General features: G+C 48.3%; 4 protein-coding genes across 5 annotated transcripts in view; 2 read left to right on the top strand and 2 right to left on the bottom strand.

Annotated features, from left to right (window-relative positions):
* Positions 1-240: 240 nt before the first annotated feature.
* On the bottom strand, positions 241-17,249 carry Spata33 (spermatogenesis associated 33). Its single transcript, XM_059263860.1, has 3 exons — positions 17,100-17,249; positions 16,846-17,013; positions 241-468 (listed from the first exon to the last, which is right to left on the bottom strand). Exons 1-3 carry the CDS (start codon positions 17,134-17,136, stop codon positions 257-259), a joined length of 417 nt encoding a protein of 138 aa, XP_059119843.1. The 5' UTR covers positions 17,137-17,249; the 3' UTR covers positions 241-256.
* A 33-nt stretch (positions 17,250-17,282) lies between these two features.
* Positions 17,283-24,273, top strand: Chmp1a (charged multivesicular body protein 1A). Its single transcript, XM_059263858.1, has 7 exons — positions 17,283-17,413; positions 20,055-20,074; positions 21,177-21,254; positions 22,121-22,267; positions 22,637-22,765; positions 23,406-23,593; positions 24,061-24,273. Exons 1-7 carry the CDS (start codon positions 17,407-17,409, stop codon positions 24,080-24,082), a joined length of 591 nt encoding a protein of 196 aa, XP_059119841.1. The 5' UTR covers positions 17,283-17,406; the 3' UTR covers positions 24,083-24,273.
* A 6,053-nt stretch (positions 24,274-30,326) lies between these two features.
* On the bottom strand, positions 30,327-45,610 carry Dpep1 (dipeptidase 1). Its single transcript, XM_059262495.1, has 11 exons — positions 45,365-45,610; positions 38,034-38,191; positions 32,704-32,836; positions 32,322-32,454; positions 32,060-32,210; positions 31,824-31,893; positions 31,362-31,538; positions 31,194-31,278; positions 31,043-31,118; positions 30,740-30,875; positions 30,327-30,662 (listed from the first exon to the last, which is right to left on the bottom strand). Exons 2-11 carry the CDS (start codon positions 38,135-38,137, stop codon positions 30,495-30,497), a joined length of 1,233 nt encoding a protein of 410 aa, XP_059118478.1. The 5' UTR covers positions 38,138-38,191; positions 45,365-45,610; the 3' UTR covers positions 30,327-30,494.
* Positions 45,611-58,261: 12,651 nt separating this feature from the next.
* LOC131910607 (sulfotransferase 2B1-like) overlaps positions 58,262-69,641 on the top strand; it is a 15,849-nt gene continuing 4,469 nt past the window's right edge. Inside the window, exons 1-4 of one of the 2 annotated variants that reach the window (XM_059262498.1) lie at positions 58,262-58,381; positions 67,089-67,303; positions 68,128-68,254; positions 68,400-68,494. In XM_059262498.1, coding sequence (XP_059118481.1) covers positions 67,100-67,303; positions 68,128-68,254; positions 68,400-68,494 — 426 coding nt within the window. In that variant the 5' untranslated portion in view covers positions 58,262-58,381; positions 67,089-67,099. Of the gene's footprint in view, positions 58,382-58,468; positions 59,128-67,088; positions 67,304-68,127; positions 68,255-68,399; positions 68,495-69,641 lie in introns of those variants that run through there. The other variant, XM_059262496.1, reaches the window with a different exon arrangement.

Here is a 69,641-nt window from a genome sequence, read left to right on the forward strand (position 1 = left end):
CCCACCACTGCAGACCTGGCTATTCCCAACACACACGCTAGTCAGACCTTCAGGACCTCCAGATTTCCTCTCTGAGCCAGCCACCCTCTCCCCATCAAGCCGCCGCTGACTTTGGGAAAACTAAAATAGTCACTGAGACAGAACTTCAAAGACTGGAGAAGGGCATTCAGCACCAGCACAGGGAAGGGTGGCCCTTCTGTCAGCCTAGCTGACTCTCAGATCACAGTAAACAGTCACAGCTACCGGGAGCTCTCGTTTATTCTGTGTGGTGTTCGTTATAGGCTGCTATTGTGCTGGGGCTCCTGTGTCGGTAGTAGGGGCCCCAATCAGCGTGTTCCTGAATGGTTCTCTGATCTTCACTGTCAGGGATACCATAGCTGATTAGTGTCTCATTTGAGGCTCGAGTGATGATGATCTTCGGAATGACATTTCTCTTCTTGCTCGACTTTAGTTTTGTATCAGGTTTGTCTAGAGGGAAGAAAACATCCATCCATTTAGTGGGTGTGTGGAAACTTCTTCCACGCTGAAGACAAGGCCTGTCTTAGATCCCAGCAAAGAAAAGAGATTCATGGCCAGCAGGAAAAACAAAACAAAACAAACTGTGCCTGATGTTTCGATTCCAGCACTCAAACATATTCGCAGCTCACAGGGGCAGCTATGAGTACTAGGTATACTCATGCAAGGAAGAAACAGAGGAGACTACATTTCATGAGCTGCAGGACAGCTTCAGTCTGACAAGCACAGGGCACTACATTCCTCTGAGTCCTCAATACAGACAAGCTAGGATCCCACCAACTCTGAGGTCCCTCTGTTCTTGAACTGCCAATTTTCGATTGTTTGTTTTGTTTGTTTGTTTGTTTTAGAGACATGGTTTCTCTGTGTAGCCCTAGCTGTCCCAGAACTAGCTCTGTAGACCAGGCTGTCCTCGAACTCACAGAGATCTGCCTGCCTCTGCCTCCTGAGTGCTGGGATTAAAGACGTGTGCTACCACCACCTGGCAATAGTTAGTTCTCAGACTGGCTTTTTCCCCAGATCTGGGGGCATGCCATTTACTAAGTTCCAAGTGCTTCCACCACACACCTCCAGGAGCAAATGAGCAGAGAGGATTTTAAATGCCCACCTGAGTCACAGTGTGAGCTGCTGCCTGATGTCCACCACTGCAGACCTGGCTATTCCCAACACACACGCTAGTCAGACCTTCAGGACCTCCAGATTTCCTCTCTGAGCCAGCCACCCTCTCCCCATCAAGCTGCCTGATCAGCTAGAAGAAAGTGATCTACCTCTGAAGTTAGAGGGCTCAGGTCTCCAAAGAATTCCAACTTGTAAAACCTTTCTGTTCAGAACTATGGGTCAGAATGTTCTAGAAAGAGGCATTCCTGATACTGTCAACATTTTCATATACTTGCTGAGGTTACAGGAAGTATATAAACCCCCAAAAGCCATAGGATACATATGTTATCCTATGGTAAATACACAAACGGGCCAGGAGGTAGAGGTGCGGCCTTTAATCCCAGCAATCCCAGGAGGCAGAGGCAGGATCTCTATGAGTTTGGGGTCAGCCTGGGCTACAGAGCAAGTTCCAGGATAGTCAGGGCTGTTACACAGAGAAACCCTGTCTCAAAAAACCAAATAAATAAATAAATGAACAAACAAATAAATAAATGTTGAGCAAGGCATGGTGGTGCACACCTTTATTCCAAGAACTGGAGGAGGCAGAGGCAGGCAGATCTCTGTCAGTTTAAGGCCATCTTGGTTCTACAGAGAGAGTTCTAGGCCATCCAGGGATACATAATGAGATCAAAATATTCACGGGTACAATGCATGCATAGCACACATGAGGCCCTGGGTTCAACCCTCAACTCCCACCACACAAAATCATATACACAAAAATAGCTGGGTGTGGTAGCATAGGCCTTTAATCCAAGCACCTGGGAGGCAGAGGCAAGAGGATCTCTGTGAGTTCAGGGACACCCTGGTCTACATAGAGTTCCATGCCAGCCCAGGAAGCATAGTAATACCCTGTATCAATCAATCAATATCATTGAACACGGAGAAGTCAAGCTTGTGCCTACCTGGAGCCTTCACCCCATTAACCCGTCTGTGGTACTGGATGGTACTCCGCACACCACTGAAGGAGAAAGGCAAACACCAATCCAGCTACAAACTCTTCCATCAACAATGGTGACCTGCATGCAAGATGAGCTGGTGCAACAGTGGCACAGAGCTTGAGGGAGCAACCAACCACTATCTGATTGGATTTAAGGCCCATCCATGAGATGGAACTCATCACGGACACTGCTCAGGTGGCCAAGAACATGAGACTAGATTGGCCAGGGATCTAGGGGCTAGATTGTAGGGCCAAATATTGCTGTTCTCCCAAAGGAACATGGGGGGGGGGGAATGATCCTAACAACATTCTGTCATGCTCAATGATCATCGTCTTGCTCAGTCATCATTAGAGAAGCTTCCTCCTATAGTAGATGGGAATAAATATGGAGACCTACAGCTGCACAATGTGCAGAGAATGAGAGACATTGGAACACTCAGTCCTAAATTAAATGTCTCCATCAATTCACTCTCCTCAGGACTCAGGGAACTCTGTGGAAGAGGAGGTAAAAAGAGTGTAAGGGCCAGAGAAGAAAAAGAAGACCAAGGAAACAAGGCCTTCTAAACACAGCAAGACCAATGAACAGGTGAATTCACAGAGAATGTGGCAGCATGCACAGGGCCTACACAGGTCTGAGCCTGACAGGGGTCCCAGCACTGAAAGGGGAAGTGGGCAAAAGCCACATTCTTAACCCAGAAGCTATCTCCAGCTGATAACTGCTTATAAATGAGAAACTAGTTTTCTCCAATGGAGCCTCACTGGATATGACAAAATACTCATAAGGCTAGGTTCCATGCCCAAGAGAGGATGGCCAACACAAAATGAATCCAGTGGCATTTCTGGAGGTTCTTTGTCTAATCATGCTTTGTCAGGGCATTTTTAAATAAACAAAAAACAAAACAGCAACAACAAAAACCTTACAATTTCTTTGTGTGTATATTACAGTTTTTATGAGATTTCTGTGTGTGTATATATGTGTGTCTCTCTGTTTATTTATGTTTCTTGAACTTTTTCTTTGGCTCTTTTTCTTATGTTTATTTTGCCCTATTACAGTTTGTTGTTTTTATGTTATCTATTTTTTTGATGCCTGTTTGTATCCTAATCAGAAGAGAAATAAGGGTATGGATTTGAGTGGGTAGAGAAGTGGGGAGGATCTGGGAGGAGTTAGGGGAGGGGAAACCATAATCATAATATATTGTATTAGAAAAACATTTTCAATTAAAAAATACAGGAAATAAATAAAACAAAAATAAAATACTGCACATGCTTGATTCATGTGCTTCCAGATATATCACATTCCTATACCATCCATGGAACAGAGGCTGTTCTTTTACCTGCCTTCTAGGCTGTACACACACAGCCCTGGGCCCTATGTCTATCTGAGGTTCCCATCCTTTGTGTGATCAACTCCATTTGTTGTAAATAGTTTATTTCTAATTTTCTCTCTCTCTCTCTCTCTCTCTCTCTCTCTCTCTCTCTCTCTCTCTCTCTCTCTCTCTCGTGTGTGTGTGTGTGTGTGTGTGTGTGTGTGTGTGTGTGTGTGTTACTTCTTTCTCATTTGCTGTGACCAATGCCTGACAACAACTTAAGGGAGGGGTATATTTTGCCTCATGGTTTAAGAAGGGATACAGTCCACCATGTCTGGCAGGTATGGCCACAGGAGCATGAGGCTGCATTCAGTGCTTCCACCTACATGCATAGTGAGTCTTATTTAGTTAACCCTATCTAGAAACCTTCTCACAGACATGTCCAGAGGTTTGTCTCCTAGGTGACTCTAGAGCAGTGGTTCACAACTTTCCTAATGCTGTGACCCTTTAATACAGTTTCTCTTGTGTGACGCCAAAACATGAAATTATTTCTTTGCTATTTCATAACTTTAATTCTGATACTGTTATGAACCTTAATGTAAATATCTGGTGTAAATGGAGTTTCTCTGTCCTGCCCTGTCCCACAGCCACTTCCAAATAATCACTCAGAGGCTTATATTAATAATAAATGCTTGGCTGGTAGCTCAGGCTTACTACTAACTAGCTCTTACCATTAAATTAACCCACAATTCTTATCTTTGTTTAGCCACATGACTTGGTACCTTTTCTCAGTATAACATTCTCATCTTGCTTCCTCTACATCTGGCTGGCGACTCCTGACTCTGCCCTTTCTCTTCCCAGAATTCTTACTCTAGTTGCCCTGTCTATACTTCCTGCCTGACCACTGGCCAATCAGCATTTAATTAAACCAATTTAAGCAACAAATCTTTACAGTGTACAAGAGGATTGTTCCACAGCATTCCCCCTTTTTGTCTAATTAAAAAGGAAGGTTTTAACTTTAACATAGTAAAATTATATACAACAAAAACAGTTATTAAGTAAGAATTACAGTAACATAATCTATTCCATTTTTATTTGGCAAAATTAGAGAAAATAATTCTCTCTCTTATCTTGGTGAGTCCAAAGTTTTGTATCTAATTTACTTTCTATTATAACTAAGGAAACTATAATTATAACTATTTAGTCTTCAACTTCATCAAAGACCCCAGAAGGGTGAAATCTTACCTAATGACAGGGACCTCAAGCTGGCTGGACAGTCACCCAAAGTTCCTCTGCATTGTTGAAGCATCAAACTCTAGCCTACAGGCCTAGCATGTTCTGACAGACCTTTTTTTGAAGCAGGAAAATTTGAAGGACTGTCCTACCCTGTCTTGTAAAGGTTCAGCAGTCACTTTTCTTTATGTTCTGTTTGTCCAGATTAGACAGTGTACTAACTGTCAGCAGCTGAGGCAAGGGCAGTTTCTTTGTCCACATGGCTAGTTTTTGTCATTAAAAAACCCAAAACTCCATATGGAGTTTCTTCGATGCCCATCATCTTCTCTGGAGTAGATCTTCTAGGTGCAGACATGTCTCACTGTCATAAAAAGCCTGTTATTAAGACATTTTAAATGCCATATTCTGTAGATCTTTGAAGTGTTTGAAGAGTACCTATCTGAAATATATCTCTGTATACCTAGAAAACCTAACTAACAAGACTCTAAGTTGGCTATTATAGATGACTATTAATTTGTATTTCTTAATTATATATTACATTTTAAAATAAGCTGCATAAACTTAATACCCTAAATAAGAGTAGAAATATACATACAGTACAACAAAATTTACTTTAAATTTGTATCAATAAACCAAAATTCATAACAATGTAAAATATTTTGAGATTAACAGGTGTTTTTCGATTAAAGTAGATTCAATAATCTATCATTTTTCCCATCATTTCTATATCATATCCTCCTTTCTTTTTTAGAAAGAGATTGACTATGACCAATAACAATTTGTAACAAACCTCCCTTTAATGATAATAAACATCCATAACCCATTTTTTGGGAATGTAAGCGTAGTTCTCTAGACCACTTCTTGCTGATAGGCAGCACTGGTAATCTTTGGGGGACCCTGAGAAAATTTAGGATTATGCTCAATCCTGACTGGAGTATTCTGTGAGGCTGGATCATCTCAGCCAGCAGCCTTGAAGCTGTTCTGGATGAAGGATTCTGAAGAGATTGTAACAGAGGTTCTCTGAGACACTGAATCATCTGGGCCATCCATTTCCATTGGAGATTTTTCAGGGGGTCTTCCTTGATCAAACCTGATGTTTCTTAACCCAGAATGAATCCAGAGCCTCTCATTTCTTGTGCAAATAAAAGCAGAACCTCTTTTCCAAAGTAACATATCTTTTGACTTAAATTTTGAAGTCAAGATTTTTTGTTTGGTTTTTCGAGACAGGGTTTCTCTGTGTAGCTTTGTGCCTTTCCTGGATCTCACTCTGTAGACCAGGCTGGCCTCAAACTCACAAAGATCCGCCTGGCTCTGCCTCCCAAGTGCTGGGATTAAAGGCATGCGCCACCACCACCCGGCTGATATTTTTAAAATATATAGCAGCTTTCATAACATATATTTAGCAGCTTTCATAATCAAATGTCTCTCAGCAGTTATCATTTATTCATTAGCTGGCAAAATAATTAAAGACAACACAATAACATACAGTATCCAGACTTCCTGTATATTTTCCATTTTTATGTGGTTTATTATTTTTATTACTCTATTTCTTTTTAAGGACTTTCTCTACCCTTTTTCTTTTCAATTTCAAGCCTACTCATATTTTTAAACACACTGTGTACCATTTAGAGGAATTTTTCATTGGAATATATCCTTATTGTGCATCTGTAACATTTTCTGTCTGCATGTACAAAAAACAAAACAAACCAAAACAAAACAAAACTGTTGTGTAACTTAGATCATGGCATGCTGGTGCTGATTCCTCCCACTTGGTTCCCTGAGAGTCTAGTCTTGTGGTAGAAGCATGTTTACCATCAGCTCTGGGAGGTTTCCAGGTCCATACCACCACTGAGTAGTGTGCCACCAGCTGCTTATAAACACCTTTTAAGTGTTTGGCAGTAGGGCCTCTCAAAAGAGCCACCCATTTTTGCAGCTAACACTGAGCCAGGAAGCTGTCTCTTAAAGGAGCCATGCCTCTGTTCACCACCAGCAAACAGAGCCCACTCGAGAAAAGGCAAGAAGCTGTGTTTTACTCATTTTTGTATGTTTAGAACCTTTTTGTTAAGCTTTCTCAGGTTTTATGTGGAAATCTTGCCCCACGCTGGGCACCATATGTAAACAGTTTTTTTTCTCTGTCCTACCTCATTCCACAGCCGCTTCCAAATAATCACTCAGAGACTTATATTAATTATAAATGCTCAGCCAATAGCTCAGGCTTATTACTAGCTACCTCTTACACTTAAATTAACCCACATTTCTATTTATACTTTGCCACATGGTACCTTTTCTCAGTACAATATTCTCATCTTGCTTCCTCTGTATCTGACTGGTAACTCCTGATTCCACTCTTCCTCTTCCCAACATTCTTAGTTTGGTTGCTCCACCTATATTTCCTGCCTGGCTACTGGCCAATTAGCATTTTATTAAACCAATTAGAGTGACGAATTTTTACAGTGTACAAGCAGGTTATTCCACAGCAATCTGGTATGCATGATATCTTATACGTGACACCCCCCCCCAAAGGGGTTGTGACACACAGGTTGAGAATCGCTAGTCTAGATTCTGTCAAGTTGACAGTATTAACCATCACAACTTTACTGGACAGATTATTAGAAGTAGAACCTCTGGATCAAATTGTATGTTTTCAAATTGTGGCAAGTGTTATCAAATTAACTGGAAGAAGGGACATGGTAGCACACACATGCCTGAAATCTCAGCATTTTTAATTCCAAAGCCAGCCTAAGTTACCTAAGAGACCCTTCCTCAAGCAAAAAGCATCATATTGGAGCTGGGATGTAGCTCCATGGTAGACTGTATTGCTTACCATGATTAAGGTCCTAGGTTCAATCTCTAGCACCAAAAAACATATCAATTTATGTTCCATTCAGAAGACTATAAATAGAGCTGTGTGAGGTAGCTAAGAAAGTGTAGACAGGAACGGCAGAAGTTCAAGGTCATCTTTGGTTGTATTATCTGAAGGTTTCTTGGTTTTTGTTTTATTTTATTTATGAGACAGGGTTTTCTCTGTGTAGCCTTGGCTGTCCTAGAACTTGCCCTGTATACAGGCTGACCTCAAACTCAGAGATCCACCTGCCTCTGCCTCCTGAGTGCTGTGATTAAAAGTGCACCACCACTGCCCAGCTTTTTATAGGAAGTTTGAGGCTAGCCTAGGATACATTAGGCTCTGATACTGTTTCAGAAAGACTACAAGCTAAAAACAAATAGTTCTCTGTTGTTAACTTATAAATCATTTTACCCATCTTAATTTAATGCTTTTAGTTTGTTTTGTGACATTTTTCTTTCTTGAGATGGTCTCACTCTGTAGCCAGGGCTGGCCTAGAACCCACAATTTTCCTGCCTTAGCCTCTCCAGTGATAGGATTATGGCTATGAGTTACCATTCTCGGCTCTTTCATTTTTCAACAGTTTTTTAGTTTTATGCACAGGACTGCTTTGCTTGTATGCATGTCCATGTATCACGTGTGTGCCTGGTGCCTGTGGAGGTGAGAAGAGGGCATCGGAGCCACAGGGACTGGAGTTACAGACCACTGTGAGCCACCGTGTCGGTTCCACCATGTAGGAGATTCAAACTGAGATCATCTATCTGGAAGAGCAGCCAGTGTGCTCTTAACCACTGAACCGTCTCTCCAGCCCCTAGTTTCTTTTTAAGTTTTTTTTAACCGTGTGTGTGTGTGTGTGTGTGTGTGTGTGTGTGTGTGTGTGTGTGTGTACAGGTGTGGACAGCAGAGGACAGTTTGTGACAGCTGGTTCTTTCCTTCTACCATGTGGATGCCTTGGGTATCATTCAGGTCCCCAGGCTTGGCAGTCAGTGCCTTAACCTGCTGAGTTATCTTGCCAGCTCATTTAGAACAGTGGTTCTCAACCGTCCTAATCCTGCGACCCTTTAATACAGTTCCTCATGCTGTGGGGACCCCTCCCCCAACCATACAATTACTTTTGCTGCTACTTCCTAACTGTAATTTTGCTACTGTTATGAATCATAATGTAAATATCTGATATGCAGGAGAGCTGATATTCAACCTCTATGAAAGAGTCATTTGACCCCTCAAAGGGATCAAAACCCACAGAATGAGAAGTGCTGATTTAGAAACACGTGCTGGATGTGATGGAACACACATCTTTAATCTCAGCACTCAGGATACAGAGGCAAGCAAATCCCCCATATTTCATTATGTGCTAAAGCTACATAATGAGACCCTGTCAGAGAGAGAGGGGAAGAAGGGGTCAGGGCATCATGCATCATTTTTAGGGTTCTTATTTTTCTCTGTGTGGTGGTTGTGTTTCATTTATTTTCTTTTTTGTTTTGTTTTTGCCATGTTAGGTTTGGAACCCAGGGCCGACATGTGCTAGGCGAGTATCCTACCATTGAGCTACATCCTAACCACTAGGATTATTTATCTATCTAACCATGTAGCCCAGGCTGTCTAGAACTCAAGATTCTCTTGTCTCTGCCCCCGAATGCTGGGAATATAGACATAGCACCTGAATTAAGATTCTTGCTATACAGTGCCTGCACCACTTATTTAATTTTTTTGAGACAGATTCTTACTATGCACCACCATGCTTGTATGTCCTTTCTCTCCTCTCTCTCCTCTCTCCTCTCTCTCTCTCTCTCTCTCTGTCTCTCTGTCTCTCTCTCTCTGTCTCTCTCTCTCTCCTCCTCTCTCTCTGGTGCTGGGCAATGCCTTATTAATGTTAGGCAAGCATTTTATTTTGAACCACAGTGCCATCCTGAACTATTTTGTTACTGCATAACAAAAGTTGGTGACTTTTATCCATGCCCATACTTTGTCTTTGTGCCCCAGGAATTCAGGCACAGCTTGGCTAAGATTCTGCTCAGGGCCTGAGTCTACATTCTCATGTACAGATTGGATTAGGGTCAGAGTTTCTTTGTGGCTCAAATACTGAAGTCCCATTTCCCCCGATTGCTGCAAGCTGCAAAAATATATGAAGTGGGATTTCAGCTGATTATGACAAGCTAATACCTGGAAGAAGCCAAGGGCCTTCCAGAGGTCAAGCTGAGGCTCAAGGTGATATTGGCTTTCGATTATTAGCTATTTCCTACTATAAATTTCTCGTGTGCTGTTGTAGCTTTTCCATCATTTATTGGGTACCATTTCCCCTCTACTAAAGGACTATTTAGATAACCTTCTGTGCAGTAATGAAGCCAGGATCCATAATTTCAGGCCTTTCTGTCATTATCATCATTGGCGGCATCCTGCCATGACCATATCCAGATGGATAAAAGTATCTTACCTGAGATACCTCACAGATTCTCTAAGAACAGACTTAAGCATACAGACTGTTTGAGAAGGCCTGGCAGATGTGCTAATTAAGCTTAACTCTCTCCCTTTCCAAAGTCTTATCTCTAGTTTTAGATCCACCCTTAACAATTAACTCAGAACTAAAGGGTTCCAACTTACAGGTACATCTAGCTGTGACGGAAGTTGCCTAGCGACTGAGCACACTCCCCCCCTCCCCTGTGCCCTGCCAGAAACTGTGGGAGCAGAGAGAGCTTAAAGAGATAAGGGCCAAGGGGATAAAAGGCAGTTTTATTTTCAGAGAGGGACAAGACAGAGAAGAGAAAAGAGAATGGAAGAACTAGATGGGGAAGAACTGGAGAGGAACAAACTGAGATGGGGAAGAACTAGATTGAAGGGCTAGAAGAGAGTATTAGAGGAACGAGATGGAAGATGAGGAAGGGCCAGATGGGGAGGAACAAGATGAGAAAGAAGGAGATGAGAAAGAAGGAGATGGGAGAGGAGCTGATATGGGAAAGAACTAGATGGATGAGAACCTAGATGAGGCCGAGCTAAGATGAAGGAATTAAGATAGAACTTAGAGGGGACAGCAGATTAATGTAGAGAGAAATCAGGCAAGAAAGGAGCTAGGCATGAGAGCAGAATAGAAGCTGTGTAGAGAGAATTGACTCAGAAGAATAAAGTGAATGGACTAAAGAGTTTCGTGTGTGTAGATTCATTTCTTATTGTCAAAGATTAAATTATCAGCTGATTGTAGATTCTTCCTGGACCTTGGGAGAGGACTCTCGAAGGGCTGGACCCCCATAGTCCTCTTTACCCGATAGCTATGATCAGGGGTTGCTGGAGCTTCCAGAGGCCCACAACCTCTGCCTGTGATGGTGGGGGCTGTTTTGAAATAGGCTTCTGGTATGTATCTTTATCTGGCTTCAAACTCGTGAGGATCTTCCTGCTTTAGCATCTAGAATGCTGGAATCACAGGTGTGCACTATCAACACCCAGCTTGCCTGTGACTTTTTAGAAACATGCTAAATTGTATTTTTATTTTATGTGCACATGTGTGTATGGGGGAGCACCCATGCCATGCTGCAGGTGTAGAGGTCAGAGGACAACTTCTAGTTGTTGTTTCTCTTCCTTCACCTTGTGGGGCCCAGGGATTGAATTCAGGTGGTCAGGATTAGCACCAAGCACTCTACCTACCTTCGCTACCTCTGTGACTTCTAAAGGCTTCTGGGGTTAGGCTGTGGATGCCCAGATAATCTCCATTCTGATTAAGTTAAGGTCAACTAAAAACTTAGCCACAGCAACGGCACTTCTTCCTTTGGGCAAGCTCCACCCTACTCAAGGAGAGATCACACAGGGTTGTTCAATGGAGGACAGGGATTTGAAGGTTGAACCACACTGTCAGACCGACTTCAAGAAAGGTGGGTACTTCTAGCCTGTCAAGGTGGTGCACACCTTAGATCCCAACACTTGGGAGGCAGAGGCAGGTGGATCTCTGAGTTTGAAGCCAGCCTGGTCTATTTAGAAGCCCTGTCTTGAAAAATATACAAACAAACAAACAAACAAAAAAGGAAAAGAAGACAGATAGGTACTTCTACAGTGCCCAGAGTACCTGATCGTACCTGATCCGATATTTGAGATGTTACTCCGGCCTCTCATATATATTGCTTTTTTTTCCAAGATAGGGTTTCTCTGTGTAGTCCTGGCTGTCCTGGAATTCACTCACTCTGTAGATCAGGCTGGCCTCAAACTCAGAGATCTACCTGTCCCTGCCTCCCCAGGGCTGGGATTGAAGGTATACACCACCACTGCCTTTTAACCTTTTTTTTTTTTTTTTTTTTTTTTTTGAGGCAGTCTCATTATGTGGCCTGGATTGATGTCAAACTGAAGTCTGTCTGTGTCAACCTCTTGACTGTTGGGATTACAGGCAGGAGCCACTAAACCTGGCTGCAAATGATTTCTCACTGTTTGTTGAGTTTTACAGTGTTTACAATATTTAGTGTTTGGAGAGATTTTTTGTGGCATATGTGTGTGTTTGTGTGTGTGCGTTTTGTTTTGTTTTGAGACAGGGTCTCTATAGCCACAGCTGACCTGGAATTCAAAGAGATTGCTCCTGCGTCTGCTTTCTCATTGCTGAGGTTACAGGTGTTGCACTGCCATGCTTATCGTGAGTGGATGTTTTCAGAATGTGACATGTTCTTCACTACCACTTATGATGCTTTCCTTTCATTCAAGGCTTAGAGGAATACAATTCAATTAGTTGAACTTATGCTCTTCCTGCTTCTAACGCCCAAGTGCTGGGGTTACAAGCGTGCAGTACCAGGAATATTGTGCAGTACTGGTGAAGACCCCAGGACAAGCAAGCTACCAACTCAGCCACACACCCAGCTTCTACTTTTTTTTAGGTTGTTTTTCTACACAAATTCTCATTATGTAGCTGGCCTGGAACTCACTATTTACACCAATCTGGCCTCAAACTCACAATGATCCACCTGCCTCTTGCCTTCTGAGTGCTGGGATTAAAGGTGCACTACTAAGCCCTACACAACCACCACTTAAACTTTTTTAACATTTTATGTGTATTGTTATTTTGCCTGGGTGCAGTGCCTGCAGAAGCCAGAAAAGGGCCGTGGATCCCCTGGAACTGGAGTTACAGACAGTTGTGGGCTGCCATGTAGATGCTAGGAATTGAGCTCTGGTTCTCTGGAAGAGCAGCTAGTGCTCTTAAGCGCTGAGCCATCTCTCAGCTTCTCCCAAGCCCCACATTTTATATTCACACTTACTCTTGTGAAAGTCATCTGTATGTAGCAAGAGGTCACACTCACATCACCTTTGAAGTGTCAGTTCTCCTGTGTAAGTTACATAACACTGCTCTTTTCTGCTGGTGTTTCGTGTCAGTGTTCTTGGATACTTACCCCCTCACACACACTCCATTATTCTCCCTATTTTCTACAATTGGTATTCTTTTCTTATACTGGACTGTAATAATTAAAATTGTAACTTTTATATTTTTAATTTTTTATTTTTTAAAATACTCATAATTTAGACAGTTGCAAAAACAGCAAGAAGTGGTCCCATGTTCCCTTTGCCCAGATTCTCCAGTGGTAGCATCTTAAATTAGTACAGTATCAACACCAGAAATTGACATCGGTCCAGGGAGTGTACAGACATATGTCCATCTATGCACATGTAGCAGCTCCTTCTGAATAGGACATAGGACTCTCCCACCACAGAGAGCCCTTCCTGGTGCCCCTTCGGGTCACACCTGTTCTTGTTCTTTTACCCCTATCACCTGGTAACCAAGTCTGTTCTCCATCTCTATAATTTTGTCACTTGGAGAGTATTCCTAAAAGAGTCATACAGAATGTGAAACTTTGGGGGTTGCCACTTTTTACTCATCATAGTTTGGGTTTGTTTTTTAATGGTGCTGGAGATGGGACCCAGGCCTTCAGCATGCTAGGCAACTGCTCTGCCACTAAGCTATACTCCAGTCCAGAATCAATTATTATTATTATTAATATCCAAACTGACTCTTAAGATGATCCAGCTCAGATCTACAAATTGCCTTTGGTTCATGAGCTACTTATAACAATCCCCTCCTTTTTAAATTTTAAAGTGCATCTGTATATCAGATTATGGATTTGCGCATGAATGCAGTACCCACAGAGGCCAGAAAAGAGCTCTGATCTCTTGGAACTGAAATTAAAGGCAGTTGTGAGCCACTCAACATGGGTGCTTAGAACTGAACTCAGATCTTCTAGAAGAGCAGTACAAGCTCTTAACCACTGAGCCATCTCTCCAGCTCCTTTTACGTCTTTATTTGTTGAAGACATTGTGTCATTTGAGGGCATAGAACTTCCAACATTCTATAATAGGCTGGTTGTAAATTTGTGTTGTGCTAATCTCCTTGTGTGTATTTGTGGAATTTTCAATGTAAAAATACCTTAAACATACAGATACAATATGTATAGCACAACACACCCCATCTACCAGCTGCCACGATGCCTTTCTGTTTTTTCTTTTCACAGGGTCTTAGTATGTAGAACAAGCTCCTTGGAATGCATGACCCTCCTGCCTTGGCTTTCTGAGTCCTGGGATTATAGGAGTGCTCTATAACTGAGAGCCAAGCTTCTTCTTGACTCCACTCTTTGCCCCTTGTCTGACTATTACGGCTGTATAACAACTAACTCCAAACGCAGCAGCTCAAAAAACTGCTTTCTCACTGTTGCGGGTCAGGAACTCAGGGCAGGCTTACCTAGACAGTTCCCACTTGGGGCCTCAGAAGTTGGTGCAGTGGGCTGTGTCCTTGGAGGACTTATCTGGCCTGTAAGTGCTGCTGGCAGCAACAGGCTGTGAAGCCTCAAAGGCCAGACCCTAGAACCACCTCAAAAGTCTGGACACCAGGATGCCTAACTATGGTCCATCTCAGAGCCTCACAGATGGGCATCATGGGTCAGTTTTGCTTTGTTTTGTGTTTTGCCTTCATGTACATATGCGTACCATGAACATGGCTAATGCTCACAGAAGTCAGAAGAAGGCATTGGTTCCCTTGGAATTAGAGTTACAAATGGGTGTTAGGAACTGAACCCGAGTCCTTTGCAAGAGCAGCAAGTGTTCTTAACTGCTGAGCTAACTCTCCAGCCCCAATTTTATTTTGAGACAAAGTATCACACAGCCCAGGCTGGACTTGGAACACTCCATGTTCTGACAGATCCCCTTGAACAGATCCTGCCTCAAGTGTTAAGATTATATGCATATGCTACCTTACCTGCTTTTATGTAGTGCTAGTGAAGGAAGCCAGGCCTTCGTGCTTTGTGCATGGTAGACACTCTACCAACTGAGCTAGATCCTTAGTCTTCCCCCTTTTTGAAAACACAGAGTTTCACTATATGTCCAAGTTGGGCTTCACAGTCCTCCTGCCTCAGTCTCCTGAGTTGCTGGCACTACAACCCCATGCCCAACCTGTTCACAGTTTTACAGTCATTTCCAAATGGACATTACAGCTCATGCCAGTAATTCCCTTACTTGGGGAGCTGAAGCAAAAAGGCTGTGATGAGTTCAAGGCATTTCATAGAAAGGGAGTCAGAATGTATATGGACATCTGACATCATGTTCTGAGGGTCCCTTCAGGGTCACATGTGCGAGTGTCTTCTTCCTTGTTACTGCTGTGCTTGCTCCATCATCTTCTGTTACTGCTGAGCTTGCTCCATCATCTTCTGTTACTGCTGAGCTTGCTCCATCATCTTCTGTTACTGCTGAGCTTGCTCCATCATCTTTCCTTGACCCGTCCTCACCGGCTTTTCTCTTCATGTCCACCTGCTTTTCCTCCAGAAGTGATGCTGTGTGACAGGTCTCACTGGTGGCTTTCAAATGGGTAGTTCCTTGCTGGCAAAGGTCTTGTCTATTCTAATATCATAACACTCCTCCGGCACTTCATAATTTGTAGAGCTGAACCCATCTTAGAGAGGCTGGGCAGATGAAGCCTACTTCAGAAAGATTTCCTTGCCAACAGCAAAGCAAGGTCCCAAATCTCTCTTAAGAGTCAGTGTAATCTCGTGTGCCTATGATACCTGCAACCTTCCAGATACCGTGGCACTGTGAAGGAAGACATCTCTGACACTGAGGATGCCACAGTGAGTCATGAACAGTTCTTGATGCCAATGACATGCTGTTGAGTGAACATGGTGGATGCCATCTCTGACCCTTCTTTGGTCAGACATCAAACCATTTGGTGAAAAAATTCTTGTTTAGTTGGCTTTTCTGTAATTAGCTAAAAGCACCCTGAGGGACAGGCATCACTTGAACCCTGTCTCAGGCCTGCAGCCATTGCTGTAGCCTTCTACCCTCAAATGAAGGGTTCCTAGGTCTCAAGGCCAGACTTCTTTCAATCCTAGCGCCTGGATTTCAAACTGCCTCGTGCTGCAAAGCATCTGAAGGTCTCATGGTGCCTGTGTCTGATTCATGGAGCACTGCTTCTGCCTGTGCCAGGGCAGTCCTCTCTCATCTGACCCATTGCCCAGCCCCATCTTTCCCCTGCATCTCATCAGAGAGCAGGTTCTACACTGTCTACCTCCAGGCTTTCTGAATGTCTACTGCCCCTGCTTCTCTGGCTCCCAGCAGATTACAGCAATGAGCTTGGGGTAAGTCCCCCTAGGGTTCTGTTTTTCATACTGGCCTCCATTCTGGAAGCAAAAAGACCTTTTCCAATGCATACAGCTCCTAATACCGTCCTTGTCTTAAACACTTAACAGTTCTGTCTCCAACAATCTAGGTGATATAATGATGGAAGACTCTGTATTTAGGCTTTGTCCTGGTTTTGTGGTCTCATCTCCACCAATTCTACAATGAAGGTGTGGCCACATTGGGCTGCTATAAAATGAGTAAATACGCCAAACTGTTTGCCTCAAGGAAAAGTGGAATTGGCAGCAGACTCACTTTCTGGATCTGCCAAATGCTATGCTTGAGTTTGTACGAAAAGAAACACTTTTGTCCCACCCATGATCCTTCCTTCCTCGGAAGCCCTCCCACCTTCGTGCCAGGCTGAGGAAGACCAAGCCCTCCTCAGGAGTCACACTCCAGCCTGGACAATCACCCAACGTCCTGCTCCAAGCTGTAACACGCTCAAAGAATCACAGTGGAACCAGGTCACCCAACCCTCCTGGGGGACACTGTATGGATCATTCAATAAGTTTCTTCTTAATTTTTTTTTTTCCTTCTGAAACAGTCTCCGTATATACAGGATGCCCTTGAAATCCCTGTTATAGCCTAGAATGGACTCAAATGATCAAGCTTAGTTGTGCTCTTGTTTACCTTACTGCACCAAGAATCTTGCACATTTACCTCCTGTATCATTAGAGTCTTAGAAATGGGCCCCATCCCAGATGCCTTGACGTGACAGGTCTCCTCGGGTCTCCTACCTTCAGAGGAAGAGGAAGGCCTTGAGTGCTTGGCTGTCCCTAACCCGAACAGCAGGCTGTCGGCAGGATGATTCAAGGCTTCCTTCTCAGAATGCCTGGACTCCTTCTCCATTACTTTCTCCTTAGACTTTGTAACAAAACTGGTAGAGTTCTTCTTTTGCTCCTCGACTGAAACACACGGATAATCAGTTAGACCTACACCCCAAGGATGCCTGCTCGGAGGGCGGGCCTCGCCACCAGGCGGCGCCCTTTACCTTTCTTCTCTCTGGGTTTGCTTTTGGACAGGCCCATAGGTGACCCCGCCGCCCCAGCCGGCGGCCTTGGGGCCAAGTAACCCTAGCGACTCACAAAACCAACACTCCGCTTTGGGCGCTCATTACCATGGCAACCGCGTGCCGCGCGAGACGTGCCGAAGCCCCACCCAAGGCCCGGCGCCATCTTCTCGCGAGAGCAGGCCGCGCGACCGGAAACATTAGCGACCCCGGAAGTCCTCCTGGGCACAGCTGGTCCGTAAGATCTCGTCCCCTTCGCGGCCCCGAGGGGTGCACTACCCGACTGGCCATGGACGGTAAGGGGCCGGCACCTACTTTGGGTTCGGAGCGGGATTCTGCGGACACCCTGGCCTCAGCCCCATAACCCAACCGGAACGTCCCCGGCCTCAGCCCCAGACCCCGCCCCTGGGCCTGGAACCCACTTGTCTTGACTCTATATCCCGACTAGGACCCACCTCTGGCCTCAGGTCCAGACACCGACTAGGACCGGCCCTCGGGTCTACACCCCACATACTGACCAGAACCGATCCCGGTTTCTGAACCTTTACAGCAGAGCTGAAACCCTCTCCTGGGTTTCGATCCCACAGTCCCAACAGGAACTACCTCCGGGTTCTTGACTGCTGACCCCAGCCAGTAGCTACCCCTGGGTCTTGTTCCTTACCCAGATCTCCCCAGGCCTGGACCCCAAACCCAGGACCGAATCCCTGAATTTTGTACAAATGACCTCAGATCTAGTCCCTTCTAGCCACCCTCCCCATTTGTTTTGTTCCTGCCTTGGGGACCCTGGAATATTGTCAGAAGGCACCAGAAAAGGTGGTAGTTTCATATTTTGACCCCTGAATAGTACCCAGAGAAATAGGAATAATTCATATACGAAGGACTTCAAGTACCAAGTAGTAGGCTGTGGGTTCCTTCCTAGTAGCTCCATGATACAGGAGCTTCATGTCCTATTCTGCCCCGACCCTTATAACAGGTTGGGAGGGAACCACCCCCAGAAATATGACTCACTCCCACCTACCAGTGTTCTGAGACTCCCAAAGACTCAATGAGTGGACATTGCAGGTTTTATGGGCTGATGTGTAAGTTTTTGTTTGTGTGAGAAGGTTTTCCTATGTAGCCTTGGCTGGCCTGGAACTTACTGTGTAGACAGGCTGGCCTTGAACTCAAGAGATTTGCCTATTTCTGCCTTCCCAGTGCTGGGATTGAAGTTGTACACCGCTGTAATGGAGGTTTTTGTTTGTTTGTTTGGTTGGTTTTTTTGAGACAGGATTTCTATGTGTAGCTTTGGTGCCTGTCCTGGATCTCGAGCTGTAGACCAGGCTGGCCTCGAACTCAAAGAGATCCACCTGGTTCTGCCTCCCGAGTGCTGGGATTAGAGGCGTGTGCCACCACTGCCCGGGCTTATAATGGAGTTTTAAAAAACTGTTTTCCAAAATGTAGAAAGCGATGTCATTGTCATGGCGGAAATACATAAGAATTCTATACTTGGGTTCCTTAGACAGAAGATGTAGTGCTCCAGTGTTTCAACAATAAAGAATTTTTGCATCACAATTCATTCTGCTCTTGAGAGGGAACTTTTTGTAGCTCACATCAGGTTTCTCCCGCTTTTTGTTTTTCAGAGTCCAGTCCCACTGGAGTCTAGATAAAAATACAGGCTGAGATGGGAGGGATTTGGCCAGTGTCCTAACGCTAATGAGATGGCTGCACCACACCTGGGTGACACTCCTCCTGTCACTGTGTCAGGTGACTTTTGTACCAGTCAGCTGTGGCAGCTCTGGCCATAGCTAGGGCCTGCACTGAGTGGTGGTAGATGGTTAGGCACACAGAGTTCACTGTACCCCAGCAGGTCTCTGCTGGGCCTTGTTTTGCATTTGCAGACCATCAGTGCCTCCGTCTGGACTGGTAGGGTGAGCCTTTTCAGGAATCAAATATCACAGCACTCTGTGATGTCGACACGGAGCCACTGACCTGGTGTGGTGGCTCACCACTGCAGTGCCGGCTCTTAGGCGCTAGAGACAGGAGGATCAGGAGGTCAAAGTGTTCCCATCCTTGGCTACCTAGGGAGTTTGAGGCGAAATCCTGTCTCAAAACATCGAAAATAAATAAATAAACAAGAAATTGGGTTTACCTCTCTCAAGTTTGTGAATGAATAGCAGGTTTGGTTAGCAGTTGATTTTTAAAAATGCATTCGGATTCCTTCCTTGGCTTAGTTCAGTTAGGGACAGTGCGCTGGGCCTGATGCTGTGGCTTAGAAATGGCATCTGTCGTGGGGTAGTAACCTCTTTGACCTAAGGCTGACCACCTTACCCATTTTATCTACTGGCCTCTGGCAAGATAAAGGAAAGGATATGCAAAACCAACCGTTGGGGGCCTGGAGAGAGGGCTCAGCCATTAAGAGCACTGGCTGCTCTTCCAGAGGACCTGGAAGCTCGCAGCTGTCTGTAACTCCATTTCCAGGGGATCTGACACCTTCACCCCAATGCACATAAAATAAAGTTTTTTTTAAAAAAAGAGCCAATAAAGACATTTGAAAAAAAAAAAAGCTGTTAAGTACTAAAGATTAAGTTTAGTACTAAAAGCAAAGAATGCCATGTGTCTTTTGTAAAGTTGAGTGAATTGTAAGCCACCATCTCCATCCTGACCGTGGCCAAGAGCTGCATGCATTACCTTATCTATCTTTAAAGTAACCCTTTGAGGTTGACTGGTGCCGTTCTTGTGGTGAGGGTCTTTGTTGGTTGGAGCTCTTGTTCTAACTAGTCTGTCTTCTGACTCCACTGTTGGGCCTCCCAAATGCCCCAGGCAAGCCCCATCCATGTCTGTCTCCTGTGGGCCAGCTCCTAGCATCTTCAAGTACCTCACTGAGTCCTCTTGCTTAGTGGATGCGCTACTTGTTACGTTTTTAAAAAGTTCTTAAGCTGTTTCTTTCTGTCTTTGCAGATACCCTGTTCCAGTTGAAGGTTTGTACAAAACCACCATTCCCTAGTCCTGTCCTGGCAACTAGTGAATAAGGACAAGAATTACAGCGGCGCTTGGAACCCAGACACCCCAAGTCATGGGCAAATTATCACTGAATGACTGCCACGCAGGGCTCAGACTGCTGACCAAAGACAGGATCGTCCTTTGGTTTGTCCAAATAGATCACTCAGACTTGTCCATGACGACTAAGTGTATTATCTTTAAGAAACACAACTGGAGTGGTATGCACGTGGCTTGATGTTTTCGTAAGCATTTAAAACCACAGGCTGGAATTTAAACACACTTGGAGAATTGTATGGGCAGCTGAATGTGCCTCCCAGGGCGATGTTTGTACCTACCTCATAATCTATGGCGTATTTCTGCCACTTTAAATGCCTTACAAATGACAATCAGGGTTAACTTTATCTTGTTTCTTTCTCTCTGGCTCCAAGGGTCTGGGCAGGAGTGAGGTTACAAGCTGCTGAACATAGTTTGTGTCACTCTGAGGCTATTGGGTAACGGCATATGGGATGATGCCCTGAATTGGGCCAGTGTTTGAGCCTTATTTACTAGTGGCCAGGATCTGGTCTCCAGCCCTGAATTACGTTGCCAGAGGGGTCGTGAATATGCTGACATCATTTTCTCTTGGTGGCAAAGAAGTGAGGAAGCTGTGTATGCAGGATTCCCACTAGCAGCCCTGCAGATCCACTACTTGAGTAGCCTGGAAGAGGTTCTCCTGTGGCTTTTCTGTGAGTTCAGCCTTTGAGAAGCAGGAACAGAGTTGGTGAGGGTTGCCTTGATGGCCTTCCACTCTAGAAGAGGATGTGGGCTGAGATGTTAGTAGAGATGATGGACGTTGTAGGAAGCCTGTTGTAACCACCTCCTTGCACACAGGGCCGCAGAACTAGGGGAGGGGGAGTGTTTCTCTCCTGATGCTGTTGCACCTTCTCACAGCCCCACAGGAGTCATCAGGACTTATATTTGAGGCTTTGTGCCTTATTCACAGGGTTGGTGAAGGAGATACAGAGGCAGGAGGTTCAGGGCACAGGGCCTAGAGGCCGGCCTCCACCTGTGCATCTCAGGCTGTTAATGGTTTCTGTTCAGTTCACAGCGAAGCAGCTAGAGAAACTGGCCAAGAAGGCAGAGAAGGACTCCAAAGCCGAGCAGGCCAAAGTAAAGAAGGTGTGTAAGTTCTCTGGTTTGGGTTCTTTCCCCCCGTGCCCTTTATTTTATTTTACTTCATTTATGTTATTTTTGAGATTGAGCACTGTGGCCCAGGCTAACCTCAGACTTGAGCTGCTCCTACTGCAGCTTTACGGTTGGTAGGACTACAGGTGGGAACCACCACACCCAGCTTTGTTCCCTCTGTGTTGCTTTAATGTCTTCTTCTGTGCAAGACACTTCCTATGCTGTGATTTAGCCCTCACTGATTGCAGAGTATTGGTGCATTTGCTTTCACACCTGAGACAGGCAAGCATGAGGGAAGGGTAATAGCCCTCCTTCCCTCCCCGCCCACAGCGATGTCCAGAGCAGAACAGGTGCATGGCCATCACTCCTCCTTCTTCCTCCAACAGCCTCAGTCTGCAGGCTGCGGCCTTCTGGCTGTCCCAGCTCCAGTGTCGTCATTTTCAACTGACTTTCTTTCCTGTTGGACTGCTGCCTGGAGTGTCAGGATCTGGGAGAGGCCTTGATGTTGGGGGTGGGCTCCATAGGGTTGGGCAGAGGTGGAGCTCACTGGGGTTTGGGCAGGAAAAGGTCCTCTGCCTAAAGATAGACAGAGCAGAAGGTGAAGTAGCATGACTGGTATAAGAGCAGACCTTCGGCTAAATCTTGTGCAGCTCTTTAGTGTTGCTTCAAGGCAGAGTAGCTCCAAGGCTATCGTTCTTGGTAATGACACACTGCGTTTTACAAAGCTCATGCATTTCTGAGGATTATACCTGGGGAAAACTGAAAACCTCCGACCCTCCCCAATGGTAAACCATACCCTGGAGAGATACGCAGGCTTGCTTACAAGTGTTCCTCCATGAACATTTCCCTATGATTCTTAGGCCCTTCAGCAGAAAAATGTGGAGTGTGCCCGTGTATATGCTGAGAATGCCATCCGCAAGAAGAATGAGGGCGTTAACTGGCTCCGGATGGCCTCCCGTGTGGATGCAGTGGCCTCCAAGGTGCAAACGGCTGTGACCATGAAGGGGGTAAGTGCTAGCCCGTGGGGCCGTGGGGCCGTGGGGCCCGCATATGGTGTAGGGTAAACTGAGTAGAAGGAAGCTAGACCAGCAAAGAACCTGGGCATCAAGGAGTACTGGACACAGGACGGCCTTAGGAAAGCCTGGATCCCATAGCATCATCCCACAATAGACTGGAAGTTACATGGACCTCTTGGTTCCACGTCAGAGATTCCCTTCAAAGTTGGGAGACCCATAGAACACTGTGTCATCAACTGCATTCAATAACTGTGTGCTGAGACTCTGGGTCCCATCAGAAAATTCTGATAACCTGTCCCTCGTTTGCAGCCCTTGACTATCTTTATCTCTGTTCTTGTCCCTAATCCTCTTCTATCCCAGGTGACCAAGAATATGGCGCAGGTGACCAAAGCACTGGACAAGGCACTGAGTGCCATGGACCTTCAGAAAGTGTCTGCAGTGATGGACAGGTTTGAGCAGCAGGTGCAGAACCTGGACGTGCACACATCGGTAGGTGGCCATTGTAGTATGGCTGGACAGGGTCAGGGTGGCTGGACTGAGCTGGACAGGACCTGGAGAAGGAAGGGGATGGGACACCGGCCCTTTCTGGGGAAGCCCGCATGATAGACAAGCACACAGAGGCACAGAAGGGTCCCTGAACCAAGTGGACCCAGAGGTGGAACTGGCTGGATATGGGGCAGGAAGTGCCAAGGGGGCCAGGCAAAGCTTCCTAGAGAGAACCCTGCGAAGAGAAAGCAGTGTGGAGAGAGAGCAAGAACACAGTGGGGTTAGGAGATGGCTCAGTGGGCAGGGTGCTCCTTGTGCAAGCCTGAGGGCCTGAGTTTGGGTTCTTAGCATCCACATAAGAGCTGGGTGCGTGCGAGTCTTAGTGCTGGGGCCAAAGACAGATGAATCCCAGGGCTTTGCTGACCAGGCAACCTGGCTGAAACGGTGAACACTAGGTTTAGTGGGAGGCTTTGTAGAACGCAGGATCGAGAAGACACTTGATGTTAGCCTTTGGCCTTCACATGAGCACATGCATATATGCATGTGTACACCACACATGTCCACAACAAACAAAACAACTGTAGTGTGCTTTATGGTGCCATGGGCTCCGTGGCCGTATTGCTCAGAATGACCCTCTCCTCAGGTAATGGAGGATTCTGTGAGCTCTGCCACCACACTGACCACACCTCAGGAGCAGGTAGACAGCCTGATTGTACAGATTGCTGAGGAAAATGGCCTGGAGGTCTTAGACCAACTCAGCCAGCTTCCAGAGGGTGCCTCTGCTGTGGGCGAAAGCTCTGTGCGCAGCCAGGAGGACCAGCTGTCTCGGAGGTACGGCCTACGTGAGGGAATGTCGTAACACTTGCTCTAGTGTCCTGTCTAGGGGCAGGTTCGGGACCCTAAGGATTTTGTTGGCTGGAACCCAACACGTGCAAAGACCCATCACATTTGAAGGACTGTTGGGAAGGCAGAGGGGAGAGCCCTGTGTCTGCCTGGACAGTTCCCCTTACATCAAGATGCTGCAGTCAGTCCTCTGTAACTAGTAGTTGGTGCCAGATGTGAGACCACACATTCGTCTACACACAGCTCACTGCAGAAGGGAGTTCTGTGCCCTTCCTAAGAATGTCACACTATGTGGCTATTTCTGTCATCTTTCCACACATTATCCCAGGACAACTTTGAAAACCTGAGTCTAAGTGGGTCCTCACTTCAGGGTTCACGTCTAGCACTTGTACACAGTATTTTAAATACCTCTGTCCTTTGCCTTTCTTACCAGAATCCTTTTTGTTGGTTTCCAGGTTGGCTGCCCTGAGGAATTAGCATGCCCTTGGCAGGTGCTGCCTCCTTGTGCTGTGATGTCCTGGAGGCTTCTGCCCCACTCTGCGCTCAACTTTCTCCAACCCTTCATAGTTGCCTTGGCTCTTTTCCAACCTGTCAGGCTGGGCGCCTTAGAACTGAGCCTTAGGTTGAACAGTGGGCCTCTGTCCTGGTGTTGAGTTTGCACAAATGTATGGGTGACTTTTGTGACTGTGGGCCACAGCTGGAAGATGGCAAGCTCTGTTTTGTCCTCTGGCTGCGTGGAGTTGACAGGGTTGGCCAGCAGATGTGTGGACTTCCGCCCAGTGCTTCGGGGCCTTCTGATTCCAGTGACTGCTCACCTGCTACATGCTGTGGCCGTAAGGGTCAGAGCCGCTCCTTTGCCAGGCAGCTCTTGGGGCCCTCTCCCCCCACCTCTGCAGACAGGAAGTCCTATTGTGTGACAGCCCTGAGTGGGTTCCTGTGGACTTTTGTGTACCAGAGATGGCCAGTGCCACCAACATTGACTGGGGACCTTTACAGATGGTAACTCTTCTTCGTCTTCCCGGGGCTGAGTTCTTGGCTACCACTGCCAGCTGGCTGAGTCTGCCCGGGCCTCCTGTCCCTCAGCTCCCTTCCCCAGCCCACAGGAACAGAACTGGTATCCACTCTTGAGCAGGTCTTCCCTCCCCAGAGAGTCTCACCCTTCCTCAGCAGCTCCTCTGGAAGAAAGGACTTCGGGCTGAGCGGTCTGCCTGATGGCACTGGGCCTTCCAGGCCTCTGTAGCGCTGCTCACTCTTGAATGTGAGTCCCCTGACTCCTCTGTCATTTTAGATACAGGCTGCTGCCTTTCTGCCTTCTCCAAGGGAAAGCCAGGGTGGCTAGCAGAGGGGACCTGGACAGTCTCCTTTGGCTGTGGTCAGCTCTTTACATCCTTTAGCAGTGGGGAAGGTGGCCGGAAGCAGGTGATGAGGCCGATGGGGGTGGCCTGAAGGCTGTGTGCACAGGCTGCTGTTTTATTTCCTGTCTCCTGAAGTTTACTCATGTTCTTGAAACTCGTGGTGATTTTGTTCTTTTGCCAAAGTCGAAAGCACACAGCAGATGGGGTGTGTTTGTCCAGCCCTCTTCACAGGCTGAGCAGTGCATACTGCCTACAGGCTTACACACAGACTTGGAGACTTTACCTGGACTCGCTGTGTTTGGTCTTTTCTGTTCTGCACTTTGGGGCCCCTCAGTGTTCCACGTTACAAGTTGATGTTGGGGGTGGGGGCTGGAATTGTTGGCCCTGGGTGTGGGAACCAGATACTAACTACCTGTGGGCCCCTCAGGCTCCCTGAAATCAACCTACATGACGGGTGTGGAGAGTAGCTGCAGGCTCAGGGACAGCCTGTGAGCTCCCTGGGTCCTGGAGGGTGCAGGATTTGTGGAACACTAGTAGATTTGGGGGTGCTGGGTTGGGTTCCTCAAAATGCTGTCGTAAGTAAATAAATTGATTGTTGGAGAGTTTCTCAAGCTTTGCTTTGATGTCCTGGGTAGGGCTGATGAACTGTGGGCTAGACCCTATGGGATTATCCAGTGGCCCACCTCAGGAGGAAGTCAGGAACGGGTGGGGATGGTGTCCCTGGTGTTCCGGGGGGACGGGGAGACATGGGTGAATAAAGAGTCTCAGGCTACACATAGTAGTGGAATCAGAATCAAGTTTATGAGTTAAGTACTAAAGTATTTCCTATTTGAGATGCTTCTTTTTGGCTTCTGAACCCCTTCAACCTGCTCTCTTTGGTCTCAGCACATCCTACTTCCCAGCTTCCCCTTCACTGCAGGGTTCTCAGGCTCCTCTTGGCTTCTCTGCCTTGGCACCCAGTCATCCCTGATTCATTTTAGAGGGGAACAGTGCTTAGAAACCGACCGTGGGCCTGGGGATGACTCCTTTGGCAGAGTGCTTGCTGTACAAGCAAGAAGTCATGAGTTTGGATTTGTCATGTTAAAAAGCCAGGCATGGGCTAGGCCATGGTGCACACCTTTGATCCCAGCACTCGGGAGGCAGAGGCAGGCAGATCTCTGAGTTTGAGGACAGCCTGGTCTACACAGAGAAACCCTGCCTGGGAGTCGGGGGAAGCCATGGAGTAATCCTGGTATTGGGCATACAGGCAGACCCCTGGAGCACACATGCCAGTGGGCTAGTTTAATCCTAAATCAGTGAGTTCCAGATTCAGTTGAGACCTTATCTCAAAAGGTAGAGTAGTGGCTCAGAAGTTAAAAGCACTGGCTGCTTTCCCAGAGGTCCTGAGTTAATTCCCAGCACCTACATGGTGGCTCCCAACCATCTATAACTGTAATTCATGAGATCTGATGTCCTCTTGTGGTATACATGCAGGTAAAACACCCATATACATAAAATATGTAAATAAAAAAAGAACTTATAAAAAATAGAGAGTGATTGAGGAAGACAGCTGAGGTTGACCTCTGAACTGTAAATGCATACTCATGCACATGCATACACACCAAACAGAAATGGACTTTGTGTCATACTTTACACTCCCAGGAACTATGAGTAGCTGACAAAATGCATGATGTATAACCCTCTGACAATATTAGGACTGTGTATTAATACTGTAAAAGCCAGCCTGGCCTTCCTTATTTGTACCTTTAAAACATTTTTTTCCTTAGAAACAGGGTCAGTTATGTAGAAGGCTGTTTTGAAATTCACTGTGTAGACCATGATGGTCTTGAACTCAGGGATCTACCCTGCTGGGGTTAGAGTCATGCTCCACCATGCCTGACGATTTGAAACTTCTACATTTTCCTTTTTTTTTTTGTTTTGTTTTGTTTTGTTTTGTTTTGTTTGTTGTTTCTTTGAGACAAGGCCTTGCTAAATAGCTCCCGCTAAACTAGAGTTATTTGGCTAGCCTCAGACTTGAAGCTGTCCTGGTTCTGACTCCTGGGAGCTAGGATTACAGGTATGACCCCTGCTGCTTTTTTCTTTTCTTTTCTTTTTTTGTTTGTTTGTTTTGGTTTGGTTTTTGTTTTATTTTGTTTTGTTTTTCAAGCCAGGGTTTCTCTGTGTAGTTTTGGTGCCTGTCCTGGATCTCACTCTGTAGACCAGGCTGGCCTTGAACTCACTCCCGAGTGCTGGGATTAAAGGTGTGCGCCACCACTGCCCAGCTGCTTTTTTCTTTTTTAAAGGAGATCTCAGGGCTGGAGAGGTGGCTCAGCAGTTAAAAGCACTGGCTGCTCTTCCAGAAGGCCTGGGTTCAATTCCCAGCACCCACATGCCACCTTATAACCACCTGTGACTCTAGTTCTGGGGGATCTGACACTTTTCTGGCCTTTGTGGGCACCCGGCATACATGTAGGCAAAACACCTACACACAAAAATTTTTGAAGTTTTTTTAAAAAATGAGATGTTACTATTGTAGCCCAGGCTGGCCTTGAATTCAAGACCCTCCCACTCCGGCCTCCCAAGGAGTTCAGATAAAATGTCAGCACCCCATCCATCTTGTTTGTTTACCTCCTTTGACAGTGAAAAGCTGGCTTTCACAGTCACCTCTCCTTCCTGTTTATTTTCAACACTGGAGGTTGGACGACTCCTCTTCGTTTTGTATCTGAAGTAGTTTCAGACTCAACTTCCTGGGGGTTGGGGTGGTTTAGTTCAGTGGTAGAGCACTTGCATTGCAAGTGAAAGGCCCTGGGTTTGGTCCTCAGCTCCAAAGGAAGGGGGCAGGGGACAAACTTACTAACTGTATCCAGTTATCAAACTCTGTATGTGTGTGTGTGTGTGTGTGTGTGTGTGTGTGTGTGTGTGTGTGTGTTTACACTGTTCAAGGTGATTGTGTGGTTCTGGTAGGTTCATTTGCATTATGGGAGACTCCCCCAACCTACCTGGACTTTTCTTTTGGGACATATGAAGTAACCCAGCCTTCAGTCAAGGTCAGCCTCACTTAGAATCCGCTGCTTGCCTCAGATGCATTCCAGTGGCCTCCTGGAGGTCCTGTTAGCTCAAAGGACTGCCTTACTCATCATTGTTAGACAGAGAGGAGATCCCAGCTTGTCTCCCTATACACGAAGATTAGAACCTGCATCCATGGGGGGTGCTGCAGCTTCACCCCACCTCTGTGAAACCTGCTGCAGATCGACCTCAGGTCCTTGGCGAGGCCTGGGTGTTTCAGAGGGTGGTGACTTAGGACATGAAGGTAGCTCGGTGGGTAAAATCTGCTGACCTGAGTTTGATGGAACCCGTGATAGAAAGAACAAATTCTCAAAAGTCCTCTGACCTCCAGTGCATGGCGTGATGTGTATGTTCCCACTCTTACACACACCCGCACACACCCCTTTTTGTTTGTTTGCTTGTTTTGAGACAAAGTCTCTCCACATAGCCTAAGCTGTCTGGCTTCTGTCTCTCAAGTGCTGGAATCAAAGGCGTGCACCACCATGCCCAGCCCCACCATTTTAAAATGAAAAGATGGTGGCCCAAAGTAGGGAAAGGGAGGTAAGTGAACAAAACAAGGCCAACAAGCAGGAGTAGCTCTTCAGAACCAGATGAGTGTGTCACCACAGTGGGAGCTATGGAGGGATTTTACTATGTCTACGATTCTTTTAGGCATCAGGAAGTCAAGGTCATCCTTAGCTGCATAGTGAGTCACATGAGACCCTGACTGACTCAAAAACAACAAAAAGATTATTTTAGGCAACTAAAAATTTTGAGTCAGGGTCTTGCTGTGTAGCCTCGGCTGATCTCAAGCTCATGGTCGTCTTGCCTCAGCCCTCTGAGAGCCAGGGTTACAGGTACGTACCACTATACCTGGGTCTAGGATTATTTTAGGACCTCTGTGTCTTTATTTCCCAGCTGTCAAAATGAGGTGTAATACACTGGAAATACACCAGGGGGACCTTTTCCACTGCTTTGACCACACAGCGGGCACAGAAACCTTTACTAAGCATTTTCTCTTATAAATTGATCCTATGTAGTCACAGGATGTTCCCCAAGACATTTAGACCAGACTAGAGAAGGATGCTGCTCAGTGGGCCATGTTGTGACAGACACAGGAACAGAACCAAGTCTTCTGTGCTAATACCCACAGACTTGGGGGTGGGCAGGCCCCTATCCTTTCATCTCTTGGTGGCATGTGCAAATGGGTAGCCTAGCACATGGAGGACTCTAAAAGCCAACCTGAGGCTGGGCTCAGTTGGTAGCATGCTTGCCTAGCATGCACCGAGTCCCAGGTTTGATCTTCGGCACCATATAAACCAAGTGAGGTGGTCTGTACATGTAATTGAAGCACCTGGGAGGTGAAGGCGGGAGATTCAGAAGTTCAAGATCATTCCATGGTTGCACAGTGAGTTGGAGGACCACCTGGGATACACGAGAGCCTGTCTCAAACAGTGAAAAAGTTAAAGCCAGGTGCATGGCTCTGTGGTCAGCCCCATGGGCTGTAGTTTTGCTCTACCTAGCTTTTTTTTCAGGGAAGGCAGATGTGAAAGGGACAGAGATATATAGCCACGAGGCTTCATATACTCAGGCAGTGCTATCCTTCACCCTTTGTGGGTACCTCTCAGTACATAGGGACAGGCTCTCAACAAAGCAGTCCTTGCCCATGTCCATAAGGAGTGTCTAAGCAGTATGGACCAGAAAGGAGTCATTGGCCACTCAGCAGGACTGTCCCTCACAAGTTGAGTCACAAGATCATCCTTGAATGTCCTCGTTGGAAGGCCTGATTTCACTAACAGCCATGCTGTGTAACACATATGAGACCACCTCTGCCCCTGTGAATCTGGGAAGACCTCCTTTTAACTGTGTGAGATAGCCTTGGAGAGTCCAGGCACCCATCCCATCTAGATCCTACTATCCAAGGCTTGACCAAATTCAGATTTCCTGATTCCTTTCCCAGCACTACAGAACCCAGATAAATGTGTGTATGTGTGAATCTCATATGTGTCAGAGTACATGTGTCCATGTATGATATATATGTGCATCTGAGTGTATGTGTATGTATGGGCTGTGTGCATATGAGTACACATTGTGGGGGTGTTGCGTACATGTGTAAGTGATGGGGGAGGTAGCCACTGGAACCTGGACCATAATTTTTTAAACTAGCCAATGCCCATGTGAGACCTTTTGCAGATATCTGGGTTCTTTCTAGCCCTCCCCTCCAAGAACTCAGATACTTTAATGTCCCTGTTCATACAGGGCCCATTCTCACAAAATCTGCCCTCCAGATGCTCAGCAGTACCTTCCAGGGCTGGGGTACTGACAGCATACATACTCTGCACTTAAAGAGGTCATTGCATTTATTGTATGCCTGTGTCTTGAACTGTCCCCAGATAAGCCCACTGCTTATTGGGGAAAGGGTGTGTTTTTGCAGGGACAACATGGGCTCCTGGCATGTCCAGTCTTCCCTGAGCTCTGAGAGCACTTCGAGAGGTTCTAGTCCTTCGATATCACAGAGGATGCAGACTGAGGAGCAAGGAAGCCAAGGGGACCAGCAGGGCCCCTATCTGGAGGTGGATGCTGGAGGCTTGTGAGTAGCCATAATGTGTCCTGCAGGAGCCGCCTAGCTCATCCAGGGGGATAGGCTCTTCCTCAGGAACTTGCATGTTATTGCTTACCTAAAGACACACCCAAGTTAGGGAGCCTGCCTTGTGGGTGGGGGAAGGGCAGCAAACCCAAATGGCCACTTTCTCACCTGTTCAACTTCAGAGAAGACCCGCATCAGGTTGTTAGATAGTACACCCCTGACCTCTGTGTCTGTCCAGTTCCTCCTGAGAAGCTCCGCTATCAGGTCTGGGTACTTGGAAACATCCTCCAGTCCCTTGGGAAGCCTATGCCAAGACCAAAAGGACCACACATTGCAGACTGGACACTCTCCAGGCATATGAAGGCCAGAAGAGCAGGCTTGCAGCAAAATGCCCTGCACTGTGCTCAGGACACACTTCACCTCCTCTGTCCCATCAGCACATATCAACATAGAACAAGATGTCACTCTTACTCTGTAACGCCATCATAGTCTCCTCCAAGGCCCACAGCCTCAGCGCCTGCCACCTTCTTGATGTGGTCCAAGTGGTCTGTAGGGAGTAGCAGGTATGGGTCCTAAGCAAGGCCCTCCCCAGCTTGGTCACTGTGTGGTCATATCCACTTACCAGCCACTTGAGACAGGGTGGCATCATTTGAGCAGGACACAAACATACTGTAGAAGTTGACCATCACCAGACTCCTTGTGTTCTTCTGCTCAGAGAGGGGTGGGGAATGAAGGTTGGAGAGGACCCGTAGGAGACAAGGGGCTCCCCTTCACTTCTCAGATTCCTTACCACCAGCTCAAGGATGTCATCGGGTACATTCCGCCTGTGTCGACACACGCTGTAGGCTGAGGAGTGGCTGAAGATGACCGGGGCCTTGGATAGCTGCAAAGCATCCCTCATGGTGTCCACAGACACATGGGACAAGTCAATCATGACACCCAGGCGGTTCAGCTCCTTCAGCACTCTCTGCGGGGAGACAGGATTGGGTACACCTCACAGACACTCTGAGCTTGGGGCATGGGAGAGGCAGCACTGGATAGGTGTTAATTAGCCCTTAAGTGGCTGGAGGTTGTGGGGTACTCAGGACCCAGTATTCTGAATGCTCAGGGGTGCCAACAGACTCAACCCTGGAAACGAGCACTGTTAGCTCCGTGTGACTGAGGAGAACACCAAAATCCACTGAGGTGTGACACTGCGCTGGAAACCTTCCTAGCCCTCTGTCCTTTGGGAACTGTGGTCCTTCCCCCTCACCTTCCCAAAGTCTGACAGTCCTTGGCTCTCAGCTTCGTCATCTCCTCTGTCCACCAGCCAGTTGTCAGACCTGAAGAGAAATACACTTGTGTCCAGGGAGCAGGTCAGGAGTGTCACCCTCACCTGCCTAGCTAACGGCCTGGCCTGGAGCTCAGGAGAGTTCTGGGCATGAGTGAGGTCACGTTTGGTCTCCCCTTCTCACCCCATCCCAGGGCCTTCACAGAGGGACCCCTTACCAGGGTGTGTTGCAGTTGTGGGTGAGGGTCAGGTACCGCATGCCCAGATGGTAGAGTGCCCGCAGGACACCCAGGCTGCTGTCGATCAAGTGGCCACCTTCCACACCGATCAGGCTGGCCACTTTCCCCTCCTGGAAAGCCTGTGTGATACCTACAGAGAACAAAGGGGAGGGTTGGCACTAAACATTTGGGATTCCAAGCCCCACCCTCTACTAAAGACTATGCCTGGCAGGAGGGCATCAGGGCCTTGGTGGCACACTACCTGAACTTTTGGTGACACACAAGAAGGTCTCAGGGTAGAGTTGGCACATGCGGTGAATGACATCCATCTGTTCCAATATCCTTTTCACAGCGTCTTTGTTTTGGGTGTCACAAGGCAAGTATGCGGACCAGAACTGGGGGACAAGAGGAAGAGCTGATAGCCCAGACCGCTGATATCTGAGCCTACCCCAGCATACATGTGGGTCTTCTCTCCTGCCCCTTTGGAAGCCCTGGGGGCTGGTCCAGATAGGTGTGCCCTGCCAAGGCCTGTAGCCCAGGGGCCCAGGAGGCATGCTTCTCTAACACAGGCCAAACCTAGACAGTCCCACAGGGAATATAGGGGAGACCCCAGTACAGAACAGATGGGAGAGCAGAGGATGTACCTGGCCCCCCACAAAGCCAGCCCTCAGCTTCGGGATGTTGGTATGTGTCCCGGCCAGTGTGTTCAAGTTGGCCTCCGAGTCGTTCAGCCTGTTGTTGAACAACTTCAGCAGTTGCCAAGGCAAGTCGTTGTGGCTGGAGGGAGGAAGGGCCCAAGGTGGATCAGGAAGTCTGCTTGGGCCTGTCGGCTTCCGAACCAGCTGGCTTCCAGACTGCCCTTCTCCAGTTCAAAATCCCACGGCTCAAGACTATCATGCAGACCTCAGAGGTGGAACACCTTTGACTACACCTGCACACAGGTGAAATTCCTAACTGCACTCCAGGCCAAGTGACCATGAGCTGAGTATGGCTAGGCTGGCCTTCTTATGCGCCCCCACCTCAACCCCCAGGCAGGAGGAGAAGACAGACACCCACTCTGCTGCAAAATCACCTGGGGCTGGGGGCTGGGAACCAGTGCAGGTAGCTTCTAGGAATATGACATTTTCAGTTAAAGATTAAATTTGCCCCTTGAAGGAAAGCTGTGACATATAGGGAGTAGCCTAGTCTCCATCCTCCTGGGGAGTGAGGCATCACTCACAGGATTTAGGCTTGTCTTTGACTCTATTCCTATGGCAAACCCCAGCTCGCCTTTGGCCAGTTCATCTCTGACTCCAAAGGGCTCTGATCCTCTGAGTTCCAAGGAGTTGCAAGTGCTTTCATGGAGGAAGGAGAGGGCCAACAGCCAGTACCTGGGCTAGCACAAGGGCTTTTTGTCACCTCTGCCTATGCTGCCACCGAGCCTGAGCTGTCATTGAACTTCAGCAGAGTCCTCGAGCAGCCAGGGCAGGCTCACTGGAGTCGAGGCTCAGGCCCGGGAGAGCGCTTGCCACAGATCTGCACTGTGCTGGTTTGCATGCACAGGACTGCTGAGGAGGCAGCCACAGCTGCTATCAGTCCTGTGGCCGCAGCCTGTGTTAGCTGGGCCCTCGAGGCCCCCATAAGGTGGGCAGAGACAGTCGCCCCTCCCCAGCTCTGGCTTTGTCCTCATTGTCCACTCCCATCTCTGATCCCAGTTCCTTTTCCCACACCTAGGCTCTGTATCTGTAACATGGGGTACCTTGGTATCCTCCCCAGAGAGTGCATTATTAAGGTAAATAAGTAACGATTAATGTAGTCATTTGGATCTGTCTGGAGAAATGCTTTGTTAGGCATCTTCATTCTTGTTTGTTTGTTTGTTTGTTTGTTTTTCAAGACAAAGGGTTTCTCTGTGTAACAGCGCTAGCTGTCCTGGAATTGGCTCTGTAGACCAGGCTGGCCTGGACCTCACAGAGATCCGCCTGCCTCTGCCTCCCAAGTGCTGGGATTAAGGTTTGTGCCATCACCTCTCAACAAGTCTTCATTCTTATAAGAGCTTCTACAAAAACAGGACAGCTGTCCATCACTAGGCAATGTCATAAAGGCCTCAGTGAGGCACACATACACAGTCCCTTATCCAAATATCATTATGAAACACAGTTTTTTTTTGAGGGATGGTTTCTTTTGAGACAGGGTCTTACTATGTAGCCCTGGAGAGCCTGAAACTCTCCATGTAGCCCAGACCAGCCAAAAATTTTCTGTGATCTTCAAGCCTTCTACATGTTGAGATTACAGGCTTATGCCATTGTGCCAGTCTGTTTGTTGTTTTATTATTATTTAGATTGATCTATTTCATTTTATGTGTATTTTATTTTTTGCTAGCATGTATGTTTATTTTTTGCTAGCATGTATGTGTGTATCATGTGTGTGCCTGGTGCCCACAGAGGTGAGAAGAGGGCACTGGATCACCTGGAACTGAATTTATAGATGGCTGTAAGCTACTGTGTGGGTGTTAAGAACCGGACCCCCAAGCCAGGCAGTGGTGGTGCACGTCTTTAATTCCAGCACTCAGGAGGCAGAGAAAGGCAGATCTGTGAGTTCAAGGCCAGCCTGGTCTATAAATTGAGTTCTAGGTCAGCCAGGGCTGCATAGAGAAACCCTTTCTTGAAAAACAAAACAAAAAAATTTTAATATAAAAAAAATGACCGCTGTGTTCTCATTTCATTCGGTGGCATCTCTCCATCCTTCCAGGAGTACTCCATAAACAGGAAGAAGAAAATTGAGAAGTGGCGTCAGGAATTGTTGGAGAAGTAAAGCCCTAAACCCAAACCAGATCTGTTCAAAGGGATTGGCCAGAAGCATTTCTTCAAGAAGATTGAAGCCGCACACTGCCTGGCCTGTGCCGTGCTGATTCCTGCATAGCACCAGCTCCTCCAGCGGCGTCTGCACTCTGTGGACCATAATCATAACGGAAGGTTGGCTGCTGAGGGGTTCAAGAAAACAAGGCTCCTTGTGGCTAAGAATTTTTTTTTTTCTTCAAGACAGGGTTTCTCTGTGCAGCTTTGCGCCTTTCCTGGAACTCACTCTGTAGCCCAGGCTGGCCTCGAACTCACAGAGATCCACCTGGCTCTGCCTCCCGAGTGCTGGGATTAAAGGCGTGCGCCACCACCGCCCGGCTGGCTAAGAATGTTTTAAACAACAAACCTAGAGCGAAGATGCTGGAAAAATACCTCAAGGGTGAGGATCCTTTTGCCAATGAAACAGTTGATCTTGAGACAGAAGGAGATGAAAATGTAGGAGAGGAGAAGGAGGAGACACCAGAGGAGGTCGCTGCAGAGTCTTAGCAGAGGTGATTACAGCAGCAGTGAGAGCGGGAGAGGGCAAGGAGAGCCAGCTGCAGAGCATGATGAGGTCCTAGCTGAAGTGGAAGGCTCTGTGGACACAGCGGAGACCAGTAGTGACCCGCCGCACACTGAAGAGATGCTGGAAGAGCAGACCTGCGAAACAGCATCTGAAAATGGGAACACCGAAGACAAGGCCCGAAGTGAGGCCGCTGAGGCCAGAAATGAAGCGGTCATGGCAGCAGCAGAAGCAGAGAGCCCCATACCTGTTACAGCTATCCCAGGAATCCTGGACGATGAAGGGGACAAATTGATGCGGACTCTACAGACACTCCCACAGAGTGACCCTTTCTTCCCTGTTTCAAGGGATGAGTTATCTCTTTGGTTTATAAGCAGTACTAGGGTGTGTGTTATTTGGTGGAAAGACTCAGCCATTTCCTTCCCAATGTACCTCAAGGGCTGATGCTGTACAGTGGATGGCTTCCCACCTCTGTTAGAATACAAAGAGGTGAACCATTTTCCCAAGTGGCCTTTGATGGCTCTGTGTGCTGCAGTTAGAATAATAAAAGTAGATCTTCCTGATATTTGGTTTAAAAAAAAAAAAAGACCCAAACCCCAGTTCTCTTCAAGAGCAGCAACTGTTCTTAACCACTCAGCCATCTCTCTAACCCCCTTATTTGTATTTTCTTTTTTATTTGTTTGTTTTTGTTTTTCAAGACAGGGCCTCTCTATGTAGCTCCAGTTATCTTAGAACTCTGTAGACCAGGCTGGCCTCAAACTTCCAGAGATCCACCTGCCTCAGCTTCCTGAGTGCTGGGATTAAAGACGTGTGCCGCTGTGCCTAGAGTTGTTTGTGGTTTTAAGCAGGGCCTTTCTATTAACCCAGACTGGACATGAGCTCATTCTGGAATCCAGGCTGGCCCTATGCCTGCAGTGAGTGACCCTTTAGCCTCAATCTCCCAAGTGTTGGGATTACAAGTGGATGCAGCTACACCCAGCATCATGTGACAGTTGACTTAGGTTTGTGACCAAGTACTAGGTCACCTTCCACCAATCAGTTCTCCTTCACCCTGACCCCATCCACTCCCAGTAATGGCTTTTCCAGAGCCAGCCAATCCAGGAAGCTCCTTTGGGAACTCAGGGAATGTGCCCTTCCCTAGGGCTGGTGCCCAAGCTGTCCCTCAGCAAAGGGATACACAAGCTTTAGTCTCGGCATGTGAAGATCACTCCCAGAAGAAGGTCCGGGATGGGCTGGACTGCCTTTGTCCCTCTTACCCTACCCTTTGCACTTGGCACAGATTTATTACGATGCACTTACTGTATGGATAAATGAATGGGTATGGGCCAGCCAAGGCAGCCTTGCCAGCTCTCTGAGGCAGGGCTAGGCAGGCTCCAGGAAGGGGACTTTAATCTTTTGCCTGAGGACACTTACAGCCTACCTAAGAAATTCATCTCCATCCTGGGGGCTGGGAAGGGGTAGAGCACTTGAATGGGGCTCTAGATACCTCCGGAGCCCCCTGCCACACATGGAACCACTCTGCCCTCTTTCCTCATCCCCTCTCTACCCTCTTTGGGAAGACAAAATGGGACCACAGGACTCCTGTCTCAGAGGAAACAGAGCCACCTCCGCCAAGTCAAACTGCAGTTCTAGCCTCTGTGTGCCTCAGGGATCAAGGGTGCAAGGGTGCCGGTGGGAGGTCCATTAGAGTCTTCCACAATAACGCAATGGAGAGTGATTGGCCAGCAGGAGTAGGCAGATATGATAGCTAGAAGTAGAGTGACCATGCTTCGGCTGGGAGAGGACAGATGGTAAGGAGCTGGTAAAAGGTCTTCAAGCAATGTCAGAGGGATCAGGCAGTGTGAACTGGACATGTGGGACATCTCCACATGCAAGGAACAAGAGAGGCACTGGCGCCGGGCAGTGGTGGCGCACGCCTTTAATCCCAGCACTCGGGAGGCAGAGCCAGGCGGATCTCTGTGAGTTCGAGGCCAGCCTGGGCTACCAAGTGAGTCCCAGGAAAGGCACAAAGCTACACAGAGAAACCCTGTCTCAAAAAAAACCAAAAAAAAAAAAGAGAGGCACTGGCATTTGGCATTTGGCTGGGCACGAGATGGAGGAGAGCTGGAAGGATTGCTCAAGAGGGCCTTACTGGGGTAAAGCCACCCTCGCCTCAGCTTTTCAGCCGAGATTCAAGTAGGGGGCATGGATCGTTCCCTCAGACATATGACTAGAGAGTTGGGAGACCTCAGAATCCCCCAGACACAACCAAAGTAGGAGCTTCAGGAACCCTGGGAGCCGGTGCCGGGATGTTAACGCCTTCCTTCCCTGCCCTCTTTTTTTTTTTTTTTTGTTTTTCGAGACAGGGTTTCTCTGTGTAGCTTTGCACCTTTCCTGGAGCTCACTTGGTAGTCCAGGCTGGCCTCGAACTTATAGAGATCCTCCTGGCTCTGCCTCCTGAGTGCTGGGATTAAAGGCGTGCGCCACCACCGCCCGGCCTTCCCTGCCCTCTTTTGATGAAACCTTTTAGGTCCTAAGACCCTCCACCAAGAAGCCGAAGCCAGAAGACAAGAACCATGGTACAATAGAGAAACTGAGTCCCCAGCAGAGGTGTGAAAGCTTCTGGCCCTTTCAGGCACCTCAATAGGTAGCCACTCACCCATCAATGACCGGTGTGGTCTTCATGATTTCCTCTGCCTTGTTCCGGAATGAGTCGGAAGCACAGATGGCCAGAAGAGGCCAGAGCCACCAGATGATCAACATTACAAGGTCCCCAGGGATCTCCTTCCACAGCTGCCTTGGCACCCCTGTGATAGCCTATACACAGAAAAAGAAAAAAAAGAAAAAAACCCACCTATCTAAGGGCCGGATGGAGCTGCTGTGCCTGTCAGGAGGAAAGACAGAGGCCTTTGGTCCAGGTAATTAAGACTGTGAGTTCTGTTTATAACACCCGGTGTTCAATGAGTAACCACTCCATTCCCTTTCAGGATAGGTAGCAGACAAGCCCATACTGGGTATTGCTGTCTTGGCTAGGCAGAGGTATGGAAAGACACCGGGACTCCAGACCCTGGGAGGGGCTCCGAAGGGGCTCGCACGAGGCAGTTTCTGGTCGTCTAGCCTGCTGGCACATCTGATCCCGGAGGCTTGGTACCTTTATGCAGACCTGCCCTTTGGGTCCAGTTCACTGAAAGTGCCTGAATTCTGACAGGCCAGGATTACAGCATCCACTAAGGGTCCTCCTGATGCCTACCCTCCTCCAGGCAATATCTGGTGCTTCCTTTGCCCCTGGCCCTGAGAAGAAAGGTCATTTCCTAGGCAGGTGTCCGGGCCCCTGGGCCTCAGTTTCCTTCCTGTTGACAGCACCTCAAATGGTTGTTGGGGAGACTGGGTCAGGTAGCACCTATCAATGTACCTCATCACTGGAGAAGAGCCACATTTATGTCATCTGCCGAGCTCCCACTGTCTCTTGGCAAAGAGGCCCCAAGAATCCTTAGTACCAGGACCCTATACAGAAAGTGCCACTGTCCGTGTACCTCCGTGGTATCTGAGTCATCCTAGGTGTCCACACACATGCTACCCCACTGACCCATTGCAGACAAGAGGGCCGTGGAGGCCTCCTGCTCTGATAGCTGCCATAGTTCCTGGGCTTGCAGTGTGGTCTGTGTCTGTGTTTTAAGGCTATTGAGTGGGGGAGGGGGACAGGAAAGAACTTGCAGGGTAAGATACTGCCTGAGGCTGGACTGGAACTCACTTTGTACTCAGACTGGCGTGAAACTTCTAGTGAGCCTGCTGCCCTAGTCTCCCGAGTGCTGACACTACAGCCGTGCACCTCCACACCCCAGGCTTTCACTACGTTTTCCAAGTTATTTTCCTTCTTCAACCCCTACAATTAGCCCGTTCATTTTTCTGTTACTCCCTTGCTAGCATTTTCTCTCCTTGTTTAGCAGGCTTACATAACCCTGTGTACCTTGCAGAATCCTTAGCGCCCACATCATGGTCCACCACATCCCTTTAGGAACAGTACACCGTGGATTCATTTGCTTCCTCTTATTTTCTCTTCTGGTATTTTGCTTGTCTGCAATTCTTCTTCGGGTAAAGTCTCCTGAAATACTGTTGTCAGGTCTGCGTTCTCATCCTCACCGAATGAGTCCGTCAGCCCCTCCCCACTGCTTCCAGCACCACCGTGTAGTGTCTGGACCATTCTGGAAATGCTGTTTGAGCTCTGGGTCTCCACACCTGGGAGCATCTCTTTATGATGCTTCCCCAGGAAGGACCGAACCTTCTGTTTAGACCTGCCTGGCTCTTGGTTATGCACGTCTTCCCATGTGTGAATTCATATTTGTTGTTGTTGAGATGGTCTTGTGTCACTAGGACTGGCACTGAACTCTTTTTGTTGTTGTTGTTGTTTTGTTTTTGAGATAGGGTTTCTCTGTGTTGTCCTGGCTGTCTTGGAGTCACTCTGCAGACCAGGCTGGCCTGGAACTCAAGAGTTCTGAGTGCCTCTGAGCACCCTGCCTCCTGAGTGCTGACAAAAAAGGCGTGCACCACCATCGCCTGGCTTGGCCTTGGACTCTTAGCCTTCTGGCCCTGTCACCCAAGTGCAGGGTTATACAAGTACACCACCGCACCCGTCTTGGATTGTTAAAAACTACTTTTCAATTTTCTCCTGTCATCCTTGTATTGGTTTAAAAGCCCTAAAAGGGCTGGGGAATGTTGCTCAGTGGTATAGCATTTGCCTAGAATATATAAAGCTGGGGTTCAGCTTCAGGTGCCAAAAACACAAAAACAAAATAGTGTGGCCTTGTGGGCTTCCAGTTCAAATCCTGGGTTCCTATACTGTTGGTCCATTCAGAATTTTATCAGTTGGTCAGTTTTTCAGCCTCAGCTTCTTTGGAACTGAGAAGTCATTGTGTTACCTCCTTATCGACAGGAAAAGTTAGACAGTGGTTCTCAACCTAACGCTGCAACCCTTTGATGCAGTTCCTCAAGCTGTGGCGACCCCCACCATGAAGTTATTTTCCATGATGCCTTGTAGCTGTAATTCTGCTATTTTTATGAATTGAAATATAAATAACTGAGATGCAGGATATCTGATATGAGACCCCTCGGTTGTAAGACCTTGTCTTTACAAACTGTGTCTTACTGTGTGTTCTGAACTTCTGATTGTCCCGTGCTCTCCCACTGGGTGCCGTTCCCACAGTCTTCCAGTCTCCTGATACTCCAGTCTCCTCTCACCACCTAGCTCCCTTCTTCCCTCCCAGACGCTCTCATCTGACTTTGCCTCCTTCGGGATCCCTGGCTGCCAGCTGGGAGCCTACAGCTTCCACTTACCATCTGCACTTTAACTGTTCCTCCTCTTTGGCTTAGCCTCTTTCTTGACTAGGACAAGTCCTCACAACATTCTCTGGCAGCGGGTGTGTAGGGGCTCCATCTCTGAGCTTTCACAAGCCTGCATTATGTCTATTCAGCTTTCACACCAGGTCAACAGTTTTGCTCGATGTGCAGTTCTGGGGTGTAAATCATTTCCCCATGATCTTGAAGGCTCTGCAGTCTGTCTCACTTGAACTTTTGGTAGGAACAACATCATATCAGCTGATTCAGAAATAATAACTTATTACTCTAGTTCTTTGTAGATAGCATGCTTTTTCTTCTCTGGACATTATCACCTCTTCATCCTGACAGTTCTGTGGTTTCTCAATGAATGACATGCTTTTGAGTCTTTCTTTTCTTCTCTTTATTTTTTTAGACAGGGTCTCCTGTATCTTCCAACTCATTAATTGAGCGTGACCTTGAATTTAGGATTTTCCAGCCTCCTACTGCTCAGTGTGGGATTACAGGTATGTGCCAACACACCTGGTTTATGAGGCACTGGGCATAGAGTCCTTGAGTTCATATGTGCTAGGAAAGGACTCCTCCAGTTGAAGTACATCTCTAGCTCCCCCTTTTATGGACATGTTCATTTGTACACATGTTACATTTTGTTCACATTTGCCCCCATGCCTCTCCCAGCCTTCTTTTCACCTTTCTTGTGGGTGTGTCTATGTGTAGGTGGGTGTGTGTTTGTGTGTATGCAGGTACACATGTGTGTGCAAGTGATGTAGCCTACAAGGCTAGACCATTTTGTTTTTGGAGTGAGTGAAGTGGAACCCTAGCTTTGTGCATCTGAAGCCAGAGGCCAGCCTTTTTTGAGAAAGGTCTCTCACTGGTGTCATTCCCTGGGAACGGGATTTTCGAGACGGATCTCTCACTGGGACCTGGGGTTTACTGATTCGGCTAGGCAGGCTGGCCAGTGAGCACCAGTGAGCTGCCTGTCTGTGATTCTCTCACACAGCATTTTATGTGAGGGGTAGGGATCAAACTCAGGTCCTCATGTTTATGTGGCAAATAGTTTACCTATTGAGCCATCTCCCCACACCCTGCTTTTCATTCTGAGGTGGTGACTTAGCTGGCCTTGGCCTTGAACTTTCAGTCCTCCTACCTAGGCTCACACCCCATGCCCTGCCTTGTTTCAGGTTTCTGTGTGACTGTGTATGTGTGTGTGTTTCTTTTTCTGTGACCTTGGGTGACTTCCTCCCTTTGTCGTCATGTTTGACTTCAGAAATTATATATCCAACTTCCCAAGACTGCCTTCGCGCTCTGCCCTTGGCATTCTGCTCTGGTTACGAAAGCCACATCCGTCTGCAGCAACACTATTTTCTTTCGTTCCCTTGGTTTACTGAATGAACTCCAGCCTCTGTTTTCCTGTTTTCTGGACCTTCCATTGATTGCACTGACCGCATTCCATGACCAGCTGGCAATCCCTGGGCTGGGCTGGGCTGTGTGGGCTCCTTCTCAGTTTCGGCTTAAATGCAACAAAAGGAGCCCACCACAACAACTACAGGGTCCTTAAAGTGAGCCAGAAACACTGTTGAGAAAGGCTGTCCTCGTTCTGGAATATTTCTGTCTCAGGGATGTCTCTTAATATTTTCCTTCTTCCTTGACTGGGTTATAGTTCTCTCTGTCTGTCTCTGTCTCTCTCTCTCTCTTTCTGTCTCTCATCTCATCTCTGGCATTTCCAGAATCCCAGTGTCAACCAACTCCAACTTCAGCTATCTGCACCATCTCTGCTGGGTTGGGGAGCCTCCCTTCAGTCGGTCTGTAAACACTCTCCACAGGGCTCGACCCTTCACAGATTTCCTCCCTCACATCTCTCCTTCCCACTGTGTGCTGTGACCTTTGCCTTCTGACCAACCCTTTCTGCTCTCCTGGTATTGCAGATTCTTCTGGAATTTTTCCCTTCCTTCCTCTTGATGGTTAAGAACAGGAGGCTTTACACATATCCCGCTGATACCTCCTAGAGGATTCAGTGGGAGCAGGAGCTGGTACTATGTTTGTTTCTGTTTTGACTTGGTGTGGGGTGACTTTTTAAAAATTTTGTTATGTTTAGTTTGGTGTTTTGTTGTTTTTAAAATAGGATCCCATTCTGCAGCCTACGCTGGCCTTGAACTCTCAGTGATCTCAGTCTTAGCCTCCCAGGAGCCAGGATGACAAGCCTAAGTCTCACGTGGTAGTGTGTCTGTTCTTAATTGCTATTTCTTCCACTGGTCCGAACGTCATGCATGGCAGGGTCTCCGGTGCCCTCACGTTCTTGACTGGCCTAGATGCTTCCCCATGGAAAGATCCAGGACCTGACCGGGCGGCAGCATTCTGGAGTGTGTTTGGCCTGATTCCATACATAGAATCACTACAGGAAACAGGTACAGGCATTAGGAGCACCAGCTTTAGACCAAGACAACCCTAGTTTAGGTTCCTGGCTGTGACAGATCCAAACATCCCTGATATGGCTGTGCCCAGACCTCCCCAGACTATACCTGTCACCACTCGACATTGACCCAGCTCCACGGGGGGTCAAGCTAACAGTCCTGATGCACAGACAGCAGCAGGCCAGAAATCAAGTGGCTTCTCTGGGTCATCCAGCTCTTTTTTTCTTTTTACATTTTTGCTTGTTTATTCTCTCTCTCTCTCTCTCTCTCTCTCTCTCTCTCTCTTACATTTTTGCTTGTTTATTCTCTCTCTCTCTCTCTCTCTCTCTCTCTCTCTCTCTCTCTATACATGTATATTGCATATCTGTGTATATGTACATGAATGTGTGTGTGTTTCAGACACTGCTTTCTACCTGCCTTGATGATCCCTTCTCAAGAGATCTACACCCAAACCTTGCTTCAAGTTTTGCTTTCAAACTGACAGTTGGCCTTGAACGACATCCCTTTATTCTATGCACAGGATGGTGTTACTCATTAGAAAGACATGCTCACTTACCAAAAGCAGAAGAAACACAGTAAATAAACACACAGTACCTAAACAGTGCTATTCAGTTCCAACCAGAGCCAGAGAGGACGCCACAGGAGCAACACAGGAAGTTCACAGTGGATCCATGAACCGTTTCCCAACCCAGAAAATGTGCTACATTGAGAGGGGCACCCCAATAGGCCTGGAGTGACCAAGTTCTGACACCGAAGCCCCTGGAATAAATTACTAGCCAGGGCTTATCACAGTTCCTTATACCAAGCCACATGATGTGGGACCATAGGAAGCTGCTGCTAAGCTTCTCTTGTAACCTGAGACCCAGATGGGCTAACTTGACCCTGATCATGCCACCAGGCAGCCACAGAGCAGATGAGATAACTGCATAGCAGCACAGAGACCTCAGATCTGTGACTCCACGTCCTCCAATAAACACAGGTCACAGAGCACACGCAAACACAAAGACAGCTGAACTACATCCATATGGTTAACACTCACACACAGCAAAACCACAGACAGACTCCACACACATGTTTATAAATGTACGTTACAAGTGTACTCCCTTGTAAACACCATCCAGAGCAAACACATGTGGACACATACATCCATGTTTGACTGTTACTCTCTGTACAGAGGGGTCCATGCGAACACAGGTCTACCAGGTCCCACACATTTTCACAGATCAGCACAGACAGAAACCCTTGGGCACACCCCAAACAAGCAGTTCCAGATGTGTGGACAAGCTTATGAATATATGTGTGATGTTTTCCATACATATTAAACAAACCTAGACAGCTACACATGTGCCCACATAAGTCTATCATCTCTCCACATAAGACTCGGGGGCCTCACACTCTGCATATGGCCCTGTCACACTTACCAGTGGCCCGGGGTGGTCACAGCCAGCCACTCTGGGTAGTAGTTGGTTCCTAGGCCCACTCATGTGCCTGAGTGCTGCATTCAGTTTCATATGACTACTTGTGGATTCTGGAACCTAGGGCCCCCAAATAAGCTTCCAGGAAGGCTGCATGTGGAGTGGAGACCTGAATGTCATCTATCCTATGTTCTTTTCCCCAGAGGATGTCATTGGGTCACAGATGGCCCAGCAGACCAGCCTGTCTCCCAGCTGCATACCAGGCTGATATCTGCACAGAAAGATCCCCCAGACAGCTGAATTTTCAGGCCTCTCTCCCCAAAGCCTAGCTCCCTCCCCAGGGTTCATGTCCTATGGTATCTCAGGCCGCCTGAAGAACAGCTTTCACTCCCATCACCTCCAGTTCATCCTCAGGTGGTGAATTCTTCATATCTCTCCTCATCCCTCCCAGGAGTCCTGTACGGCTCCTGGTGAGCTGCTCCACCAAGTCATCTGTCTCTTTTGTCACCCCAGCCTTGCATGTCCCGGCTGCATCTAAAAAGGTCCTGCTCTTAGCTTCATCCTCCCCCTCCGCCACACTGTCCCGGGCATCCAGATACAACACTTTTGTTCTGCCTGGGGCTAATGAGGCCCCTCTGTCCATCACCTGAAAGCTCTCAGCCTTGCAAACCCTCTCCCTTCAAGGTGTTGCATGATGTCGTTCACCGGACCTACAGACACTGCTCACTATCCTGCTCGTGGGATGTTTTCTACCCAGAAATGGAAAAGACTTTCTGTACCTCATTATTGCTTGGCCTCTACCCAGGTCTACTTCCCAGCACCCCAACACTCACCACGAGCACACGCAGGTCAAGGGGTACAAATGTAGCTTCAGTCCTGTGGCTGAAACCCAGAGAGACAGACAGCCCGCTCCCGAGTTCTCCAGCTTTGAAGGGCCACCTCTTTAAAAGGGAAACTCCCCGGGGCTTCACGATGTGCCAAGGAGAGCAGACAGGGCTAATGCCTCACACATGCCGGCTGTTCCTTGTCTCTGAAAGGCACGCACGCCCTCAGTAATGAAGAACATCCGGTGGGATCCGGGTCTCTGGGTCAAAAATCTGCAGGATGACAAGCCTTTGGGGCCACAGGCAGTAACTTGGGCTCTCCACCTCAGAGGTCGCGGTACCAGCATCAAGTTATCTGAGCTATGCACCAGGTTAACTAAGTTAGGCTTCAGGTTAACTGAGTTAAGAAGCCAGAGGAGGCGTCTGGGCTGTGGGCTTCAGAGTGTGTGCGTGCTCTCGGGCTCATTTTGCTGAGCTCAGTGTTCTGAGGTAGCCTTGGGATTTGGAGCCACGTTTTCCTGCACTTTCTGATCCCTTATCACGCCGCTTATTACTGCAGTACGAATGACCTGGGCTTCCTAGTTGGGAGAGTTACTTCCCCAACCTAGGAACCTAGGAATGAACCAGCAGCACTAGGGCCGGTCCTGGGGGCCCCTGGATCCTTTTTTTTTTTTGTTTTTTTGTTTTTTTTTGGTTTTTCGAGACAGGGTTTCTCTGTGTAGCTTTGCGCCTTTTCCTGGAACTCACTTGGTAGCCCAGGCTGGCCTTGAACTCACAGAGATCCGCCTGGCTCTGCCTCCCGAGTGCTGGGATTAAAGGCGTGCGCCACCACCGCCCGGCTCCCTGGATCCTTTATTCAAACAAGCAGGGCTGAATTTTCTCCATCCTCGCCATAAGGAGAACCAGAAAGCAACCTCAGATTGGAATGTTCTGGCAGAACTACAGGCCTTTCGAAACTGTGGGAGGGTCTGGTGACTTGTGGTGAGCCAGAGGCTAGGCTTCGGAGCCGCTTCAAAATTCTGTGGTGGCAGAGAGCAGGGCATCCCTGGTGGGCTCTGGAAGATGGGAGGAAAGGCCAGGCCACTCGCCAGCTCCACCTGGACAACCTGGTTAGCCGGTGATGCTATTCAGACCCCAGGTCTCAGAAGGGGACAGGCACAGGGGAGGAGCCTGAGATGCAGACTGGGGACCTCCCTATCCTAGGTGAAGGGGTCTGGAGAGGAGTGGGACACAGACAGGGACAAACCATATCCTGCTTTCCCTCTGGAGCCAATTAACTCTACCTTAGCCACCCAGTGCAGAGACCCCACTCGTGTGGGTACAGGGGTGGGCCAGGATCAGGACCAGGGAGAAGAGGCTGGGGAGAGCCCTTGTCCTGGAGGAGGTGAGGGCTCTGGATAAGGACCTGGCAAATGGATCTAACCCACATTTGGATAGCTTTGGGGTCCCTGCTGACTCTGGATACTCAGGGTCCCCAGATGCCTCCTGAGTCCTTAGTTCTTTTAGGGGTTGTCAGGTCAAGTCCCCAAGTACCCTACTTCTACTTGGGGGGTCTGCCTCCTTGCACATTTAGGAGCTGGGCAAACACAGGACATTGGGGCTAGGAAAGGATGATGGCACTTGGCCTCCTATTCCTGCTGGTACCCTAGGAAGCTCACTAATCTTTCTGAAAGTCCTTGAAGAGAAAACACCTTAGCATGCTGTTAAACCAGGAGCACCTCATAAAAGGCCACCAGCAAATGGCCTCAGGATCATTATAGAACTCCAGCTCCTCTGGGGATGAGGCTGCAGGGGGCTTACCACCTGCTTGAGTGGGGCATCTGGGGGAAGGCCCACAAGGCCTATTGAATGGATACAGCAGTGCTCAGGAGCATTGAGAAGTATCCCATCTACACCCTGGAAAGCCCAGAGCTGCCTTAAAGCCCTGTCTTCACCTTGAGGGTCTTAGTTTTTGCTTTGATACGTTTTTACAAGCAAGTCTGATGCGTGTGTATTATCTGCCCCAGCTTGAGGCGACTGCCTGGGCAGAGCACCCAAGTGGCCTCCTGTCTGTCTTCAGCACTGAAGACAGGGCAACTTCCTGCTGTTGACTAGACAGCCTGAAGCCTCTAAGACAGACATGGCCTCTGTCTCTAGAAGTGTGTTCAGTGTAAGTCCACATGCTAACTGAGCAACGACTGTACACTGAGGAAGCTCTGTGTGTGTGTGAGGCAGAACTGCTCTTTCCCCCTCCATGCACTTGCAACCCAAACCTAGAGGAGAGGGGGCTGGGCTCTGTCTTGACTCCTCCCTCTCTTCTTCTGACTCTCCACCAACTCGGATCCATGTCTTCAGGCTCAGCTTCCTTAGTTCTTCACAGACCAAATCCTAGGGGATCCCTGTATGAATCTAGCTGCCTGTTCCCTTTCTACCACACCCTATCATGACTCTTAATTGTAATAGCAGACAGTTGTCCTCAACCCAGCTAAGGAGAGGCCTCCTACAGACCTTCTCCAGTACCCTTCTACCCACCCCTCAGTTCCTCCCTCTAGCCGGGTGGACAATGGTCAGAGCTGACCATTGCTTACAATGGCCTTTGCTTCCCAGGATTTTTGCCTTGAATGCAGATCTTACCCTCACTTCCTGGAGATGTCTCAGCCCTTTGGGTTCCACCACTCTATGGACTATGCTGCCTTGATAAAACCGTCACTGTCCTGCCGGTTTTCAGCCTGGCCATTCTCCTAGCTGTCCTTGGGCACCACTTGGATTACAAGCTTCAGGTGATCTTCAGCCCTCAGGGGTCCCTCAGACTCGCAAGTGGCTCCAGAGTAAGCAGTTCGGCACCCACCTGGACCCTTTCAGCAGGACCCAACACTCTCCACACAGTATGTGCCAAGGAGTCGGAGAACTATGTGATGCTCACTGGGGACCTCCTGCGCCAGCTCTTGACCTTGAGCTTTTCTAGCCATATATATTCCCAAGTGTCTATGAATCTGCTAAGAGCCTGCCTCTCCCTCCCACAGAGGCAGATTAGCTAGTGTCTCCACTGGCTGACTCTATTAATACTTTACTGACAAACTCTGCCATATCCCTCCTCTGAGACTGTGTCCCATGACCCATCTCCCCCATCTGCTGCTGCCCCTAACAGATGGGGTGTAGGTCCTTCAGCTGCCTGGGTGACCTTGCCTGTCTCAGAGTCCGTCTCTGCTCTTACAACTGCCCCATTCTCTAGAATCCCCCAGAACCTAGCCCGGGTTCCCAGACCCGGCTGCTTCTTGAGCACCTCTGGCTGGAAATGTAGAGCATTTTCAGCTCAATACATTCCCTCATCTTGTATCATCATGGCCTTCCCTCTTCCTGCAAGCTCCAGCAGACCTTCAGGATCTTCACTGTCTCCTCACTGTGAGATGGTTAACTTTATGTCAGAGTGACTGGCCCTCAGGATTCCAGAGCAGGTCACTTTTTCTTGGAGTGTCTGAAAGTATTTCTAGATGAAACTCACAATCACAAAGCAGATGCCTCCAAGGTAGGTGGGTCTCGAGGGCACCATTGGGGGCCAGAATGGAACATGAGGTTCTCAAGTGCACGCACACTCCCCCACCTGCTGAGGTTCTCAAGTGCACGCACACTCCCCCACCTGCTGAGGTTCCCAAGTGCACGCACACTCCCCCACCTGCTGAGGTTCCCAAGTGCACGCACACTCCCCCACCTGCTGAGGTTCCCAAGTGCACGCACACTCCCCCACCTGCTGAGGTTCCCAAGTGCACGCACACTCCCCCACCTGCTGAGGTTCCCAAGTGCACGCACACTCCCCCACCTGCTGAGGTTCCCAAGTGCACGCACACTCCCCCACCTGCTGACAAGCGGGACTGTCCTCACCTGACTTTAGCATCAGCCGGAGCTTGTACCCCAGCTTTCTGGCTTCCCACTTGCTAGCTGTGGAACCAAGTCTTACTAATGCATCTCTGCACACTACCCACACTTTCTGTCGGCTCTGTGTCTCTGGGGACTTTGTCTCATACTTGCATCCTTCAGTAAACCCAGTCAGAGGAGCCTGCATGCCCCACTGATACCTGGTCAGCCTCTCTCTGTGTTCTCAGTACTGTGGTACGATGTCTTTTACCCTGGCTTAAAGACCACTCAGAACCCTCAGAGGTCCCATCCCCACAGAGAAGACCTTTAGGGGACCTTCCATGACATATGATATGACCCCAGCTTCACCCTACTCCCTCTCTGCGCCGCCCTATCTATCTAGCGCATTCTAACTCTCCAGGTATGCTCAAGGCCGCAGGACATTTGCATCTACCTAAACGTTCTGTTCAGAAGCCCAGGGCCTCTGCACGCTTCCTCTGTGGCCAGCCTCTCTCAGCACTTTTTCATGCTTCCTAGGCCTCCCCAGCTTCTAGCAGCTGCAGATTGCTCAGGGTTGGCTTATTGTCTGGTCCTCCCCCTAGGGAGAGGTCCATGACCTCAGAGGTCTAGTTTGTTCATTCTGGTATGTTCTGCCAAGAATGAATTATGAGGGGTCAAGGAGTGAAGTGCAGACTCAGTTTTTCCGAAGCCTGTTTAGCCATCCTGGCTCCATTGCTGCCTCCACACTTGACCTCCATGTTTGCCTAGGATCCGTGGCCATGCCTGGGAGGTCCAGTTGGTTTTGAGGCAGATGGAGCAGCTGGTGGGAGGGCAGAAGGGTGGTTTGTCCCCAGGATGGGCCATCTCTGTGACTCTGTGCTAATCCTAGTGACTACTCCTGGCCATTTTGTTTGTTTGTTTGTTTGTTTGTTTGTTTGTTTGTTTTTCAGTTTCTGAGCCAGGTTCCGGTGCAGACGTTCAGGTGCTTCCTATTGTTAAGAAGTTCACGGGGCATCTAAGTGCACGCGACATCTGCAGGTGAGTTTGAAGTCCACGCACCTTACCATGAGTCTGGGTAGGTCCTATTGGTCATTGTTGAAGATTATTATCTGCTCTAAGCTTCCTCCCTGGGTGGGGTGGGTCCAAGGCCAGCCTATCTGTTGACATCTCCGCTGCTTCCTCAGCAAATCGCCTGATAAACCCTTGATCATGACCTCAGAAGCCCAGCCTCCCACACTGCATGCCAGAAAAACAGAGTCAGAGTCTGGGCAGGGAACAGAAGAGAGGAGGGGCACCTGTGTGGGCTGCAAGGTCCTGGACTGGGAAATGGGGAGGAGGGAACGCTCGGTTGACAGAGACACGGCATTCCACAACTCCTCATCCTGTCTGAGAACCTGTGGCTGGTGAACACTCGGGAGCAAGGCCGGGCACTCAAGCCCGTCTCAGGGAAGTGCCCTGCAAAGCTGCTCATGCTCAGTCTTGAACTCCAGACAAGGAGACAGGCCGACCCACAGAGCTGGTGTTCCTGTCACCACACACATCATCCGCCAGGTTACTGCAGCTGTTGCCCTCTGCTGGCTGTGTCCCCACCTGCTTTCCCTGGGGACTGAGGACAGTCTTGGGGGGGGGGGGAGGATAAGGACAAATGTAAACCTAGGGAGTCACGTGACCCAGGAAAGCTGTTCCTCATTGTTCATGGTGGGCTCAGTTTACAAACCCTGAGGACCTGACCGGACTGCCAAGTGCTTGGTGCTGCCACTGCTGTCCATGGCCCCCTCTCTCCAAGGTCCCACTTGTTAATTTCCAGCCTTTCTCCCAGGAAGCAAGCCCTGCTGCTATTTTTGCCTAGCTCGGCAACCCCAGGAATGAAAGCACAGGGTCATAGGAATAGGAGCCGTGATTCATACTCTGGCACAGCGTCACGTGGGTTCTAATCTCTTGCCTGGGCCACTGTGGTTGATCTTCTGACCTTGAAACTCTCAGGACTGTGTGAGGTAGAAGGGGACCCAATAGGTAAAGCCCACCCTCCACCTGACTCATACCAAACTGAAAACCCACCTCTTAGAAGGGCCACCATTACTGCTTCTGCTTCCCTGTGGGTACTGTGGTCAGCATCCATCTAGCATGCTCACCTGCACTCAGGGAACTCCTACTGCCATTCCTGTCCTTAGTCCTCAGAGCTGACACTGACCTAGGACACCAAATTCCTCAGTGGGAGATGTTTCCTTTATGGAGAGGAGACCTCAGGAGGCCCAGAGAAAGTATGAAAAGGTGGATTTGAAGGTGAGGGAAATGTCCTGATGCCTTTCCTGACTAGGAGGCCAAGCCGTGGTTCATCCCATTTCAGGGGGCAATTAATCTTTTATCTCAGGGGACAATTAATCTTTCATCTCAGGAACGATTAATCTTTCATCTCAGGAGGCAACTTCTCCCATCTCAGGGGGCAATTCATCCCATCTCAGGGGAAAATTCATCCCATCTCAGGGAGCAACTAATCTTTCGTCTCAGGGGGCAATTCATCCCATCCCTAGGGAAATGCCCTGACCTGCTTTACACTGAAGTTTCTCTACTACATGAAGTCATGTAGCTATGGTGCCTCAGCAGGCTCTACCTAAGACCCAGTTTGGACCTGAGACTTTCTTTCTAGAAAAAATGTTCTGTGACGCTATAGAACCAGGCCTCCACCTTCCCTTTAGCGTCTAAAGAAAAGAGAGGGTTAAATGACCACAGGAAAAATAATATGGCTGCTTAGGGGGAAAAAAGGATTTAAGAGAAAATTTAAGAAGGGCGTGGCAGCCTATACCTTTAATCCCAGCACTCCAGAGGCAGAGACAGGCAGATCTCTGTGAGTTCAAGACAGCCTAGTCTACAGAACAAATTCCAGTACAGCCAGGGCTATATAAAGAGACTGTCTCAAGGAACAAAATAAAACAAAAAAAGAAACAAAGAAATTCAAATCAAACCTAAGAATAATCTAAGAATTGCTCGTAATGCAATCATGCTGTGCTTTCATTCCAGGGCCTTCCACAGGGTAGGCATGCACTCCTCCCCTGAGCTCTGGCCCCTCAGTCTGCACGGCTGTGACTATGTTAGAGTTCTTTTGTGGCTGTTGAGATAGGGCTTCACCATGTAGCGCTGGCTGGCCTGCCTTAAATGAGTATGCCTGAAGAAGACTGGAAGGCATGAGCAGACAGAGGTACCCAGAGATCCAGTCTGGACCGGAACCAGCTCAGATAGATGCGAGCATCAGGGCCTGAGTCTTTAGGCTGGAACACCAGAAGAAGACAGCAGAGAACATGCCTTTACATTTCAGAATGTCCCCTGAATGTGTTACTGCTGTTGTGGGACTGCTGTCGCCAGGGGGACAGAACATTCTGGGCTCAGAGAGAATGAACACAGCCCCGGTTCCACGGCTGCTAAAACTGAGAGCGCTTTGGTTTTTCCCCCTCTCAAATATCCTCGCATCCAACAAACATCTCCTTATGCAGAATCTGTAGCGGCTTGCCTTCCGTTGGGTGAGAAGGGAGATAACCATGTGGAAAGTTCCGGAACAGGAGTAAGAATTGCACCTGGCCCTCACCCTGTTCCCAGTAAGGCTTTGGGAATAGAGGGACAGGTTAAAGAGTCTCAAGGAAAGAAAAAAGAGAAGACGAGGAGGCCAAGAACAGAGGGAGAGGCTGGAGCTGAAAGGCCGAGAAGAGGACTCAAGGCTGGAAAGACAACCAGACTCTAAGAGGTCATCGCCGAGACAGCTCTCCCACCCTATAACCGGTGGGGAACCCTTCCCTGCACCCCTGTTCCTCAGCCCCAACAGTGCTCTTCTGACAGGGACAACTCTTCCTCCAGACAATAACTCTCTAAGACAGTGCCCGCTGAGTCCCCACCCATCCTCTGACCCCAGCCCACTCACCCCAGCAAAATACAGGTTTGTCCCAGAAAGGCCCTCCTTGCCAGGCAGCTTCCAAGCCTCATAGATGCTGGCTCCACCCCACCACCTGCCTTTCCTCCCAGACCTCTCCTAGCCCCATTTCCGCCCTGTGTTCTTTTACTGGGGAGGAGGGGTGAGGAGAGAAGGCATGAGGGCCAGGAAGAAAGAAGAGGAGACAGGGAGGAGGGGACTTTGTGTTGGACTGTGGGCATCCTCGAGATGTCCTCCTAAATGAAATGTACACAGTACTTCCCCCCTAGGGTGCAGGAGCCTTAGTCTGCCAGTTGAACTTTGCAAGTTAGCTCTTGGACACTGAGCCATATTAGGATGGCAAGCTTTCCTTTTCTCTGTAGTAAACATTTTAGCTGTAAAAATACAATGTACATACAGGAGTACTTAAGACACACGTGCAGAGCCTGGCAGTGGTGGCATACACCTTTAATCCCAGCACTCGGGAGGCACCAGGCCAGTCTAGTTTATAGAATAAGTTCCAGGACAGCCAGGGCCACACAGAGAAACCGTGTATTGACAAACAAAAACTTAAAAAGGACACATGTGCAGATCCACACAGATGCTGGTACATGTTCATTATTGCCCTAGTAGAAGCAAGATGTCCAAAAGACTGAGAAAAGAAACTTCCCCAGCACAGTGGAGGACCATCAGCTGATGTGATCAGGGAGCTGATTTCCAAGAGACAATCTCCCTCTTCTCGGGGGCCCTTCCATTTAGGATTTTGTATTAGGATTTTTGCTTGTTTTTTTGTTTGCTTGTTTTCTGAGACAAGGTCTCACTCTGTAGCCCAGGCTGGACTCAGACTTGCTATGATCCCCCTGCCTCAGCCTCCTGAATGATTAAAGTTTTGTGTCACTTTTCCAGGCCCACTTAGGATGTTCCTAATTATTTGCTGCCTGAGAGAACTCTTAATCCCTTGCACACCTGCTGTTATGTCTGAAGGACACAGTTCAAGAGGTCTGATTACTTGTCCAAGGTCACAGGTGTTACAGTGTCCAGGAACACAGTCAGTTAGTTGCCCTTGAGACATTGCTCTTGAACAAGCTTGAGGCCCCAGTCAGGGATCCCTTTACAACGACCCATGTCCACACCGTTCTCCCATACTTGCTTGTCCTTCCCAGGCCAATCAGTGCCTGGAGCTCCTCAGACTCTCTCTGTCTCTTACTTTTAATATTTAGTAGTTAGGGCTGGAGAGATGGCTCAGAGGTTAAGAGCACTGGCTGCTCTTCCAGAGGTCCTGAGTTCAATTCAGCAACCACATGGTGGCTCACAACTATCTATAATGAGATCTTCTGCCCTCTTCTGGTGTGCAGGCATACATGCAGGCAAAATACTATATACATAATAAATAAATAAATATTTTTAAAGTATATTTAATTAATTAGTGTGAGTGTGCTTGTGAACGTGTGTGCCATAGAACTGGGTACAGAAGTTGAAGGATACACCTTTTTACCCACTACACCATCTCCATGGCTCCCAATATCTTTCTTTCTTTCATTTTTTTGTTGTTGTTTGCTTTTTTGAGGCAAGGTCTCTCTAAGTAGTTCTGGCTGTCCTAGAACTTGCTATGTAGACCATGCTGGCCTCAAACTCACAAAGATCCACCCGCTTTTGCCTCCCGAGTGCTGAAATTAAAGGCGTGTGCCATCATGCCTAGTTCCAACATGTATTTCTTAAGCTGGAAATTCAAATCTCTGAGCTCATTCTTCTCTTGTGCCACTTTGTCCAGTAACATTAGCTTATCGTATTACAATCACTAGTTTTTCAGCATTATATTGTATCATACATACAGTCACTAAGTTCCTTATGAATTACAATGATCTATTAGTAGTAGTCAGTGTAGACATTTTTCATGTCTTATTGCCAGCTCATGCTATAGACCAGTGGTTCTTTTTTTTTGGTTTTTTGAGACAGGGTTTCTCTGTGTAACAGCTCTGGCTGTTCTAGAACTCTCTTTGAACTCACTGCGATTCGCCTGCCTTTGCCTTCCAAGTGCTGGAAGGGATTATAAGGCATGTGCCACCACCGCCTGGCAACCAATGGTTCTTAACCTGTGGGTCTCACCATATATATTTACATTACAATTTATAACAGTAGCAAAATTACAGTTATGAAGTAGCAATGAAATATTTTGTTGTTTTTTGAGACAGTGTTTCTCTATGTAGCCTGGGCTGTCCTGGAACTCACTCTGTAGACTAGACTGGCCTTGAACTCACAGAGATCCACCTACTTCTTCCTCCTGAGTTCTGGGATTAAAGGTGTACACCATTACCTCCTGGTTTGCAATGAAATAATTTTATGGTTAGGGCTCACTACATCACGAAGAACTGTATTAAAGGATGGAAACATTAGGAAGGTTGGGAACCACTGCTGTAGACTATTGGTACTCTATAACAGACTCTGAATATACTCAGATAGCAGACAATTTGCAGAAGTACCATAAGAATTCAGAAAACTCACTTTCAGCACCAAAACTTCTGTCTTGATGACCTTGAGTGGCCATAACAACCTGCCATAGCAAAGTAGTGTGTTTATTTTTCAGTTTTTCTTTTCTTTGTGTTTCTATTAAATATATTAACTATATATAATAATGGGCTTCATTGTGACATTTTCATACATATATATAATGTACTTAACAATTTTGAAAGGTTCATTTATTTCATTATGTGAATGAGTGTTTTACCTGTGTATGTATATGCTCCACATGCATGCCTGGTGCCCTCAGATGCCAGAAGAGGGTGCCAGATACCCCAGAACTGGAGTTACAGATTGTTGTGAGCCACCGTGTAGTGCTGGGAGTTAAAACCCTGGTCCTCTCCAAGAACAAGTGCTCTTGACTGCTAAGTCATCTCTCTGCCCCTATTTTGACACAGGGTCTTTTGTAGCCCAGGCTGGCCTCAAACTTCCTTTGCAGCTGAGGATGATCTTGAACTTTTGACCCTCCTGCCTCCGTCTCCTGTGTGCTAAGACTACAGGCTTGTAACATCACACCCAGCTGTTGTTTACAGTTCTAAAGACTGAGAACATCAAGATCTTGGTAATCTAGAAGATCTAGAAGACACTCTTGGCTTGCAAGTGACCACTTCCCACTGTATTGTCATCATGGGAACAGCAGGTCTTGTGTGTCTCAAGAGGGCACTAATATCTGACTTGACTGTGCAAACCTGTAATCCTAGCCCTTCCTGGGCTGAATAGGAGGAGCTTGAGTTCTGGAGCTCCATAGGGAGACCCTGTCTCAAAATAACTAAATAAAGATAGAGAATAGACAAACAAGCAAATAAATACACAAATCCCATTCACAGGTAACACAAGGAGGCTTTATCTTTACTTCCTCCCAAAGGCCCACCTCCTGGTACCATCATATTGGGGATTAGGATTTCAGCATACAAATTTGGGGGTGTGATACAAATATTCATTTTATAATGAAAGTTGTATGGATTACATCTTTTTTAAAAATCTTTTAAATTTATTTTTAATTTATGTATGTGAATGTTTTACCTGAATCTATGTATTTGTACCATGTGGGTGCAAGTACCGTTGATGGCCAGAAGAATGTCCTAGCCATCAAAACCCCTGGAACTGTAGTTACAGATAGTTGTGAGCCACCATGTGGGTGCTGGGAACTGAATACCTGAATCCAGGTCCTCTCCAAGAGTACGAAGTGCTGTTAACTGCTGACTCATCTCTTTAGTTCTCCACTCCTTTTGAGACAGGGTCTCATGTAGCCCAGGCTGACCTCAGATTCACTATATAGCTGATGACCTTGACTTTTTTATTCTTTTCTACCTCCTGAGTGCTGGGATTATAGGTATGTATCATCATGCATGTACAATGCCAGAGACTGAATCTAGGGTCCATGAATGGTAGGCAAGCACTCTAACAACTGAGCTACATCCCTGGCCCACTATATGAATTCTATCTCAACAGAGCTGGAAACAGCCCTGATGTCCATCAACACACGGTGAATGGGTGAACAACTATCTCTACAATGTAACACAGCACAACCATGTAGAGGAACTCTCTGTACACACAATGGCATGGATGAAAGTCATAAACAACATGTAAAGGGAACAAACCCAGACACAAAAGGTGCTCACGCAGTAGCCCATTCGTGTGATGTTCAAAAACAAATAAAATGAGGGATGGTGATAGGCCTGTGCAACCGTTGTCTGTGAAGGACACAGGTTTCTGCTGAGAGGACCAAAGGGAATTTTCAGGAAGCCTGACCTGCTGTCTGTTCCAGTTATGCATGTGGTAATCACATGGTGTGTGAATTAGTGAACTCAGTTTAGCTGAACCTTTGGAGAACTTGACTGTTGTCTGTCTGGGTTTGAGATTGTGAGGAGCTGACTTCTCCCTGGGAAAGTCTGAAAAGAGGGACCGGGGTTGGAGCTACCCTTTAAAGGACAGGTAAGGACATGGATGACAGGTCAGTGTATGCTTCATGGGTTTGTGTGGATAGTGACTCACTTACCACCTGTGAGACAGAGAGGATGGAGCCCCGTGCTCCCCTGCATCATAATGGGTCAAAACAAAACAAAAACCCAAATCAACCCAAACAAAACAAAACAAAAAACAAGTATCCTAAGCAAATGGAAGAAGTTTTATTCTGTTGTATAAAATCTCCAGGACACTGGTTGTTGCAAGTAGTATGGTAGGCAGTAAGATAGTTTTGTGTTTCTTGGCAGCTGGGTAACGAGACTGTGAGGTCAGGGTAGCAGAGGCTGCTGGTTGGCAGTGGCGGGAGATGGGAGTCTTCCTGGACATACTTTGTTCCAGCGCTGATTACTTTGTACTATATTACTACTTACCCCAAATGTCAAAATTATATAAACAGCATGGTTTCTAGGGTGGCAGAGAAAGCTGCCTTCTTGTCTTGTCAGAACACAGAGAAAGGAATGCTTCACTCCTCCTCCGGGGGCCGTCCTGGCCAGTGCCTCCACAGGGGAGCATTTCTGAAACAGGAAAATTGTGTCATACCCAGTCACTGTTAAATTGTACCTTAGTCTGCTCAAAACTGGCTTCTGTCTTGAAGATTATCCACTTGTTGCTTGCCTACGGGGGCGCTCTTCCAGCCCCTCCCCTAAACGGGTCTGGTTGGGGGCGGGGCACCCCGCAGTCATCTGCCCCAGGGCCCTGCAACTCTAGCTAGGGTGGAGCCTCTTTGGAGCTGCCCAAGTAGAGCCTGAGCCACGTTTTCTAGGGCTGGGCTGCATGCAGACAGCGAGGCACAGCTCACAGAGAAGGACTTTGTGGTGAGTGGGGATCCCGGGGGACACGGGAGGTGGGGCTAATGTCAGAGGCTGCTCCAGGATTCAGCAGAAACAGCCCAGGCAGGGCAGCCGAGTGTGAAGACTGGAGGGAGGGCGTGGGTAGAAACTGTCTCTCTGATAGATGGGGCTTCTGGGCACAGTTCCCATCACTGCTTGGGGTTTCTGGGAGTGAGGCAAGCCGCTCTCAAGTCCACAAGGATGTTCACAATAGGTCGCAACCACACAAGTTGAGGTGCAGCCCTGCAAACAAGTGGTCAAGAACTAGTGGCTGAGGCAGAATTCTGCCAAGCAGTGGGCCGCGGTCTCAAGGCCAGACAAACGCCATTGCCAGCCCAAAGCCGAAGCACAGAGATCTGTATACCCCGAGAGGATGGAGGCTTCCCTTGGCCCAGATGGCAGGCAAGTCTGACCAAGGTTCTGGGATGGTCCTCCAAAGATGCCTAAGAACAAAACCAGCAGCCACCTGGTGTGGACCCGTCTCAACGTTTAATGATGGAATGGCAGACGGCCTTGCATCTGCTGGAAGGAGCTTGGGCCCCGGGTAACAGACTGCCTCACCTACAGCCCCACTCCCGACAGCACCAGCATGAATGAACGCATGAACACCACCGAAATCTTCGATGGCATTCGCTTCCCAGGGTTCATGCACACCCAGGAGTCCCTGAAGGCAGCTTGTGCTTTCCAGTTCCAGGACACAGATGTCCTCTTGGTGACGTTTCCCAAGTCAGGTGAGAGGCTGGGACTGGGACAAGGAGGCTGAACGACCCAGGGATGTCAGTGTTCCCTTTCAACCACAGGGCCTCATTCCCTTTCTTGGCACTGTAGAGTAGACCCCTGGGCCTTCTCCCTGTCACCTCTGATTCTGGTGTGAGCTGTAGGGCTGCCTCTCTGGCCTGAGTTCATACCAGACCGTAAGCTACCAGCTCTATAAGCCCCAGTAGCCTCCTTGGCCAGTCATCCTTCTACTTAGTAGCCTCAGAAGCTGTAGGGTGTCCTTACTCTGGGCACCAGCAGCCTCCCACATACCTTGGTCAGGTTCCCACGAACTTCTCTAATCTCACTACACTTGCGTGAACATGTTTCTGAGCCTGTGGGTGGTGATGTGGGGTGTGTGCTGATAATCTGGCTCCATCTGGGATGCTCTTAGGCATGTGGTCTTTGGGGGACAAGATTTGCCTTGCCCTGAGCCCTGCTGAGGTGAATGGTGTATGTCATCCCACTGAAGTGTGTTTCTGTGGGGACAGGAACTCTCTAATCCCAGAGTACTGCCTGCTTTCCCTTCCTCCAGTGTGGTCGGGGTGCCGGCCTGGTTCTGCAGGACCCTTCCTGGCCGTCCTCGCCATCTTGAATCCATAAGGATAGGCGCCCAGGGTGAGGATCCCAATCAGGGGTAGAGTTTGCCTTTGTCTCTTGGGGCCACAATGCCCATTAAGAGGAAGATCTGGCCGGGCGGTGGTGGTGCACGCCTTTAGTCCCAGCACTCCGGAGACAGAGCCAAGCGGATCTCCGTGAGCTCAAGGCCAGCCTGCTCTACAGAGTGAGATCCAGGACAGGCACCAAAACAACACAGAAAAACCCTGTCTCGAAAAAACAAAAAAAAAAGAGTAAGATCTGCCTCGTGTGACTTGGCCACCAGGGCCATCTGGGCTGTCAGTGACCTAGATGAGCAAATGGTTCAGCAGATAGGGCCAGGTGCCCCTCCTACACTCCACATTCCTGACTCCTCTTCCTCTTACACCAAACCTACTTCACCTCCACCCCACATAACTGTCCTGCTTCCCAGCCACCCTGCTCCCTGTTCCCCTCCCCAGCCTCCTGATCCCCTCTCCCTGCCCCCTGCTTCTCTCTCCCTGCTCCCTGTTCCCCTCCCCCTCTCCTGGGATCAGAGCCCTCCCTCCCTCCCTCCCTTTACACCTCACCACATCTACCCAGGGGCCTGGTCTATGGTCTAGACTTCCCACCAGAAGGAATGCAGTGGGTGGGCTGGGATTCATTAGGCTGTGCCTACAACTCTCTCTGAGAGGGCAGCAGAGCTATGGGCCCTACCTAAGTCCTGGGTCCTGGATCCAGGGGGTCAGTGTCCCTGCATGGGGGCAGGGGTGGGGAGGGATCATCCCTCAGTAACTGTGGGAGCAGACCCAGACAGAGCAGGGCCTGGCCTGCCGTTAGCAAGATACACTACTGACTCTTGTTACCAGTCCTTGATCTAGGTACAGGCAGGGTGGGAGGAAAGGGCCACCCTGCTCTGAAGAGCCTTTTCTGGCTTGTATTTGCTTAGACTTAGAAAAGGTGATAATCTTCCTCCCCATCCTGGAAGCTAGAGAAGCTAAGGGGGGGGCTGTGACCTCCCATTCCCATCTAGAGCCCTAGGATTTGATATCTCTGAAGGGGACTCCAGGAAAGGGTGATTGTTTGAGGGGGAAAGACCCTGCACAGCTCCCAGAACACCCTCTTCTTTGCTCATGGCCAAAGCTTTCAAATGTCTAAAGCAGAGAAGTGGACTGTGGCACACCCCAGTGGAGTGTTTGGTTGTTGTAGATGAGGACCTGGTTACATTCTTAACAGAGAAGTCCAGGTAGGATTTCTGGAAAGACCATCACCAAAGCTAGAATGTTCTGGAACATTCAGTTAGAAAGTGATAGTGAGTCAAGCGTGGTGGCACACCCTTTAATCCTAGAATTCTGGAGGCAGAGGATGGAAGATCTCTATGAGTTTGAAGCCAGCCTGGTCTACATACCAGCCCGAGCTACACAGAGAGATCTTGGCTCTAAAATCAAACAAGAAAGTGGTAGTTATTAGATGCCATGGTTTTCCTCAGAGAGCTCATAGCTGGGACCCCAGATATGCATAAGAAGCCACCTGGAGTCAGGTGATAGTCCCATCCCCCCAAGCTCTGCTTACAAGACCTCTGTCTGACCACCCTTCTGACCGTTCAGTGGTCATCCCTCCCGGGAAGGCTTCTGCACATCGGGGTGACAGTTTGCCCTCTTACTACCTCATCTCACTGCTCTCTGCCTTGCCTGGTGGAGTCACTGTAGCATCATACACACCAAGAAGGCCCCAAGCCATCCATGCAGTGGGTGTCCATCTCGACCCGGGGCCCTCCTGTACTCAGCAGTAATGATGGAGGTAGGCTAAGGCGCAGTCCAACCAAGGAAGAAGTTGACATGTAAGAGTCAGGTGTTCTCAGGTCAGCTCTGTCCTCTGCTTCCTCTGTGGCGCCTCTTCCTCTTTGCCCTGCCCTCACATTCCTGCATCTGATGCTTTCCTGACAGACCTATGCCTTAGCCTCACTTCTCTCCCTGCCTGTCACCCACTGAGTAACAGCCCCAACATGCTCACGATCTAATCCTCCAGTGTGTGACCTCATGTGGCCGAAGGGATTTTGCAGTAATGATTACGCTGGGGACCTTTAGATGGAGATCATCGTGGGTCACGGAGTCCAGAGTCATCACAGGGTCCCTCTCAAGCAGAGCATAAGGCTCAGAGCCTTGAAGGGAGGCGCGATGACAGAAGTGGGGTCACAGGGTCAGACGGGGGATGTGAACATGCTGCACTGTTGCTTCTGAAGTGGGATGAGACACTTGGAAGGAACATGGTGGCCCCAAGAAGCTGGAAAAGGAAAGGTCACAAGGAAACACCACCTCAGCTGCCAGCTCTGCTTGCACTCAGAAGTACAGTATGAGCTGTGTTGTTGAAAGCCACCGGTGTGCTGGTTATTTGTTAAATTTATTTGTTTGTTTGTTTATTTATTTATTTGTGTGTGTGTGTGGCACAGGGCATGTATGGAGGTCAGGTGACATGTATGGAGGTCAGGTGACAGCTTTCAAGAGTCTGCTTTCTCTTCCCATCATGTAGTTCCCAGGGGAGTTTATCAGGCTGGGTGGCAAACCTCTTTACCCACTGAACCATCTCACCAGCCAAGTTGGTGGTCATCTGTTAGAGCAGCTGTACCAGGGGGTCCAGGAAGATGCGTGACCACTGCAGATCCAGGATCACATCCTGATCATGCCATACTTAGCACCGTACGGGTGCCAGTCACTCACCACCTGGCATGATGTGTAAATGGAGGCCTGAGCAGGTTACCGAGGGGACATTCAAAGCCAGGTTTTGCTTTGCCAGAGCACAGGGAGCCCTGTGTATCTCTCTCCCTTCTCAGAAAACCTGCTTTTGTGTCTACTTCTTACAACGTAGTTGCCACTTGTGTCCCTCCACCCCAAACTCCCAGAGGCTGACTGGCTCTGCAGAAAGGGACAACACCTAACCTTCAGGAGCACTCTGCCTTCCTGCTCCAGAGGGCACAGAGCCAGCTGCACACCTCTGCCTGTCTTCATAAAAGCAACGAATGATGACTCAAATGTGCCATAAGGCAGGAAGGTGGAAAGTCCCAGCTGTCTCGGAAAGCCACTCCTGCTCAGTTTCTGTATGATTCCAGAACCTTCCAGTGACCTCTTTTATGTCCATGTCTCCTGTCTCCTTGATATAGTCAGGTCATTTCCCCCTTATTTGTGATCTCAGTTATTCATACTCAGTAGTGGTCTAAAAATATTAAAGGGAAAATTCTAGAAATCACTAACTACTGTCTTAAATTGTGTGATGAAAGCCTCACACTGTGTGCCTCATCCAGCCTAGAATGTGAATTGTCCAGTATACCTATGCTGCATACAGAACTGCTCGCATTAATCTCTTAGCAAAGTTCCCCGTTATCAAGTCCACGGCCACCGAATCCAAGGCTTGTGTTCCAGCTGCCCTCAGTCCCCAAAGCCCCTGAGCAATGACGCTGCTCAGCACAAAGAGGCTAAGGAGTGCTTCCTTTCCTGGGAACGTACACGTTTTCAACTTAATAAGGAAAAGACAAAATCATCTCAGGTTACCAAGGCCTATGAAAAAACAAAAACAAAAACCAAAAAAACAACAACTGTGAAATTGTGAGGAAGGTAGATGAAACTCAAGCTAGTTTTGCTGTTACCACAGATGAAATCAGCCTTCAGGCAACATGGAAAAAGCATTAAAGCTTTGTAGGTTCTGGGCTTGGCTGTGAGTGTCCCCTGGGGACGGTGTCAGAACAGCCTGTGCCCCCTGGACCTTTCTTGCCCCAGCTCCACTGCTCCCAGAACAAAGGGATAGAGCAGCCCTTGTGGGCCTGGAGGGCAAGCAGAGGTCCCCAGAAGTCACCTGCGGCCAGGTGAGACACACAGAGAAAAAAGGATCTAAATCATAGGTGGAAGAAATGGTTGATGACCGGGCATGGTGGCACATGCCTTTAATCCAAGCACTTGGAAGACAGAGGCAGGTGAATCTCTGAGTTCTAGGCCAGCCTGGTCTACAGAGCGAGTTCCAGGACAGCCAGGGCTGTTACACAGACAAACCCCAAACCTCAACCCCCAAAAAGGAAAAAAAAATGGTTGATGGTAGCATGTTGTCATTAATCTTGGTGTATGATGTTTTCATTTATTTAAAGTTTGATTGTTTGTTTATTTAGTTTGAAACAGAGTCTCTCTGTGTAGCCATGGCTATCCTGGAACTCACTATGTAGACCAAGCTGGCCTAGAACTCAAAGATATCCACTGCCTCTGCTAGGATTAAAGGCATGTGCCACCATGCCCCAGCCTAAGGCATTTTTATAATAAAGTTTACAAAAGAAAAAAGATAAGGCTGAGAGAATGTGTTCCCATAACCTCTGTTCCAGAGCATTGTTCCAGTTGCCCTACTTTGTTGATAATCCACACCGAGACATCAGTCCTGTAGCATTACTGCTTTACACTGCAATGAAAATGTGTCTTGTGAGGACACTGAAACTGTTTCTTTTCTTTTCCTCCTCCTCCTCTTCCTTCTTTTTTTGGGGAGGTCTCACTATGTAGCCCTGACTGGTCTGGAACTTGCTTTGTAGACCAGACTAGCCTCATGGAGATCCTCCTGTCTCTACCTCCCGAGAGCTTGGATTAAAGGCATGCGCCACCACTGCCACCAGTAGGGATTTTCTAATTCATCCCTCGGCACTGACCAGCTAGCAGTTGATGAGTGTGAGTCAGCTTTCCCTCACTCTGAAAAACACCCACAAGAATCAGATTATAAAGAGAGCTTACGTTGGCTCACAGTTTTGAGGATCCCAATCTATGACCCATGGGTACCATTGCTTTGTTCTTGTGGCACCTCATGGTAGAGAGGACTTGGCAGAGCAAATTTACTCTTTTTATGGCTGAGATGTGAAAAGAGGAAGAGACTAACGGGGTGGTCTAGTGACACAGTACTTATATAGCATGCACAAGGCCCTGGAATCCATCCAAGAAAAAAAAATAAGAGAAAGATCCTAGGGATATGGGTAAGTTGCGTGGGCAAGGTCCAGGGTTTGGAGTCCAGCACCAAATAACACAGGCATGGCAGCACATGTCTGTAATTCCAGCACCACACTCAGGTGTGGAGGCAGGAGAATCACGTTTAGCATGAGACCCTATCTCAAAAGAAAGAAGAAGAGAAGAAACTGGGGTAGTACTATCTTAGAAAGCACCCCCCTCCCCATGACCCAAAGACCTCCCACAGGCCCCTGTCTGGTCAGTCTCCCCTCCTCCTTCTAACACATAGACCTTTCAGAGACATTCTGGATTCAAACTATAGTGCTGGCTAGCCAAGTATTGTCAGACTTACAGTTGCTTGCCCCTGAGTTTGAGTGGGGTCAATAGTATTTTGTGTTGTACTTAGAAACAGTCCCTGTATGAACGCTATAAAGGAATTTGCCGCTGGGTGTGGTGGTGCATGTGGATAGTTGTGAGTTTGAGGCAAACCTGGTCTACATAGTGAGTTCCAGAACAGCTAGAGCTACGTAGTGAGACTCTGTCTCCAAACAAACAACAACAAAAACAAAAGAGGAATTTGCCTATTCGTTTGCAGTGTTCACACTTGGTTTATTCCTGGGTGGTGTGAAGTACAGATCTCCTGTTGTGTTTTGCCAAATAGCGACTCTGTTGACCCAGAGGCATTGAACTGGACCAAAGCTCTGAACTTCCCTTTACTGACCACACTGTGTCTATCACTGGGCTTCCTGCAGAAGCCACTGCCGTTCCCCACTGAGCATCACTGGCCTTCTGAGGCCTGGGTACCATGTGTTTCTCTTCCGTGTAATTTCAGTACCAATTTGTCTAGCTCTGTAGAAACCTGAGGGTATTTTTATTGGAATTGTGTTTGATTTGCAGATTAACATGGAAGAACTGGTCTGTTTATTTTGTCAAGACATCTTGTCTAAGGACAGAGGATTCTCCATCTGCCCGGGCCACCCCCACATCTTCACAGAGGCGGGAACACTCTTCCCACATAGCTTTTACACATTCCTTCCTGTTGGTCTCTGCCACTGCTATAGTAGGGTTTTCTCTGCTGTTTTACCACTAAGTTGCTACTGTGGGGTGCATGAGGACAACTGATTTCCTTCTTCTTCTTCTTCTTCTTCTTCTTCTTCTTCTTCTTCTTCTTCTTCTTCTAATCAAAAAAGTTTTATTTGTGATTTTTTTATGTATGTGGGTGCTTTGTCTGGATGTTTACCTTTGTGATGCATGCATACCCGGTGCCTGCAGAGGCCAGAAGAGGTTGTCACACCCCCTGGAGCTGGAGTTACAAACAGTTGAGAGCTGCCATGTGGGTTCTGGGAATCAAATCCACATTCTCTGGAAGAGCAGCCAGTGCTCGTAACTACTGGGCTGTCTCTCCAGTTCCAGGGCTCTGATCTTTTTCCAAAGCATACTTTTTTCTTTTCTCTTTCTTTCCTTTTTTGTTCCCATGGAACAAGGACCAAAGCCCAGGGCTTCACGATGCTAGGCAAGTGACCTACCATCGAGCCTAGCCCAAACCCCAAACATGCTTTTTAGTCACATGCTGGGGCTGTAAGGTAGAACTGATACTAAAAACTGGGGTTCTACTATATATAACAAACAGCTAAAAAAAAAAAAAAGAGGGATGTGTGGAAGAGATTTTAGGTGCATGCTAGAAAAAGCCTACATTGCCACAAGCAGGCGATTCTGTGGTGAAAGCTTACAAAGTAAAGAGGAAGGGGCGGGAGTTTGCAGCGGTAGAGTACTTGGTTAACTTACACATAGTCCTGGATTCCACCTGTAGGGCCCCGAGAAAGGGAGAAAGGGAGAAGACAGAGGGGAAGAAAGCCAAAGCTCTTTAGAAAAACCCTAAGTTACTAGTGTGACTGAGGAGAGGGACTAGAAAACTCCTAAGTGTTCATGTACAGAATATTAGCAGAAATACAGATGATAAAAGCTATACTGAAGGCCAAGTATAGTGGCACATGCCTTTAATCCCAGCACTCAGGAGGCAGAGGTACTCTGTGAGTTCAAAGTTAGCCTGGTCTACATGGTGAGTACCAGGACAGCTAGGGCTATGTAGAGAGACTCTGTCCCAAAAAACAAATAACATATTGATTAAAGTCTCAAATAGCAATAAGGAACATGTCATAGAGTGGCAGAGCAGTCCGCTGGCCAGGTTTGGGGGTCTGTGGTCTGTGGAAGGTAGAACAGTGAGAGTAGAGGACTAGGCTAGCTTCAGAAGCCTCACCATCCTGTCTCCGCTATTAATAATGCACCTAATTGATCTGTTACTCTGAGGGGGGGAAAGAAAAAGTGTGGAATATCTTAGGCAGAAGTAGCCACCCCCATCACCTGCCCAACCCTGACTCCCACCCCTTGTCCTACAGGTACCACATGGATGCAGCAGGTACTGAGTCTGATCTTCTGTGGGGGCCACTTGTGGCCTATCCACCACCTCCCCAACTGGGCCCGCATGCCTTGGATAGAGCAGACCTCCTTCAGCAGCCTCCTTCCCAAGCTCAACAGCTCCTGGCCTCGGCTGCTCACCTCCCACCTGCATGCCAAAGCCCTGGCGCCAGCTCTGATGAAGTCCAAAGCCAAGGTAGGAAACCGGTGCCTTCGCGCTCCTCGCCATTTCACAAGAGCCAAGATGGAGTCAGGCTTTGGGGGTCCGAAGGGTCCAAAGGACTTGGCTTCGCCTTCGAGTCTTGGGGTGAAGGACATGGTGAGTGGGAGGGTAGAAACCACAGCAGCGTCAGCCCTAGGCTGGAGTTGAGGCAGGGTCTATTCGGCAGGAAGCCTCTACCAGGCCGGAAGTGTAGACAAGCCAGAGGAAGGAGGGTGGGTGGGTCAGGCAGGTTCATTGTCCGGGTGTAGTGAACTGAATGTCAGAGTCATCCATCTTGACCAGTGGTTGGCTCTGGGGAAGAGAGATCCCTTCCTACCTTGGTAAGGAGGGGCCAGAGAAACTCAGGCAGGCCTCACAGACACAAGTCTATGCCCGGCCTCCTGGCAGTGTCCAGGCGACCTGGAGATTGGTAGAACTTTGATAGGCAAGGCCTACTTATCCTGTGGGGTGATGGTGGCCATCAGCTGCCTGGAACCTGACAGAATGAGTAACAATGCTCCCTACAAAATAAAAAATTTCAAATGTACTAATAAAGAAACCAAAACCTGTCCCCGGGGGCTACCCATTCACTAGCCACGCAGGACTCTACCGACTGCTGCTCAGTGGCCAGGTCTGGCCCATGCTTGGGATCCACTCACCACTACCATTTTCGGGGGTCCAGGAGGCCAGCATTGTGCAACTCTTCCCACCCACACTTCTAGACTGGAGCTGGGGTCCGGGGCTCAGCTACTTGAGGTCACAGCAACCGGGGAAGTCTTGAACCTCAGAGTGCTGAGATTCGGGACTCTGTCCACCAGGTGGTGTACATGGCCCGGAACCCCAAGGACGCTCTGGTTTCCTTCTATCACTTTCACCGAATTGCCGGCTTCCTGCCCAATCCCAGCTCTTTTGAGGAATTTGTGGATGAGTTTCTCGAGGGCACAGGTGGGTCTCCAGGACTGAAGGGGCTCGCCAAGCTGGCGGGCAGCTTTGCATCTTTGTTCTAGCCCCCTCTGAGGTTGCCCTGCCCCTCCTGGGTCCCAGCCACATGCAGCTGGGACTGCAGCTCCTCTGTTTCTTCCTTCCTCAGGCTTCTTCGGTTCCTGGTTTGACCATGTGAAGGGGTGGCTGGGACTCCAGAAGGACCTAAATCTGCTTTTTGTCACCTATGAGGAGCTGCATCAGGTGGGCACCCCTTCCACATATCCAGCAGGCCACCTAAGCCGGGTCCTCCTCAGTCAAAGCCCCGCTGTCCCCAGCTCTTCCAGAACATTCTGTGAAGCTTGTTTTCCTAAGACAGGACTGCCAACGATATTGGTGCTTTCAGAATCTCTAGCTGCTCCAGCGTTCCTAAAGCAACAGCCATTGTGAGTCTTGTTGGTAGGAGATTCAAGCAATTTTTCTTTTTCTTTTATCTTATGTGTATGAGTGTTTATCTACATGTATGTCTGTGTACCGTGTGTGTGCCTGTTGCCCAAGGAAGTCAGAAGAGGACATTGGATCCCCTGGAGCTGGTATTATGGATGGTTGTAGCCACCACATGGGTGCTGGGAATTGAACCCAGATCCTTTGCAAGAGCAGTGAGTGCTCTTAACTGCGGAGCCATCTCTCCAACCTGAGTTTCAAGAATTTTTAATGTACGTTTATAATTTTAAGATTGTGGGGCTGGGGAAATAGCTAAGCCAGTCAAGTGCTCGTGGAACATGTATGAGGACTTGAGTTTGATCCCCAGAACCCACATAAAAAAGCCAGCTTGATGATACACACTGAGAGACAGAGACAAGCAGATGCCCGCGGCTTGCTGGCTGGCCAGCCTGGTCTGTTTGGTGAGTTGAAAGTCAGTGACAGACCTTTTCTCAAAAAACAAGATGGAGACAGACCTTTTCCCAAAAAACAAGATGGACTTCTCTAAAGAATGGCACCTGAGATTTTCCTCTTGCCTCTGCATGCACACGCGTGCGCGCGTGCACACACACACACACACACACACACACACACACACACACACACACAGATGACTCAGGAGGAAGGCCTTTATTGGACTGTCTTGATCCCTGGAACCCATATGGTGGAAGGAGAGAACTGACCCCTCTTTGGTGCCCCCCATGTGCCTTAAGTTATACATTCAGTCTCTTGATGTTATTTTTGTGTTTATTCATCAAAGTAATCTTTGTTTCATATTTGACTGCATTCGGAAATTCAGATAAGCTCCGATAAGCGGTTTTGGTGCATGAATACATTCTTTCATTTGCTCCTCCTTCCAGCCCCTGCACTTTCTAATGGAACAGACAGGCCTTCTGATTACTCAGCCCACCCTGGCACAGCCAGCAAA

This window comes from Peromyscus eremicus, chromosome 5, assembly GCF_949786415.1.
Source record: "Peromyscus eremicus chromosome 5, PerEre_H2_v1, whole genome shotgun sequence".
Taxonomy (NCBI): Eukaryota; Metazoa; Chordata; class Mammalia; order Rodentia; family Cricetidae; genus Peromyscus; species Peromyscus eremicus.

Bases quoted from the DNA above. Each gene is read 5' to 3' on its own strand.
- Chmp1a (XM_059263858.1), top strand. The intron at 21,255-22,120 runs GTGTGTAAGTTC...TATGATTCTTAG, and splicing joins AGCAGGCCAAAGTAAAGAAG to GCCCTTCAGCAGAAAAATGT. The intron at 23,594-24,060 runs GTACGGCCTACG...GTTGGTTTCCAG, and splicing joins GAGGACCAGCTGTCTCGGAG to GTTGGCTGCCCTGAGGAATT.
- Dpep1 (XM_059262495.1), bottom strand. From the start codon at position 38,137: ATGTTGATCATCTGGTGGCTCTGGCCTCTTCTGGCCATCTGTGCTTCC. The intron at 32,455-32,703 runs GTACATCCTCTG...CTTGTCCCCCAG, and splicing joins CTGGCTTTGTGGGGGGCCAG to TTCTGGTCCGCATACTTGCC. The intron at 32,211-32,321 runs GTAGTGTGCCAC...TGTTCTCTGTAG, and splicing joins GTGTGTCACCAAAAGTTCAG to GTATCACACAGGCTTTCCAG.
- Spata33 (XM_059263860.1), bottom strand. From the start codon at position 17,136: ATGGGCCTGTCCAAAAGCAAACCCAGAGAGAAGAAAG. The intron at 17,014-17,099 runs GTAAAGGGCGCC...CGTGTGTTTCAG, and splicing joins CAAACCCAGAGAGAAGAAAG to TCGAGGAGCAAAAGAAGAAC. The intron at 469-16,845 runs GTAGGAGACCCG...TCTTCCCTCTAG, and splicing joins GCCTTCCTCTTCCTCTGAAG to ACAAACCTGATACAAAACTA.